This window comes from Lissotriton helveticus, chromosome 10 (assembly GCF_964261635.1).
Source record: "Lissotriton helveticus chromosome 10, aLisHel1.1, whole genome shotgun sequence".
NCBI lineage: Eukaryota > Metazoa > Chordata > Amphibia > Caudata > Salamandridae > Lissotriton > Lissotriton helveticus.
In genome coordinates, this window is record NC_136071.1 from 68,468,895 (window position 1) to 68,540,983 (window position 72,089).

Consider the following 72,089-nt stretch of genomic DNA (forward strand, 5'->3'; position numbering starts at 1 on the left):
TACATCCTAAAGGTTGTTAGATAAGGTGAGCTACAGCATTAAGGCTGAAGTATCCAAAATGCAAGAGTTGAGGGTGATAAAACCTTCCAGTAACCCCTGGTACAGTTCTGTGGTACCAAAAGCTGCCCCACCAGGCACTACAAATAAACTGAGATTCTGTGTAGATTACAGTGGGTTACATTCAGTGACTAAGACAGATGTTCACCCCACCCCCCGCCCTGATGAGCTGATCAACATGTTAGGTGCTTCTAGGTATCTCAGTACCTTTGATCTAACATCCGGGTACTGGCAGGTTGTCCTAACAGAAAGAGTCAAGGGGAAGTCAGCCTTCTCTCCTCCAGTGGACCACAATCAGTGTAGGGTGATTACCTTTGGATTAAAGAATGCTCCTGCATCTTCCAGAGGCTGGTAATCCAGGTCCTTGTTGGTATGGAGGTCTTCTCTGCTGTCTATCTGGATGACATATCTGTCTTCCGTAGCAGCTAGAAGAACCACCTTTTTCATTCTCAGGAAGTGCTTCAGGCTCTGTAACAGGCAGTAAGTGCCGGATATGGCAGGGGTTGTGGTGTAATTTTGGTACACTTAGTGGGGAAGGGGAGGTGCAACCAATCCATGGCCGAGATAGAAACCATCATTTAGTGACTGCCACCCAAAATCCAGACTGAGGTCAGAGCATTCTTGGGTCTCACTGGGTACTATAGGAGGTTTATCATAACACCACGCCATAACACCACACTACACCTAACATTTGTGTACAAAGACACACAGGTCTCCATCAACGCCAGGTGATCCCATGCTCACAGTCCCATAATGGGAATAAATATCAAAAACATTAAACCAAGCTCATTGTTGCACAGCGTTCTACAAATATGCCCTGTGGAATGAATATATACATATCAGAATGATACTCTGTTGGTGTAGGTTAGTGATGATGACACAATGCCTCAACTCAAAATTCCAGAGAGCTACAAATCCCATGAGATCTTGCAATCTGATGCATTGCCAGATTTTAGTTTTGGTCCTAATCCAAGCTCTCTTTTTTTCCGTGGATACCAGCGCCTCAATTGAAACCAACATCATCCCTACTATATTTTGCTGTACCTGCATTGCCTTCATCAATCAACATAAGAATACCTACTCACTTTTTTAGCATCCAAACTCAAATGCCTTCATATTTAAAACTATTTAAACATTTTTAGTTATGCTTTTTTATGCATATATTCTTTATTAATGCAAATATGATTTTATTTTATAAGCAGTCCTAGGTTCCCCGATGAGGTGTTGTGGACCCCCGAGGGTCACATACCAGAGACTTAGAGCCCCTGTCTTAGGGTTTCCCTCCACCCACAGGCTCGTAAACCCCAAAAAGCTGGACCCTCACCCAGCCTTCTTCAGACCAGTACTGTACTTGCAAAAGTATGTGTGGCGGACTGAACCTGATGCAAGGACAGAAATACCTCCAAGGATATTAAGATTGACCCTTCGTGGTTAGCTCACCTGTGTTGAATTCACCTGAACTGGACTTTGCTGTTGCCCAGTGCCTGACAGCCTTTGAGTCTCCAATTGCTCCTTCTGAGGTCCTGGGGGCCTTGGAAGTGTACTCCTGTGGTTGGTTGGGCTCTAAAAGAAGTTTGGGAACTTTTCCTAACTTTTGTCTGTAGAGCACCAGTGCTTCAAGGGGACTGGCCATAAAAAGCGTGTGACCAGCAGTTCCACATCACTGAATTGAATTTCAGGTTTGTCTCATGTCAAGAAAGGTTCTTTCCTTGTCAGATTGGGACTAAGAATCTTATTTGTACTTTTGTACTACCAGGCCCCAGCAGAACCAGTCTGCTTGCTGTCTCTGGTCTTCACTCTTTCGCGGCCAGCCTCAAATTGTATCGTGGTCCCAGACTACTGTGATCATTGACTACACCAGCACTTTGTGCTTTTTGGTGCTATTTTCATTTAAATATTTAAATGTTAATATATTCATTTTTTAGATCTTTATTCTTTGGTGTAATTCTGCCTATTACATTTTTCTTTCTTTTTATAAATTGGAGTGGAATTTTTATTATATTGTGCTTTTTACTTTTTAACTGTTTTTGTACTACTTCTAAATGCTTTACACATTTTCATTAAGATGGTTTGCTGAGTGCCATAGTCACCAGTAATTGAGCTCAGAATTAAATTATTGAAACCTTTAAGGAAACCTAAAAAGACAGTGAATGTATCACTTGTGGTGGATACCAATCACCCCTACTAATAATCCGTTTTCTCACATTTGTCATGTCTGGTCTCAGAAAATTGTAGGAAACCAAAGCTGAGGGAGGCAGACCAACCCTCAGATCAGGGAGCCTCCAGAGCAGGGCATCTTTCAAGCAGGAGCAGCCACAGTATGTCATTTCCTGGATTGGAAACCACAATCCACAGACTAGGATTCAAAACCGATATTTGCTTCCAAGGCAGGGTGACCCACCAAGGCAGTGAGTGCAGTCAGTGGGACATCACTGAAAGCCTCATACAGCTTGCAGAAGGAACAGTGGGGTTTATGCCGCGGCAGGCACCGGGGGAGGCCAAGCATGATCGCAGAGTTCCGCTGTGTCTCCAGCAAAGCAGCTAAGGCCTCCTGCAGTCTGCAGAATTCTGTTCTGTTCACTTTAGAATTGGGGGATCTGGCGAATGGAGTCCAGGACTAAGGTTTTTATCACTGGGCTGTTTGGGCCAGTTCAGAGCTTTCGAATGCACCAGAACAGGGGTAACCTTCCTGGGGCCTGTGCAACTGGACAATTTGCACCACAATAGGCCAATAAATGGTGGTCAGGCTAGGGGGCGGTACACCTAGACCTACTAGAGGTCTGACCTTGGCCCCAGTAGGAGCTTTCCACACCCACAAAGCAGGGCAGTCGTACCAGGGAATGTGAATTGTCATACTCTCAATTTGTAGCACTCTGGACTGGCAAATATATCCCTGGGGATGGATCTCTGGACCTGCTGAAGCAAGTTCTTGGAACGCTACCCTGTGCACTTTGTGACACAGCTGGCTGTCGAATGGAGCCCATGTTTGGGGGACCAGATTCATGGCTCTGCTGGAGCACTGATCTGGGATTGATAAGAGCTTGTCATTGCCTGACTCAAGTAAGCACTCCCAGAGCCTGTGGTACCTAGTCTTGTGTAAACCACAACATGGCCGTCTGACAAATGGAGCCAGTAAAACTGGCCATGTGGTCACTTCTATGGGATGGGCAGAAACCTCGCGGCATCCAGGGAGAACAACTAGATGAAAAGCAGGTCACCCATGCCCTCTTCCTACTAATCCAGAGGACAACCAGTAGCATTTCTCGTAAAGTGTGCAAACTGGGTGGCAGAGGGAGAGGTTTCAGTGAATGTATTTAACTAATCGAACATAGGCTGGGCTTAAAGTGTCAAATGAGACCTCATCGGGATTTGGAAGCACATTTATTTATTTGTATGTTTTCGTCATTCAAAATGTCACTATTGACCTGGTTGTGACAAATTGCGGTAAATAAAGCGCAGGTGGAACTTCGCACATCACAATTAAAGATGAAGAAGTGAGGAGGATGGACATTTTGATGTTAAATGAAACTGAGCAAAAATTGGTGCACTTTAATGAAGGAGACAGGTCGAAGAAAACAATCAGGAATTGTACAGAATCATTGACCAACAATTGTGAAAAATGATGCTGAGTAGAAAAATACAATTCATTGCTTCTCAGTTTCGTAAATAGACCATCGGAAATAGCAGTACCAGTGAAATGTGGAATAATGTAATGTGAATTTTAAAATACTAGAAACTACTGCTGGCCTTGAGGAGTGATAGTGCAAAGTGCTTCCTCTGAGGGACAAAGTAAACAACAAGAGGAGCATATTTAGTCCTCATGGAGCCTCTTTGAAAAACATTAAAATATGCAGATAATCATCATGGGTTATCTCTTGGGCGGATGACAATAAATCTGGGCATGCTTCAGGCCAACAGCACATGAGGATAGCATGCAGACATGGCAGAGCTGCCTGCAGACAGCAGGTGAGTTGGATGAGACTGTATCACTGACCACTCAGCCCTTGGGTAAGGTGTCAACAACTCAACAGTTAAATTGAGGTGCAGACAAGAATTCTGCCTTTTAGCTCATTGGTTGTTAAGTTCAGGTGCCTTCTTCAGGTGGAGAAAGTGTTCTGGATGATTCAGGGAGCAGTGATCCAGAGCTGCTCCCATAATCATCCAGAACAGGTTCTACACCTGAAGAAGGCACCTGAACTTAACAACCAATGAGCTAATAGGCAGAATTGCCTGTAGATTGTCATTGGAAAAAGATTTAATAAAGACAATGTAGAATTCAGACAAAACACTTCTCAAGCATAGCAATTACATTAAATGAGTGATTCTTAAATTGAGTCCTAGATTTATTTTAATGTTTTTATTTTATTGAGGGAATTTCTTACCTAAAACACTGAGACCTGAAGGGTATTGCTGAGTTTCACATAGAAAAGGGGTACATAGCAGGATACAAACCCAATGGGGTGCGTTTTAAATGTATTAGGAAATATAAATCTGTGCGAATGTCAAACGGATCCAAAACACTGATTTTGAAAGTATGCCTCATGGGTATGTTAAAATTATCCCCATCTATTAGTTATTTCACCGGGATGTAGGGGCTGCGCTAAGCAGGCGAACCGTCTGCTATCTGAAGGATGGATGGCAGAGAAGTGGTCCCAACCAACCACTGACTGTTGCAAAGTAGCACAGGAGTCCTATTGAATTGTCTCCCAGTGGCAGGTGGTGTTGGAATCAGGGACACAGGCCTGGTTTTTCTGCTGGTTCTCAGCTTGAGGAGTTCCATCACCTTCAATCACACATGTCTTCTCTGGCGGCGAGCAGGGTGGAGAAAAGCAGGAGATGATCTGATGAAGCAAATTAAAACCAATTAACAACATAAACTGTTTATCACAAAGGTAGCTAATAACAATAATAATTATTTAAAATATATTTTGTAGCAAAGGTGATGCTGAAACAATCATTTACTTTGCAAAATACTAAACAACATGGGATTAATGTAGAAACAGGAGGTTAAGACATATGCCTGGAAAATGTTTATGCTGATGATACATGCTTATGATACGTCTTTATTAAGTAATTAGGCTTGAGATTTCAATAAAAATTACTATACTGCAAACATTTTTTAAATATAGCCTAGTAGCCAACTGGTGAGGGATATATTGTGGTAAAGCCCTTTTCCTGGATAGAGGCCCACCACGCATCGGAAGAGTCACCCACTGAAGGTAGAATGTTCTAAATTAACCCAAACAGAGAGAAACCATAAGAGCTTTGGAGCATTGGAGCAGAAGGCCTGTTCCAGCCATTATATGCCTTTAACCATTCAAATGTCTTTAATGGAGCTCTCAAAATCCCAATATTTTAAACAGAGTTATGGAATGATCCATGCCAGGCCAGTTCTCTGCTTCCCTCTATTTTGGCCTTGTACACATTTCTGAGCTTTTCCATTAGCACAGACTGGGATTCAAAATGTTTCCAAGTGCTTTCCGGCGAATGCTATGCCAGATTCAGAAGGCTGTGTACCATACACAGAATTTAAGACACACTGTTGATCTCATTTCAGAAAATGCAACATGTAAGGCACTAGCAACTAATAGGTCTGTTTTGCAAAGCACACAAAAGTACTCAGTTTTGTAGGGGCTTTTTCCGAGTAACTGGATAGCTGTGATGCATGATCATCAGCAGGAAAGAAGCCATTGCTGAGGTTAGGAGGAAATAGTGTCTACCTTGAAAGGGATAAGCGGGGTCATCAGTGCTTGTGACCAGGGCCTGTGTGTAATTTTAATTCCACTAGAAAATCAGAGGAATTTGGTTATTCCACAATACTCTTGTAGCACAGAATTACTTAAAATTCCATCTCTCCTCCGGCAGAATTAATCTGCAGCAAGTACAGGGGCATATTACCAAGCTATAGCGATAATTATCGCTAAGCTTGGTCAGCGGGCAAAATTATAACGCCGAGCTTCGACTATTTTTATCGCTTAGCCTTGATATTATCAAGGTTTATCTCTTAAGCGATAAAAATAGGCCGAAATGCATGAATATCGCTGAAAAGTCAGCGATATTCATGCATTACCAAGCAAATGCTCTTAGCCGTGTTATCCACCTACCATTGGATAACATGGCTAAGAACTGCTCTGGGCAGGTGTTAGCTTTTGGAGATAATCGCGCTTAGCGCGATTATTTCCAAAAGTTGGTAATAGGGGATAGCGATGTTAGCGACTGTTTTCAGTCACTAACATCTTGGCACGCCCATTTTGCATGTCATTACAGATAATTATCGCTGACATGCAAAGTGGGCCCCTAAATGCCCGCTATCGCCTATTAGCTGTCGCTAACTGGTGTTAGCGACAGCTAGGTAATAGGGCGATAAAATTATCACCGCTTTAGCGGGAAAAATTCCCGCTAAAGCGGCGATAGGGCCCTTGGTAATATGCCTCACAGTTCCTAAAGTGGGCTGGAAGAAGGAGCTGTCCCTCAGTGTTTAAAAATCAGAGCATATTAAAGTGTATTCTGCCCTGTTTAGAAACCACTGCAGTGCATACCCCTCAGCGCCCTTACATACTCAGCAGTGATGAGTTTAGTTCCTTTAGAGTTGGGTTGTGTGGTCATATTTTTAGAACACCTGGATGACACATGCTGCAGTAATCATGATGCCCTTTAGGGGGTCGATGTAAAATCTGGGAAGCCATGGAGAAGGACACTAACACAATCTTTATATCATCCTAAAAGCAATGGTGTAGTTAAGAGCTTAATAGGGTAATTCTGATGCATTGGGACTGACTATGGTCAAATCGATAAGTTGGAAAGTGACTGTTAAGATTTGCAGTGGGCGGTATGCATCAGACCACCTGCAGCACAAAAGAGGAACTATTAAAAAATGTAATTTGAGAATCACTAGTTCTTCTGTCGGATTGTTGCGACAGAAATAGCGCAGCTACCCAACATGACATCTAACGTTCAGAGGACAAGAGATTAGTAATGGTGAAAGTCGGTGATAATGTGATGTTGAAGGACACTGACTGAATATGCAAAGGAGGCAAAAGATTTTCTATCCAAAAAGCTGGTGAAAGTGAATGATGAGATTGTGGTTCTGAATAATAGGAAGGTTTGGAATTAACATGAAGCTTTTTTTTCCTGATAGGTTGAAAGAGGAAGTTTGCAGGCTGATGAGGAGGGATGGCTTGTCTTCGATTTCCAACCTGCAAAAAATGATGCCATGGAAAAACTGTATGATTTTAGGAGATACAAAAATAAACCATCAGACTCGAAAGATTAAGTCATGCTGTGTATTTTGTACAATATTTGAATGCTTCTTTAATGTGCATGATAATGATACTTTCCATGGGCCATATGTACAAGGCATTTTTGCCATTGCAAACATTCTGATTTGTAAAATCGGCCCATTTGCAATGGCAAAAATGCTTTTCCAAATGTACAAACATCCAAAATGCGATTCTCCAGGATAGTTGTTTGGGTGTAGAAATCGCTATTTGTAAGAAGCATGCTTGAGGCGTCCCTTTCAAATAGCGACTTCCAGTGCTATGTATCAAGGTTTTGCGACCAAAATGTGGGTGCGAAACCTTGATATCTTACCACCTTTCGCTTGGTGATAATGCATTCACAAATTAGAAGGGGTTCCCATGAGACCCTGTCCCCTTTGTGAATGTTAGAAAAACTATTTTTAAGAGCAGGAAGTGGTCCACGGACCACTGCCTGCTCTTAAAAAATAAAACATAAATATTAGAGATTTTCGTTGTAAGGCATTCCATTTTTCTTTAGGGTAAATGGATTGCATTTAAAAATATAAAAAAAACCTTTATTCAAAGGCAATTACAGAAATAGTGGTCATTAATATTCACGAGGCAGGTAGATTTGTGACCCACTAGGAATCACAAGTATGAAACAAAAGTTTCCTACACAAGGAATAGCGATTTCCAAATAGCAATTCAGGTAAAACCGCTATTTGGAAATCACTATTTATACTCTGTACATCTGGCCCCAAGTGTACGCAAGTCTCTTGGGGGGATGTATTTGCCCTCACTTGTGCATAGATATGTATTGTAGTTTTGCAATGGAATCTGGTGGGTGTTCCATTGAATTTGAGTAATTTCGGTTCCTGGAACAACAGCTGCCGAAAGTTTGTAATTGCTACTGGACATGTGTACTTGGACTGTGGAACAAAACACTGTTCCTGTAAACATTGTATGCCTGCAAATCGTGTGAGTAATCTGTAGGCAGAGATTGATGTACTGCAGTATGCCTTTGATCTCCAAAATGTTAGCATAGTATTACAGTTTTTTAATCCAGCCATTATCTTTGTATAACTGTCGACTATCCATCCAAATGTTAATTCCTGCTCCTTTGCTTCTTTTCAAAACATTCTAACACTAATCAGGACTTTATCTATGCTATAGGAAAACCAAAACATAAAAAACAAAGTAACACACGTTGTACATGTTGCATCTTCTAAAAATATGCTTTTGCTGGAATAAATATGTCACTGTCCTTGTTGTCTGATCGAGAGCCTAATGTGTTTGATGGTACTATTAATGTGTTTGACATGTTTTCGGAAAAAGGCTGTAGGCGAAGAGTTCAGTAATTAATGGTAATCTAGTTTCTCTGTATAGAAAGGACATCGATTGTGTATGATTATTACTTTTTGAGTCATTTCCTAATTCCATTGAATGTTGTATAAGTTGACATTGTTGTAGTACAAATTGTACATTGTTTTAATGACCCAAAACAATACAATTCTTAAAATATTTTATTCAGAATCGACTTTCTGGTACTTCATGTCCTATTATCTCCATTTAGGCTACTTCTTCATTGATTAGGTCTCTTTCCAGTTAATCCAATTTCTCACCATCTTTGTATTCCTCTTTGTGTTTTGTACTTTAGTCACTCTCCTTCTCAACTTCTCTTTTTTCACTAACTTTAAAGAACAAACTTATCACACGCCCTTGAATGCACTTACGTTACAGGTACATCCAGCGTTATAGGATGACTGGAAGCCAAGGATCTGCTTTGGAGACAGCTCACTCCAGGGTACGACATAGTGGCAGCCGCTCACGTAGACGTGACCGCTGTCGTTGTAAGCTGAGAGTGGAGAAAAGACACATCTTTTGTTAGCATGTGTTACCCTATTGCCTCTTATTGCTGTGGTATTCAAGTAACCTTTATGCAATGATCCCTGTCCACACCAAATCTTCAACCTATGAAACAGCTAAATCAGGCCCCAGCTTACCACCATTCTCAACACCTCGATCAGCACCAGCACCATGCCTGAACCATGGAAGCACGCAGAGGTCCAGCCCCTCCTTAAAAAGCCATCAAAACACCCTACAGACCTCCAGAACTACGGTCTTATCTCCCTCGTTCTCTTCCCAGCCAAAGTCCTGGAGAAAGCAATAATCAAAGAACTGACCCGCCACCTGGAGAGACACAACCTGCTACACGCATCACAGTCGGGATTCAGAGCCAATCACAGCACCAAGACAGCTTTGAACGTAGCTACAGATGATACACGAGCACCACTCAAAAGAGGCGAGACGACCACCCTCATCCTCCTAGACCTCTCCCCAGCCTTCAAAACGTCTCACGCACTCCCTCATCCAAAGACTCCAGCAGACCGGAGTCATGGGCAACGCACTCAAGTGGATGCACCTAGAAAGTCTGCCTTCCCCATTCTCCTCGCCCCCATACACATCGTCTGAAGAGTAACATAGGGATCCTCCTCCCTGAGTCCCACCCTCTTCAACATCTACATGACACCTCTTGCAGACATCGTCAGATCACACCACATCTACATTGTTTCTTATTCCGATGGCACCTACCTCATCCTCTTACTATCAGCGAACCCCACTGAGACAAAAATCAATTTCCACAAATGCATGCAAAACATTGCAACATGAATGAGAGACAGCTACCTCCAATTAAACACCAGCGATACAGACATTTTGGTCTTCTGCAGAGACAGCACACTTTGGAACGACTCCTGGTGACCCTCGGAGCTCTGACTCAACACACCACCCAAAGAACACGCATGCAACCTAGGCATCATACTGGACAACAAACGTTCTATAAAACGTCAGATAAACACAGTTGCCTCAGCCTACTTCCACACAATTTGCTACCTCCGCATGATCTTCAGATGGCTCCTCACAAGCACAAAGAAATCAGTCAAGCAAGCCCTCATTACCAGCAGACTTGATTACAGCAACACACTGTATGCAGGCACCTCCACCGAGCTCATGAAAAGACTACAAACCATCAAAAACACAGTGACCAAACTCATCCTTGACCTTCCTAAAAGGTCACACATCTCCATCCATCTGAAGGACCTCCACTGGCTACCCGTACTCAATAGATACAAGTTCGAACTCCTCGTAAACGTATACAAAGCACTCCACAACATCAGACCCCACTACCTGAACCACCAAATGACCTTCCACCTGCCCACTAGAAACCTCTGCTCTGCTTCGCACACCTCACATTCGCTAGCACTCCATGCATCCCACACGAGAATGATCTTTCTCCCATCTCTCCACCAGGTCCTGGAACGACCTCCCTCTCCACCTCCCCACATCTCTGTCGCTCACCACCTTCAGGAAGGAGCTCAAGATCAGGCTATTTGACCAACACGGCTCACATCCTGGACATCCCGGGGATGATTAGCAGCGCTCTACAAGTACTGAATGATTGATTGATTGACTTCAATGTACCGGATTCCAGGTGTTATTAAAGACTATTTTCAATGACTTTTACACATACACTGATTACAATGTGCGCACTGGGCACATGCACTCTCTGTGAACAGACGTTTCTGCCTCCATGGGAAACAATGACATGTGACAAATCATAAGGCCTTGGAGCGAATGGTTTTAGACTGCTGAGCCATCTTAGAACCTAGTCAACTTTACAGTGATGTCCACCACAACATGCAAAATTACTTTCAGATCATCTGGGAGTCTAGCTTTTCAGTTGGCGAGGGAAGATTACTTTCCATAATGATTACACATTCGAGTGAGGATTACTTCAATAAATCTGTACTACAGAGACTCTGTAAAAACACACCTGACATCAGGTAAATAAAATGGATGTACGTCATGACAATGCGGGCTTTTAGACCGCGCTGCTATTACGACGCATCCATTACAACGCAAGTCGTTACAACGACTTGCGCTGTAGGTGCTGGATTTTGGAATAGTATGATTTACTATTCCAATTCCAGACTACGCAACAGTAGGGAAGGTGTTGGAATAGTAAATCTACTATTCCTTAGTCTCTAGCACCATCCAGCGCAAGTCGTTGTAACGACTTGCATTGTAATGGCAGCGTCGTAATGGCAGCGAGGTGTAAAGCCCGCGTTGTCATGGCTGTCTCCCAATACACCTAGGCAAATGCAATCGACCTTTTGACTTTCTATCTTTTAACATTGATGTACAATGTGATCCCCTTGGGTGCTGTAAACTCTGGCTTCATTTTGTGTCTCATATTTGTAATCGTGTATCAATTACCCTTACACATCTCTCCTGGTTACTCTAACCTTTCTGTGAGCATAAATCACCCTGTGTTTTGCGAGAGACTCATATCTGTCTTTCCTTTAACAGTTACATGTTGGATAATTCATCTAAATACCTGTCATGAACATGACATTTAGGGTGAATGAAATTGGGAAACCTTCAGTAGAAAACAATGTGTAGCAAAAAATGTGTTATTACTTTATTGAAAAATTCGCAGAATAACTGATTGTCTCAGCACAGAGTATAATTCTGAAATACTTTAGTGTTATTGCGTACAACTCAAACCATCATCCATAGTCTTCTCTGCTGAACTTCACATACAAAACAGCTTTTCACATATGTCCAGCCCGACTTTGCAGTTCGGGCTGTACTGTTCCCATGGAGCACAGGGTCAAGACTGATTTACATATGACTTGGTTCAAACTGGAATGGCATGGTGAGCAAAAAAACGATGGATTTAGGCCCAGATCTCCGTACTGGGGTGAATAAATGACATTGTTCTGCATTCTGTCCATCAACTTTTGTTTTTGCATTTGTCACCCCGAGTGGGACAGGTATACTCAGCCATGAGTCCAGTGCTCTCCATGCCACTGGAATCAAGCTATCCAGGCTGATGAGGGCTGAAAGGCGAAAACAGGTCCTTGGATGCTTGTTTCCATTCCAGGGAGGACCTGGCTTTGCAGTTCGGGCTGGACTGTTCCCATGGGGCACAGGGTCAAGACTGATTTGCATAGGGCTTGGTTCAAACTGGAATGGCATGGTGAGCAAAAGAACAATGGATTTAGGCCCAGATCTCATCTCTGTACTGGGGTGAATGTTTGACATTGTTCTGCATTCTGTCCATCAACTGTTGTTTTTGCATTTGTCACCCCGTGTGTGACGGGTATGCTCAGGTGTGAGTCCCGTGCTTTCTATGCCACTGGAATCAAGCTATCCAGGCTGATAAGGTCTGAAAGCCCGAAACTCGTCCTTGGATGCTTTTTTCCAGTCCAGGGAGGACCTGGCTTTGCACTTCGGGCTGGACTGTTCCCATGGGGCACAGGGTCAAGACTGATTTGCATATGGCTTGGTTCAAACTGAAATGGCATGGTGAGCAAAAACAACTATGGATTTAGGCCCAGATCTATGTACTGGGGTGATTGTATGACATTGTTCTGCATTCTGTCCATCAACTGTTGTTTTTGCACTTGTGGAATAACAGCAACACAGTTTGTGACCTAGTCCTGTGTGGTCTGTGTTGCATCTATGTATGATGAAGAGGTTCTTGGTTAGAATGTGTTAGTCTTGTAATGCTACTCATTGTGTTCTAGAACATACTTGAGATATTGGAGCGATGTTTTGCCACGTTTACATGTTCTACATTGAATTTTTTCACTTTGACATTCAATGTAGTGGGTTTAAATCACACTGCATAAACAGCTGCAGGAGGCCTTAATGTTTGGATTTTCTCATGCTCACTTGATGCAAACCTCGGACTTAAACAACTTGTCACTACCCCCACCCACATCGCAGGTCACACACTCGACCCTATCTTCACCTCCAGCAAGCATGTTTCCTTCAGCCACACCACAGCTCTCCTTTGGACTGACCACAGCTGCGTTCACTTCACCTACAACAAGCCCACATCCAACAACCACCCCCAACCCACTCTGCAAAGAAACTGGAACAAAATCACCATCGACCAGATCTCCTCATCGCTTCTTCAAAAGCCCCCCGCCCACTCCTCAAACCCAGACCAAGCAGCCACCAACCTCACCCAATGGTTATCCAACAGCGCCGACATCCTAGCACCACTGAAAAAACGACAAATCAAACTAGGCAGCAAGAAGGCCTCCTGGTTCAACGATGATCTTAAGAAATCCAAGAAACTCTGTCGCTCCCTCGAGAAGACCTGGAAAAAAGACCCAACCACCAGCACCAAGGACGCCTTCAAAAACGCCACCTGCATACACCACCAACTAATCCGAAATGCCAAGAAAGCAGCCTTCAAGGACCGTCTAGATAACAACGCCCACAACAGCAAGGAATTATTCAACATCGTCAAGGAATTTACCAACCCCTCAGCCAACTCCAACGACATCACCCCCTCTCAAGCCCTCTGCGACTCCCTAGCCTCATTCTTCCACAACAAAATTGCAGACATCCACAACAGCTTCGACAACCAACCCGAAGACCAACCCACCCAATCCCCTGCAGGACCCCCACCCCCCCTGAACATCCTCAATGACTGGAAGCCAATCTCCACTGAGGACACCATCCGTCTGATGAACTCTATCCACTCAGGATCCCCCACAGACCCTTGCCCTCACCACATCTTTAACAAAGCAGACTCCATTATTGCACCGCACCTCCGAGACGTCATCAACTGCTCCCTCAACTCCGCAACCTTCCCGGAAAGCTGGAAACATGCCGAACTCAGCGCCCTCCTGAAGAAACCCACAGCTGACCCCACCGAACTCAAAAACTATCGCCCTATCTCACTCCTTCCATTCCCGGCCAAAGTCATCGAGAAAGCTGTCAACAACCAGCTCGCCGCATTCCTCGAAAACAACAAATCCCTCGACTCCTCACAATCCGGCTTCCGAGCCAAGCACAGCACCGAAACCGCCCTCATCGCAGCAACAGACGACATTCGAACTCTACTGGACAATGGAGACACAGTCGCCCTCATCCTCCTCGACCTCTCCGCAGCCTTCGACACAGTCTGCCATAGCACCCTTCTACAGCGCCTCAAAAACATCGGAATACAAGGAAAAGCACTGGAATGGATCACCTCGTTCCTCTCCGGAAGAACCCAAAGAGTCCGCCTTCCACCATTCAAGTCAGAGGCCACTGAAGTCATCTGCGGCGTACCTCAAGGGTCCTCACTCAGTCCCACCCTCTTCAACGTTTACATGAGCCCCCTCGCGGCCATCGCACGCCAACATAACCTCAACATCATCTCCTACGCCGACGACACTCAACTGATCCTATCACTCACCAGAGACCCTAACACGGCCAAAACCAACCTACACGAAGGAATGAAAGAAGTAGCGGAATGGATGAAGCACAGCCGCCTGAAACTGAACTCAGACAAAACAGAAGTCCTCATCTTAGGTACCTCCCCCTCCGCCTGGGACGACTCTTGGTGGCCAGAGGCCCTTGGAAAAGCACCCATCCCGACGGACCACGCACGGAACCTGGGCGTCATCCTGGACTCCTCACTCTCGATGGACAGACAAGTCAACGCCGTCTCTTCATCTTGCTTCAACATTCTTCGCATGCTCAAAAAAACATTTCGCTGGATCCCTACCGAAACTAGAAAAACAGTCACCCACGCTCTGGTCACGAGCCGACTGGACTACGGAAACACCCTCTACGCCGGCACCACCGCAAAACTCCAGAAAAAACTACAACGCATCCAGAACGCCTCAGCCAGGCTCATATTAGACATCCCGCGTAAAGAACACATCTCTGATCACCTGAAAAACCTCCACTGGCTCCCCGTCAATAAGAGAATCACTTTCCGGCTCCTAACCCACGCACACAAAGCACTCTACGAAATCGGACCCAAATGCCTCAACACACGACTATCCTTCTAGACCCCCTCCCGCCAGCTACGATCCTCCAACCAAGCCCTTGCCACTGTACCTCGCATCAACAAAACCACCATGGGAGGTAGATCCTTCTCCTACCTAGCAGCTAAAACTTGGAACTCACTTCCCACTCACCTTCGCCTTACTCAGAACCACCTAGCATTCAGAAAGCAACTCAAAACGTGGATATTCGACAAGTAACTCCCCACCCTTCTACAAGCGCCTTGAGACCCTCTGGGTATGTAGCGCGCTATATAAATCTTTTGACTTGACTTGACTTGACTTGATGCAATCCAAATAAAGTGCTTCCATAAATCCAATGAAGCCTTGGTAGCATTTAACACTATTCTAGCAAATGCATTAATAATGTTTCAGTAAGATAAATTCTGATCCTCTTTTCACTAAATGCCTGCCTGTCCTATCCAGAAAGACAACCAACCAATCTTGGAATAAAGCTTTGAATATTTTACAGGTGAAATCACTTTAATCCTTCAGTGAGGCAGCTAGTTTCTTCTCATAAAATACTTAAACTGCTCAATCATAAATGATACTGACACCATTTAAGAAGCTATAGTTGTCAAGTGGAAAAGAACTCTCCCAGACCTAGTGCTTCTGGTTCACTGAATACCTCTGCAGTGAAAAAAGAAAGTACGTAAATATCGGTAGAAAGTGAAAATCTAGCAATTCTGTAAACAATCCAACAATTATCTAATTGTAAGAGATTCCTACAGACACCACCCAATCTGTGCCAAATCTTCCTAATTTTAAAACTTACCAATCTTACCCTAAAAAAGATATAAGATAGACATCAAAAATATTATTTAAACAATACATTGCAGTTATTCCACCATTATGTCATCTGCAGGTCAAGTGAAATATCCCATATTTACATTTCAAGCTCCTAAAAAAGGAACTCTCATGTTCATAAAACATTTGTCCACATGTATATTATCACTACTTCTGTGAAAATTCATTCAACCTTTTCCACAGTACCATTTTCTTATCAACTGATCTCGACTAGTATTAATGCTCGGTGGATTTCTTAAAGCATACAGCATCACAAGAGGCCCAACCTTGACCAAAAGACTCTTATCAAGTACCAGCCAATAATGAACCACATTTACCTATCCTTGCCAAGATCCTGCTTAAGCCTGCTGCTTCTGAACAGTTTTTTGAGATTACTATAGAGAAAGACTCTCATCTCCGACTCTCTGGATTTCTACCATGTCGAAGTACATACATCAGTAAGAAATGGTGACATCCTTTTCATCAGGACCAACAGAGGCCTTGTACCATTGTTTCTTTACCTTTTTCTATGGGTTCTTACACAATGTCCCCTGACATCCTGGCCAGAATCTGAGATACTGAAGTGAGATTCGGTGCAAATCTTTAGAAATCCATCTTCTCTTTTTTAGAGAATCTCTTCAATATCTTTATTCGGCAAATTAATCACCATAAAAGAATACATATGCAATATACATTTCCAATTCTCCAGAAAAATTATTAAAATACAAATAAAGAAAAAGTGCACCACAGTCACTAGTTTGCTACCAGCGGATACAGCATCAGACCGTAGGTCCCCCCGAATGCAATTTGAGTAAACGGGAGCGCGTCATCCACGCACTACCCAAGAATTTTGCCACCCCGCAAATCATGATGGAGGATGAAGAGTCCGTAGAAAGTACACGTAGTGCCTGGCTATGGCACCTCAACCCCAGTTCCCTGAAAAGAGGTTTCAACCAAAATTTCCGCGCCCCTTTGTAAGCTGGGCAGGCGAAAAATAGATGGGCCACCGACTCCTTTGGTGCTACACAGCCAGGGCATGAACGCAGGGGGGCACCAGAGTTTGACCACCTCGCCGTGAAATCATGCACCGGAAGCGTCCCGTATCGCAGTTTTAGATATAGCGCTCGATCTAAAGGTTTGGTTATCAGGTCGAGGAAGGGCTCCAATTTTCTCACACATTTAAATAACAAAAATTGGTCCGTGAGTGAGCCCCCATCCGTAACCCTCAGCGCATTACTCTGTACCCAGTCCCAATATAGCTTTTTGATCACTTCCTTGGGTGGCGGCAGTTGTGACTCCCATGCATCCCTTAGCCCCAGGTTAAGAGCCAGGTCTTTCAATTTATTCAACCATCCTATTTTTTTACCCGTATCCAGTAGAAGAAGATCGTCCAACCCTTCAGCATATTTTGCAAGCTCCTCAGTTCTTCTTAAACGAGTCCAAAAGAGCAACGGGCGTAGCCTTACCAAGTCCTTTAGTGCTCTTCTGCCCAGATCTAGTCTCAAGGGGATCAGTGGGGTGGAAGTAGGAAGAGCCACCACCTTCCTTAGAAAATTGTTTTCCGCTGTCGATAGCTCTGTAACATTTTCAAACCCCCAAAGTTCGGAGCCATATAATGCCGCAGGAAGAATCTGACCCTCATAGATGGCCATGGCCGGGGAGACAGGTTTACTACATGATTCACGGAGCTCCCTCAAAGTCACCCCTGATACTCTTTGGTGACTGAGTAACATTTTGGCCAAATGGTCCTTCCAGGTCAAGATAGTCAAAAGACTCGACCAACTCCAGAGGAACACCATTGAGCAAGAAGTTATTTTTGAATCTTTTAGAGGGGGAGAGTGCCATCAATTTAGTTTTCGAGGTATTGATGGTTAAGCCTCGGATGGTACAGAAGGAGCTAAACCGGTTCAAGAGTTTTTGCAGACCCACTGGGGATTTGGAGATTAATATGGTGTCGTCGGCGAAGAGTAAAGTGGGGATTCTTTCCCCCGCCAGGGATGGGGCATCCGCCTCCTCCCCCTTCAGATGGTCCACCACTCCATTCACGAATAGGGAGAAAAGGGTCGGAGCCATAACACAGCCCTGGCGTACTCCTCTCCTCACAGGGACCCTATCTGTTAACTGTCCCTGGGATCCCCATCTGACCCTCGCATAATTCCCCTCGTGGAGCTTTACGATTAGGTTCAGGAGACCACTGGGAAAACCCATCTCTCCTAGGATTTCCCATAATTTAGCACGGGGGACCAGGTCAAAAGCCGTTTTGAGATCTATGAAGGCCATATATAAACTGCCTTTCTTGATGGTAACTGCCTTCCAATAGATAACAAAAAAGCAAAAGACCTGGTCCATTGTGCCTACCTTTCTTCTAAAACCCGCTTGTAGGTGGGAAAGAATACTGGCCTCCTCCATCCAATCTCCTACTCTTGAAATGATGACCCTGCCAACCACTTTCTGAATTATATCTATCAGACTGATAGGTCTGTAGTTCGCAGGGTCATCTCTTGCCCCCTTCTTGAACACGGTTACTACCTCTGCCCCCTTCTAAGAATCTGTCACCTGGTGACCCCTTGTAATCAAATTCATTATTGTGGCTATTAATTTGGCCCAAGCCTGTGGCTCCGCTATCAACAGGTCTCCAGGAATCCCATCCTGCCCGGCTGCTTTCTTGGGGGTAAGGTGTCTGATCGCCATCACTACCTCTGTGGTCGTAAATGGAGGGTCGTCCACCCCTAGGGAATCCCCGTCACCCAAACTATCTGCCCCAGGGCTGGCTGTTTCCTCAATGCCTCCGTATAGGGATGAGAAATGATCAAACCATTGCTGACTAGTTATGTGTGCAGCCAATGGTTGCGATTTCCTCTGCCTAGTTCTATTAATCAGATCCCAAAAAAGGTTCGGGTTCCTACTACTCACAGCATTGGATAGGTCCCGCCAATGCTGTTCCTCCCACTCGCGTTTGGCCAGTGATAATGCTTTTAGGTAATCCTTCCTGGCCGCTCTAACCAGCAAAGGATCCCCAGAAATCAAGGCTTTTGTCAGGTTTTTTCTTTTGCCATTACACTGATCTGTATACCAAGGTTTATTAATAGTGGGGGGTGTAGCAGTAACCCTATTGCTTTTCCCTTTCGAGGTAAAAAATTGACCAACATGATCTATTGTGGCTTTATAAACTAAGTCGAGGGAGGGGTATGGAAGCCTGCTAATCTGGTTTTCACCGACCCAGACCTCCAAATCAGAAGACAAGCCCTCTACCAGAGATTTAATGGCCCCTAGATCATCCTCCTTAAGTTTAGCCTTATCCCTTATTTTAGAGAATCAATTTCAATGATAGGAGGAGAAGTTTTTAACTATCTTTAATTTAGGTAGGCAGGATGGCTGTTTGCATTTTAATCCTGATGTACCTTGCATACTTTAGAATGTTCTTACATGTGCAGTTCAGCTCACATGCGTATATTCAAATTCACTAGAATACACTGTATTGTATGGTTTTAAACTGACTCTTTAGAGAGAATAGTATTTAGAACATTTGAAAGCCTGCTTCCTCTGAAAACAATGATATTTACTAAACCAATTTATGATTTATCGCTAACCATCCAACTCATAGCTCAATCCAGACAGCCCCCAAAGCTCTGCTACTTGTTTTTTTGTTCATGGATCTGTGCAATAGGCAGTGTTGATGCAGGATGTGGGCCCTTTTGCAAGCATTAGTGTGCCTGCCATGAGAATAGAGCTGTCAATGTACTGTGGGACATGGTGTGCCTTCCCTGAGAATTGAGCTGTCAATCTACTGGGGAACATTGTGTACCTGCCATGAGAATAGAGCTTTCAATCTACTGGGGAATATAGTGTGTGTGCCATGGGAATAGAGCTGTGAATCTACTGGGAAACATAGTGTGTCTGCCATGAGAATGGAGCTGTCAATCTACTGGGGAACACAGTGTGCCTGCCATGAGAATAGAGCTGTCAATCTACCGGGGAACATAACGTGTCTGCTATGAGAATAGAGCTGGCAATCTACTGAAAACAACTTATCATGTCTGTTGTTATTTTCTCTTTCTTAATCATCACTCATTCTGACATATAAGTCAGAAAAGAGTCTGCTGCCCTTATGACATGCAGAAATATTATCCAAAGGAATTTATAATTGTGACAACTCAGGCAGGGTACATACTCTCTAATGCATACAAATGTCTTGCACTTAAAGATCCAGAGGGACAATTCTCAAAGTTGTTTGTGCATGTAAATCTAACTCACATGTAAAATGGGTTGCATTGGTAATTGGAAGGTATTAGAAAAAGATTAGGTTGTAGTCATAAATCATTTAACTCACAGGTTATATTACTTCACAAGTGTATAATATTGTGCACGAGTAAAGCACATTCAAGCTATAACAAGTGGAAAGACAGGCCATGGTTTCCTTTGAAAGTTTGGAAACATCCCCAAACTCTATAACTTTCTTACACTACTCTTCAAGTACTTGCTAACCTGAAATAGTCAGTCACAACACGCTGGCATTCCATCATGCCTAGTTGTACAATGTACACAGCTACACATTTGGGAAATGCCTTATCTGAATAAAATAAAAGCTGGTCCTAATACAATTCCAGCATTGTGCTTGGAAAGCTGCATCTGGCACAGGTTTTCAAGCGAAAATGTTGTGAGAATCCACCAAAGGTAGTAAACCTGCTGGTGCAGACTTGTAACTTTGTATGTGAATCAGGTACCTAACACCTCCGATTCATCATATTCAGAAGTCTTAAAACTGAGTAACAATCATAGTGGGCCTGGCCCTCTATGTAGGGTCTTCCCCAGACATTTTGCTTCCTCTCCGCCTATTTTTGTGGAATTTGTTTTTGCTGGTCTTACAACTCTGTGCTTTAACACTGCTAACCATTGCTAAAATGCTTGTGCTCTCTCCTTTCTATGTGGTTGTATTGGCTTATACCCAAATGGCATATTTAGGGCCTGTGAATTAAATACTACTAGTGGACCTGCAACACTGATTGTGCAACCCACTTAAGTTGACCTTTAAACCCATCTCTGGCCTGCCATTGCAGAGTCTATGTGTCCAGTGTTCAACTGCCATGTTGCCCTGGCAAGATAAACCTTTTGCAAGGTCCAAAACTTCCTTTTTAATATAATAAGTCACCCCTAGTGTAGGCCCTGGACAGACCAGGTAGCAGGTGCATTGTATTTAAACATTGGACATGTACTTTTAAGTGTTACATGTCCTGGTAGTGAAACACTCTTAAATGAGTTTTTCACTACCGCAAGGCCTACCTCTCCCATAGCATAACATTGGAGTTGCCTTATTAGAGTTTATGTGTGTAATTTGCAAATAGGAACAGGTATTCCGCCCATGTTTGGTGTCTTTGAAATTGGGGTAAAAAAATCTTGAATTATGGTGGTCTGATTTTTCATGACAATTTTGAAAATATCACTTTCTTGAACTTGGCATTTTCCTGCCTTAGTCATTTAGCGCCTGTACTCTGTATCTGGGTCACATGACTGGGCGTATCTGACAGTTGAAGCTTGTGTATTCCTCCTAGACAGTTATGCACAAAAGGAAGATTAGTTGTGCCCGGATGAGCCAACTCTGACAGGATGGGAGGGAGGAGCACAGCCCCACTTCCAATTGAGGGCTGCATTCCGAGTGTAGTTAGTCTGGAGTTAGGACAGATGAGGAAGGATGCCCGCGGATTTTAAAGGGAAACCTCTAGAAGCTTCTCCCCATCTTCGGAGGCACAACTGGGTATAAGTATTGGACCTCAGAAACCAACTCTTTAGGACACTTCTGAACCTGTGGATTCTCTGCTAGGAAGAAGAACTGCTGGGCTGCAGAAAGGACTGCCACTCGGCTGGATTTTCACTCTGAAGTAGCAGCTGCCCGTAGTGTTGACCTGCTGCCTGTGACCCTCTTGCCTAGAAGGGAGGAATTGGAACTGCTACTTCATTTTGAACCCAGGACAACAAGGGACTCCAAGGGCTAGTCTTCTGGACTTCTGATCTGAGCCTCTGTGGCATAAAAGGGTCCCTAAACAGCTCCTAGACCCAGCTGCAGTGATTTCCTGACCCTTAAGAGGTCCTCCCTAGATCCTGGACTTTGGGTAGCGCAGCAAGCTTAAATAAACCTTTTGGGCTCTTCAGGGCCGCGGATAGGCATGTCCATATCAGGACCGAGCTGCTCACATCGAGAAGGAGCTTGAAGTGCCTGCAGCCTGTCTCTTCCCACTACAGCATCAACAGGTTACAGAGGACCGCAACATTTCACCCTGCTTGTCCACAACACCCAGCCCCTTCTTTGCATCACACCGATAGCCTCCCACGATGCTCTCTTTTCTCTATACTGCCCTCTCCAATGGGAGAGCGTAAATCGTAAGCGGGACTAAACTGGGAATGGATCTAACCTGCACTCCATCGTGGTCAGTCTGAATTTTTGAGTTTGACCCGGTCCAGAGTGACAAGATCTCTCCAGTTGGCACTTTATGGTTTAGGTGCTATTTTCAACTATTATCTTTACAAATTCATAACTCCTGCTCTATTGATTGGATTTTTGCTGTTTTTGGTCTAATATTATTTAATACATTTTGCTCAATTTTTCTAAGCTGGTGTGGGATCATTTTGTGGTGTGTTTTCACTGTGTGTGAAGTGTTGCACAAATGCTTTGCACACAGCCTCTAAGTTAAGATTGACTGCTCTGTGCCAAGCTACCAGACATTGAGCACAGGTTAATTTGGGGTTTGTTTGTGACTTACCTTGACAAGGATTGTGGTTGCTGCTTGAACAGGGCTCACATCCCAGTCAACCAACAAACCCCAATTTCTTAGAAGTCAGATAAGTACACATATCTGTCTAAAGTTCTTTGGTGACAGTAAACACCTTATAACATATCCATCAACATTATTGTCACTAGCTAAGCTGGCCTGCATTTGTATATGTGGGATTCAGAGAAGCTTTAAAAGGGGATGCAGCAACAATGAATGTAAAATATCACCTAAGGACACTTGAAGCTGCTTTCTGCAGAAAGATCCCCAGAGGGGGCTTACCTGTGACCAGGTACTCTATGTTGTAGTCGCTTTCACTGTGGTAGTATTGACAGGAACTCCCAGCCCATGAACTGATGAACGTCAAGTACTGCAATGCCGCATTGCATTTTATTACCTGTTATAAAATGAGAATAATGACATTGGGATTTGAAATCTCATAATATGAAATAAACTATTGGCTTTAGAGATGAATAAGTGCTATCTGAATTCCCGAAGTTACACTCACTCATTCCTCTCTCTGTTGCTGAAATATGGAGATCATGGAGGCCCTTGAGAAGAGTATGCTAAAATAATAGTGGCTGATCATCTGTAATTTCTATTTTCAAGGCTTCAAAACAGGGGGGGCTTGGCGCCGTGGAAGATGGCGGCGACTGCGTGAGGCTCCGGCGAGGCACCGGGAGACCTTCTTCTTTTAGCACGAAGTTCCTGTGCTAAGTTCCTGTACTGCCGTCGGATTCCCTCCGGTATGCGGTGGTGCCACTGAGGAATCTTTTCCGACGTCGGAGGAGGAGATAATTGCCGCTTCGCCCGCAGAGACGCTCCGGTGTCACAGGCGCCATTTCGCGAGTCCCGTCACAGAGCTGTCCTTCGGCGGAGACGAGAGTGGTTCGCCTGCCCGGTACAAGCGTGCATGATGTACTATACTTGGACTACCTCTCCAGCCCTCATGAGGTACACGCTTGCTGTTTTCTCTAACTGACGCTCCACACCGGCAGTCTACTTTTTCTCCACATAACGCGGCCGCCATTTTGCGCGCTTTGGAGTTTTTCTATCTGCATCAGCGGTATGTTTCCCTTACTTTCATACCGCCTCAAGGCTTGATTTCTCCTTGTGTTATTAATGATTGGATGTCTGGTACAACGATTTTTATGCCTCATTTGAAGTTCCCATTCAAGCAGAGATGGTAGATTACTTACTATCCCCACTGGATACTTTCTTTACTTGAGACATATTCAGCATTGCAGTTTTCTCATCTCAGATTTATTTCAAAGATGCAGATATTCCTTACTTGCCTGCTTCTACTTTTGGCACTGACATGATGATACATTTTTAATATATGTTATGCAAGTTGGACATTTTCTTCATTCCTGATGTTCTTCATATACCATTCAATGTTTCATGACTTTCAGTAAAGGTTTTCATTTTTCTCCGTGATGCAACTAACTGCGTGTTCCCGTCCTCAAGTGGTGCACATTCCCTGTTTGCAGTATTTTCTCCATTGACTTATCTCATTACTACTTGCGTAGCCTATATCTGTCATTGCTCCCTCTTTAACTCCCTCAGGCTTCATTCCTCATACCTGAGGTGGTTGTCTAGTGCCTTTACAGAGTTGTGACTAGTGATTTTGCTTGCTGCCACCGAGTGTTTGCCACTCTTCGTTAGGGCTCCTTCACATGGGAAAACAACAACATATGTCTCGCTTTTCTTCTAAGGCGCCTACAAAGGTGGCTTTTGTTAAGAACTCTAAAGTTTTTTCGGCTTTGTCCCAACTGGAAGACTCCCTTCCACCCTCGGACTCGGAGGCACTCATGGAATCGCCCTCTCCTACTTCTTCAGGAAAAGTCACTGTCAAACGGCTAAAAAAGCATCCTCCGTCCCCACCTAAATCATCGTCACCTGTATCCATGGAACTTTTATTCGAGGAAATCCGCTCTTTTCGTCCTTTCCTTGAGGAAATTGGGACTTTACGCCCCTTCATGGAGGAAACTAACACCAAACTCCAAGTTCTGACAGACAATTGGTCTCAAATTGAAACGAGAGTCTCTACGGTGGAGCAATCTGTCGCATCTTTTCAAGAATCTCAAACTAAAGTCACACACCTGTCCTCACAGGTGGGAGCTCTTCAGAAGCAGGTGGAGGAGTTGGAAAATAGAGGCAGGCGTAATAACCTCCGCATTTACGGCTTGGCGGAAAATCTCGAAGGGTCTGACCCGCCTGCCTTTTTCAAGTCTTTCCTTCCCAAACTGCTACGCTTACCACAGGATACCTCTCTCAACATTCAACGGGCGCATCGTCTAGGTCGTCTGCCTACATCCCTCTCCCTGTCACAAAGGCCAAGAGGGGTCATCCTCTATTTCCTGGAATACACGGACCTCCTGAAAGTTCTAGCAGCTGCCAAGGCTATTCCCAAACTGTCTTGGCTTGACTCTCCATTGTTCTTCGCCCAGGACTATGCTAAAGCAACTGCTAACCGCAGGAAAGCTTTCCTCAGCATGAGAGAGGCACTCCGTGCCATGGGTGCCCGATATGGCCTGTATCATCCATGTCTGTTTAAGGTCACCTACAATAATAAGACCACCACCTATGAGGATCCTGTGAGATTGCAGAGCTTCATTAATGCACACCGTACCTCTACCATGGATACCTCCGGTCCTTCCTCCTCTTCTCCCGGTTGACTTTTTGCACCATACGCTTGTTTTCAGATTCCAGCTCTCTTATTGATCTGTTGTTGTTCGCCTTATGTTTTTGGCTGACTGTCTGGTTATGTTGGCGAAGTTCTTGTTCTCCTCATATGTTCAGTTAACGTGTTTTTTTTCACTTTTTGAAACTTTCTGATCACTTGTTTATTCTATTCCCTTTTCCTAATGTAATGTATTTTATTTAATTTCGTTCCCTTCTCCTCATTTTTTGCTACTGTTCTTTGTATTATTGTCTCAGTTATACCCCGTCTTTCTTCCCGCAGGAACCCCTCATCGTACGATGTCATCTCCCTGGTTCCTTGCCCGGCTGCCCTCGATTGTGTTGCCTCTCCCACCTGGCTCCTTCCCCCCTCAACCTCTTCTCGTACCTCCCCTTAGTAGGTATGTTATTTTCATGTTTTTTGTACCTTCCTTGTTTTTTGTTCCTCTTTACTTCCCCTTCCTTTATCACTAACTTCATGTTTTGCTTTACAATGATGATTTCTTTCTCCTCAGGTTCTATTACACCTTTCCTTCCTTTCTTTCCTCTTTATTTCTTGCTTCTGTCTTCTTTCTTCTGTACTCCTTTTCTGCTCCTTACTCATTACTCGTTACTCTTTGATCTCTCTCCTCTTTATAATCTTTTTCTTCATGTATCTCTTTCCCATCTTCCACAGTTTCCTTTCTTCTTTTTTCGTCTCTTTTTCCTCGTTCTTTCCTTTATTTATACCTTCTTTTCTTCTATTCCTCATTACTTCTTTGAATCGTTGATCAAGAAATTTATGGCTTTCATGTACATACTATGTCTCTAAACTTGGTTTCATGGAATGTTAAGGGTATTAACTCCCCAATTAAACGTCAACGCATTTTATCTCACTTAGCTAAATTGAATGTTGACATTGCGTTTCTTCAAGAAACTCACCTTTCAGACCTAGAATCTGACAAACTCAGACGTCTTTTTCTCACAGGGTGATGGGAAACGTAATGGTGTTGCCATTTTATGTCGTAGGTCACTTCCTCTAACGGTTATATCTCAAGAATCGGATACTAATGGCAGATGGATTCATGTCAGACTATCACTTAGAGGTGTTCCAATCTCTCTCCTTAATGTTTATGGCCCCACGGCCGGTGAACCCCTTTTTTGGGCTGATCTTTCTCCCCGCATCACCCAATTCATGGATGATAACTTCATCCTTGCGGGAGAATGTAATCACCCCTTTGATCCTTTTCTGGACAGGAAGTCCGATGCCAATTATATTCCTACGAAATCGCACAAATTGTTCACCCAAGCTATTTCGCAACATAAGCTTGTGGACTCCTGGCGTTTATGTAATCCAACTTTACAAGAATTCACTTTTTACTCCCCTCATCATCGGTCCCAATCACGGCTTGATTACATTTTTGTCTCCCACGCACTTACTCAAACTCTTCATGCAGCAGAAATTGGCCCGATTTTACTTTCTGACCATGCCCCTGTACTGGTCAGTCTCGAAATTTTACCCAAAACTGATGGTCCTAAACGATGGCGTTTCAACAATGCCCTTCTTTTGGATCCCAACTTTTCTGCTTCTTTTTCTGCCTTTTTTGATGAGTTTTTCCTCTTTAATGATATCCCACCTATTTCGAAACATACCCTGTGGGATACCTTTAAAGCAGCTGCTCGTGATTTTATTATTACTTTTGTTGCTAAAAAACGTAAATCTGCACGCCAATTTACCAAAACCCTTCTTCATGACATTAAAAGATTGGAACACGCCTACTTCACTTCCCATTCCTCAGATAGTCTGACATCTCTGGTTGCTGCCAACATTAAATTTAATGAACAGTCAACTGAAGATGCTTCTCTGTACTTGCTTAAATCTAGTGCCAAGTTTTATGGTGGTAGGAACAAGGCCGGGAAGATTCTTGCTAATTACTTAAAGATCAAACAAAATAAAGTCACTATTGAATCAATTTATGATGATACTGCCCAGTTACAACATAAAGATGCTGACATTCTTGCTACCTTCTCACATTTTTATGAGTCCCTATACACTTCAGATACACCCACTTCTCCTCAGTCTCTTACTCACTTTTTCTCTACCATTCAGACCCCCCCTTCCTTCCCTCTTGACTTGTCCTCCTTAGAATCCGATGCCTCGCAGCCAGAATTGGTTGCTGCTCTTCATCGTTTGAAACTGAACAAAGCCCCCGGCCCTGACGGGTTCACTGTTGAGTTTTATCTTCACTTTTCGAAGCTTCTTATTCCAAAACTCCACTCCCTTATATCCTCTTTTACTGAATTAGGCACTTCTTCTGGTACTTTTTCGGACGCCCATATTTGTCTAATTCCCAAACCTGGAAAAGATGTCCAATATTGTAAAAATTACAGACCTATTTCACTAGTCAATATAGATTACAAAATCTTCGCTAAAATGTTGGCAATAAGATTAGATCATCTGCTCCCTGACCTGCTTGGAGATGAACAATCAGGCTTTGTTAAAGGCCGTTACATTACAGATAACACGAGGCTCCTATTTAACATCCTCACAAAATCTTCTCATCTCCAATCTCCCCTTGCAGCCATAGCTTTAGATGCTGAAAAGGCATTCGACAGAGTCGAATGGTCGTACCTTTTTCACACCCTTAATTGGTTTGGATTTGGTCCTAAATTTATCTCCCTAGTCTCCTTGTTATACTCTCATCCCCGAGCTGCAGTTTTCGCTAATGGCCAAATTTCTCCTTATTTTGATCTCGGTAGAGGTGTCCGTCAAGGTTGTCCCCTCTCACCCTTCCTTTTCAACCTGGCCCTCGAACCTTTTTTATCCAAACTCCGTCAAAACCCTAACATTACTGGTTTTAGTACTACAGAGCTTTCCGTCAAACTAGCTGCTTACGCGGACGACATTTTATTATTTATTTCGAATCCTACTGTTTCCATCCCTGCCTTTTTAGCGGAAGTACAACATTATTCCTCAGTCTCTGGTTATAAACTTAATAACGATAAATGCGAAATTTTACCTTTAACAAAGTTTACTTTTAAGACTGATTTCATTGCCTCCAACTTCACCTGGAGTCCTTCCAATATTAAATACCTAGGTTTACATATTACCCCCTCAATTCGTGAAACTGTCTCCCTTTGTCTAACCAAGTGCGTCCAGAAAATATCTGATCTCACAGCTAGGTGGCATCCCCTTTATTTGTCCTGGTGGGGCCGCCTTGATACAATCAAGATGATGATCTCCCCTATTATTCTTTACACCTTATCCAATATTCCTGTCCCCATTCCGGCTAAATTCCTCACAAAAATAAATTCAGTTTTATCTTCTTTTCTTTGGCATAAAAGCAAACCTAGAATGTCTTTAGCTAGACTCAGTCGTCCTACCTCCGAGGGTGGGGTCAACTTTCCAAATTTCTCCGCTTATCACAAGGCCTTTTTGCTTCGTCAGTCTTCCTTCTGGTTACAAGACCCTGACTCTCCATGCCCTTTATGGACAAAGGTAGAGCGCCTCTTTCTCTCACCTTTTTCTTTTGCTGAATGCATCTCCTTTTCCCGCAAGCCTGCCTCACTTCTTACCCCTATTCATAAGTTCACCCTCAAACTCCTCCTTTCCTCTCACCCTCCGGCCCCTACTTGCATTGCTGACTTCCTCTCCTCTACTATATGGCATAATAAGTACATTCTGATCCGGGGTAAACCCATTCTATGGAAGTCTTGGAGATCCAAAGGACTGCTTTGGGTTTCCCAATTGTTTTCATGTTCCACCTTCTTACCCTTTTCCACTCTTCGTCTCACCTTTCACTTACCCCTCACTTGTCTTCCCCAATATCTTCTCCTTAAGGCGTCAGTCATGGACGTGTATGTTACACTTCCTGCCACTCCTCCTCCTACACCTCCTCCAGACCCTATTGCTCACCTTCATTCCACTCTACTCACCCTTCCAAAAGCTTCTGTTCTTTATAAACAGCTTCATGTACACACTAATCCCAGACTTAAGAGCAAAGTTGAGGAGCAGTGGGAGACTGATCTTTCCCTTTCTTGGCCAACTCCCCTTTGGGATAGGATCTGGTTAAAGATTCGTAAATCCTCCAGGGCTGCTTCCTTAACGCAATCTCTATTCTTCATTTATAAACGTCTATTACACACTCCTTACACCCTTCACCAACGTTTCCCTAACACACCCGGCACTTGTTGGTCATGTACTTCCCCACATGCTACCTTGTTTCACATGTTGTTCCTTTGCAAGGATGTTCATGCCTTTTGGTTACAAGTTTGGGCACAAATTAATGTCATTTTTTCTACTACTATTCCATTTTCACATGCTCATGTTTTTCTGGGTAGCCTGTCTCCTTGTTGGGACTGTCATGACCTTAATGTTCGAATTGTTGATTTATTATTAGCGGTTGCCTTTCAACAGATCACGATCAATTGGAAGTCTGCATCCAGTATTACTTTTAAAGCTTGGTGGTATAATGTACTTCACAACCACAGACTCGATACTGCTTTTGTTTTTCCTCCACAGCTGGCAACTAAACGTGCTGACTTATGGCTTCCTATTACATTGTATTTAGATAAATGTGCACTCCGTTCTTTTCGCCCTCGACCTGCGCAGCAGGAAGTACCTAAACCTCCTTGATACCCTTCACATTACTTTCTATTTAACCATTCTATTTTACTGCATAGACATATTTGCATTCTATTACATTACCTATTTATTGTGCCCTTTATTTTTTTTTTTATGCTTTCTCCAAAATGATTCACCTCTATATTTTGTATGTTGTATTGATTTTGTTGCATTGCATTGCTCTCCTTTTTATTACTCCATCATTGTAAGTTTTTATTTCCCTCCCCCCCATTCCCTTCTTATTATTTCTCCACCATTGCTCCCTTATTTGTATTGTCCCTGATTTGTATTATTACCATGCTTTTCTTTAATAAACTTGATTTTGAACTGAAAAAAAGGCTTCAAAACAGTGCTGACATTTTAAATAGATGAGTATAATAGATTCACTAGATTTCATTGTGAATAGAGTACACCACACCCATCAAATCTGCCCTTTTCATTACCGTTTTTCCCGAATGTTGGTGTCCAGAGGAGGCAATACTACCTCAGAATTACATAGCAAATATAAAGGCGAGAAGGTTGTCACTGCTGAAGCACTTGCCACCTTCCCTGGTCTCTTCTACATGGTGTAAAGTTTTGCCATTGATTACTTAGGGATTTAAAGTAAACGACCAATTGTTTACTGCCCTACTAATGATCCTAACAGAGTCTACAATTAAGTAATGCTGTAGAGTTTGAGGAGCACAACTTCCTTCTTTAAAAAAAAAAAATCTTTTTATACACAATTTTTACATAAAATACACCCCCCCCGCAATCCCACTCCCCACCCACAAGACCAAGATCGAACCATGCACAGAGAAGAGAGAAAAAAAAAGACATTACATTCATAGATATAAGGTTAATTCATTATAATTCGTTAAACATATGCTCAGGTAAAGACACTATAATAAGGAACAAAAAACAAATAAAAAAAATACATGGCCACCTATGTATGTCTCTGAATCCACTGCAAGAGCGGTGCCCAGATCAGCATACCCCTTCTTCTTTTGTTAGAGCCTTTGTTTTTGTAAATTGCAACCTCGAGGCTGCAGGTCGCAAGTAGCCTAGCCATCCATTGAAAAAATGCAGGTGGGTTAGGATCTAGCCAGGCTGAGGCAATACAGAGTCGAAGTATCGCCATAGCCACAAAAATCAATCCCTGGATGTTTGTCTGCCGTCCACAGTTCGATACCCCCAACACAATTTCCTCTGTTGTGACTTCTAAGCATAACTTCCTTCTGATGGTATGGTGCAGATGTGATCTCTAAACCTTGAGAGTACACCACTAGCTGTACTCAGCTGTAAATGTTTAGAACTCGTCTTCTGTTAAATGCAAAAACACGTAGTCGAGCTGCTGGCAAATTGTTTTTAATTTTTAAACATTTAGGTACCATTTAGGACCCTATTGGGTCCAATAGTATTGCGCACTGTGCTGAGTACACGCAGTGGTGTACTCTCAAGGGGCAGATTTACAAGAAGTGACACATCTCTGCATTTTAGCAGAGATGTGTCAGTTAATGTGTGTCATGCAAAAAAACCTTGTGCCACCATGGATGCATCGCATTTACAATATGGTGCACCATGATGCGTGACACATCTGTTGGCGAAAAGGCAACGCATTGCTGGAGTTGTGTCGCAAGCACGATGCAACTCCAGCAATGCTCAGGAATGTCTATTCCTATTATGCTGTGTCACTCTTTACGCCTGCTTCAAGCAGGGCTTTACTACATGACGCATCTTACTAGATGCTTCACATTGTAAATGTGTTGCAATGGGGTTCATTGTTTACGATGCCGCTGAACGGTGGCGTAAAAGAGTCGCAACAAGCTTGTAAATCTGCCCCAAGGTTTATAGTTAGTAACAGAGGCAAGCAGGCTCCGACACGACGCAGAACACACAACTAGATTACGAACAGAAGAAAACGTCTAAGGGATTACTTGTGAGTGCACGCTAACCTTCACATTTATTGCAGATGTGATCGCTGCATAGGCTATGGTTGCAAAACACTCTAGTGGAAACATCAGTAAAGGTTATGACTTCTGGCTAAAATGTTACCCTCAAAATAGGCAACTGAAACATTCCTGCAAATTGGTGGCTAATTCTAGCCCACCTACTATGCAGGGATGGGGGTTTCACAGTATTTTGGGAACAAAATACTTACATTTTTGTGAAGGTTTACCACTATTTTCATGGTGGTCCTTTAATGAGGTTAACTCGAGTATATACGTCGGAGGGCCAGCCCCACTAGATTGGGCAGCTCATTTGCTACCATGGCTGCGGCAATTAACCACAGACCTTGGCAGAGGGTATTTCAGAGCTAGACGATTCTGGCCGCCCCCTTTAAGAGAAATCCACACATTTCTTCTAGATTTTCAATTACATCCTAACTCTAACTTAAACTCCTAAACCCAAGCAATAGTCTGACAACAAACCCTTTATTCACAGAAAGCTTCCTACACTCATTTGTCACCACTAAAGCACCCTTCTCACATGTATTCCAAATATTTGCATGTTTCATGTGTGTCTGTCCTGCATGGGGTTTTGGCACCATGAAGGTCATTCCATTTCATGAGGAGGTCTATCAAGCAGTTTCCTTGTGGGATAACTCTGGATCTGAGCAGACCAACTTTTCTGTGTGTTTCATACTATGCAGCCTTCATGGTCAATACATCTGTCCTAATCATGCAGAGCCCCTGAATGTGTTTTGAGCTCCTAAATTCTATCGGTAACAGAGGACTGGTTTCTTCCACAAGTCTAAGCTTTCTGTAAGTAATTATTTTTTCCCAAAGTTGCCATTTTTATAAGGTGAAACATGCTTTTCTTCAGGCATCAGGGCTATTTAAATGTCCAATTCTTTTTTCAAGACTTACACACGTTGTTTGACCTATCATTTCCATCATTTCTCCTATAGACATTTCAATCCAGTTAATATAATTCCATAGAAGCAGTTATATACAATTTTACACAAAATATGCCTGTGACATTCAGTCACTAAAACTATGGATCAGTGGTCAACTAGTCTTTATCCTGCAACATTCCAGAGAGACATCAGACACTGGGAAGACCATGACAAAATATTGCATATACAACAGTTCAGGGAAAAATGCTCTGCAATCTAACAGTGATGCATCCTCTGTGGTCAGGTAATAAATACTTCTGTGAGATCAGAGCCAAAAGGCAGCCTACTGAAAAGAGACACAGGCACATCTCTCCCAGAAATCGCTGCTCCCACAGATGGTTACGCTGACCCGGAAACCCCCATAAATGTTTCCAGGTCCGTGGCACAATTTTAAGTGGCAGAAAGAGGAGTGGGGGGTCTATAGTGTCGTGGTATTGGGGGTAGAGGCGAAACTGATATTTTTACTGCGAATATGCATTTAAACCGCAAGCCAATACAACGCATTTAAGGTAAGTTGAGGGGGGTGTTGGGGGTCTCCCCCCACAAATACAGAGAAGGGGATAAAGGTAGAAAATGTTTAGCTTCATGGTAGGCGCACAGGAGCATATTGAGAGGAAGCTGGGGTAGGGTAGCAAATTACAGTAGTGGTCAATGTTACGGTGCTTAAAGATTCGATGCCATGTATTCAGATGGTTGGCATGAGAAAGAGAGCAGATTTGAGGACTGAGCCCTACCACACACACACACAGTTTTACTGAACAGCGCAGTCATTGATTCACAGTCTTTAATGTGCCCTTGTTGGATACAATCTCAGTTTACGGCTATTTCAATGCCTAATCAAGAACAGGGTTACTTTTGTGTAACTTGTGAATGTTCTCATGCGTGGCCCATGCAGGTAAGAGGGATGGGATGGGGGGGGGGGCGGATGAGGGGCATTTCGACAGACAACGACGAGGTAACATTAAATATGTATTTAATTTTCCCTCGTGGCCGTCTGTCAAACCCCCCCCCCCTCCACCCCCCAACATGGCCCGCCGCCCCACAGCTCTTACCTGCGGGGGCCATGGCTGAATGTTCAGTAAATGGTGATCTACAAATAAATTAATACATGTAGGATCAATGAATATGTCTCATACGTGCAACAGGGTGCCGAAATGTGAAGATGTGAGCTCTTCGAATGACTAAAAAGAGATAGGTACCTCGTCGACTTGAATCTTGTAGCCCGTCACCTGGGCACCGTTGTTGGTAATCTGGGCGGGTTCAATGAACGTCATTTTCAGCACTGTCAAATAAAAGATGGATAATCAGCATCAAATTGCAATACAAAAATTGCCTATTAATTAAATGAATATTAGAAGTCATGGGCTAGAAGATGGGGGTGATCTTTAACTCTGTGTGTCTTCTCCTGGGGGCTATTGTGGCACTGGTAGGACCTACCTGTCTGTGTGAAAGTGCAAAAGAAGCATGAGGATCCAGGAAGGTTTGCAAAACATGCACTTTCCCTAATGCAGTGGAGAGGAATTCTTGCACTTTGACAACTTGTGTGAACTGTCAGAACCTTGTGTGAAATTGTGTAGAGGATGAGGCTTCTCCTAAAGAGTTCGGGTAAAACAGGGACCAGATGACCAAAGAGCCCCTACTGAGTTTGCACTATCATACCTTCGCAATCTCTTGCACTGGTTGTCTGGACCTTGAGATACTTCTAAATGGGATTGTTCTAGTTCTTGGTTTAGTTATTCGTATATCTTGAATAACGTGCGCTGATGGACTACGAATTATGGGAAGATTAATTTTGTAGCAAACTAACAGATCACACAACATGTACTGGACTCCAATGAGGTTCCACCACTGGGAGCATGAGGCCATCACCATAAATATAATGAAAGAGGCAGGCTACAGCTCTATGAAACCATCAATCGCAGTACAATAAGAAATCCTTGCTATAATATGGAATTCCCTGATCCCTATGGCTTTCCTCAGCTTCCCATAGTCATACTGGAGTGTTCTCCCTTCAAACTTTGAAGATCAAACTCTGGAAATAATTTGGAAGCTTCAGATTGTGAGATGCTGAAGCCCTCACCCAGGTCGTTTAAATGGCACCCACACAACTCTTAAAACAGAAAATAATTTCTACATTGAGGAGCTATCACACTAGCTCTTAAAAGCCCCTCCTTTCTGGAATTGAAGCAAAGCATTCCTATTTACTGGCAAAACCACATAGAATATACAACAGTGAAAATATAGGTCAAAAAAATATATATTTTAATTCTCTGCAAACTCACCTGCATTTGAATTGCAGTAAAAGGGCTGAATGTGGTTTTTAATACATCTACAAGCTTCTGCAGGGCAAGCGACCCCTACAACAAACAGAGCCGCCACCACGGCGATCCACTTCCTTGTGTCCATAGTTTTCCTGAAGGTCAGTAGATATGGATCTGCTGGGACTCTTCTTTTAAAGGAGACAAGAAAAAAGTGATCATATACAGATGGCAAGCTCCTACCCTCCCCTGCACTATGTTACAAGAACATATCTAGCCTGACTCTGGAGCTGCTGCTGGTCCTACAAGTTTTGGGAGTGCTGGGAATGGGATGTATGATGTTACAACGCATACTTTTACAACGCCTACCTTTACATCGCAAGTTTTACAACGCATACCATTACAACGCATAATGCTTTTGGGCGCTGGATAGTGAATAGTTTAATTTACTATTCCAACTCCAGTCCCCGTGGATAGTAGGGAAGGTGTTGGATAGTACATTAAACCTATTCCCTATCCTAGAGCGCCCCCCAGCGCTATGCGTTGTAATGGTTTGCATTGTAAAAGTTGTGTTGTAATGGTAATTTGTTGTAAAAGTTTCGTTGTAAAGGCTGTATACCCTAGAAATGTGCCTCGTTTGGCAAACAAGGGGCATTTTATGTGCCAAGATTTACAGGAGCCATTGAAGTCTTCAGCAAATAGTTGCCAGCTGTGTTCTGCCTTATAAACCTGCCCAGTCTGAGGTCGACTGCAGGGAGAGCATGCAGCTCTGAGAGGCTGGGATTTCAGGGCAACAACTCATGCAACAGACACAGGGAAGAAACATTTTAAATTGTTATGTTTAAAATCCCCTTTCATGCATTGGCAAGATAAAGATTATGGGATATTTGTCCATAAAAGAATACCTTTCTTTACATGCGATTCATTGTCACATACTTTGCAGTTATTATTTTGTATATTTCTACTCTGTGGGGGTTCTAAGTCATAGACAACATCTGACAGCGTGTATTAAAATCTGGGGACACTTTTGTATTTTTATTTAGTCCTTCTGTCTTTCCAATACTGTTCATGTTCGATATAACATACAATCTTTTTCACAATAATTTCAAGACTTGAACTATCTTGGTCATTCACTATTTTGTGGATTTGGTGCCCAACACTCCATTACACTGTTACACAACACACTCTGATAAAATGCTTGAGATAGTTAATAGTGTTTTGAATGCCATGATGATTCAGGAACAAATTTACAGAGATGTCAAGTTAATTCCTCAACTATGTTGTGGCACGTTAAGCGGGCTGTAGCGATTGATCAATTAAGTGAGTGAGTGAGAGATTGAATGAATGTTTGAGGGAGTATTTCAAAATATGTATTGCATGCTCCGGCCAAAAAGTGTCTCTTGACGGTACTAACCCCCAGATTCATCAATGTCCCGATTTGCGAGTCCTTAATAGCGATTATTAAGGAATCGCTATTAAAGACTCACAAAACGGGATTCATGTAGAAATCGCAATATTAAATGCGATTTCTACTGCTTTCCTATTTGAGATTCGCTAATTGCTAATTGCAAATAAGGAATGACTCCCCATTCATTCCTATGGGCCAAAGGCCCATAGGAATGAATGGGGAGTCATTCCTTATTTGCGATTAGCAATTAGCGAATCGCAAATAAGGAAGCAATTTCAAGGGTGCCAGGGTGTCCAAAGGTAACCCTGTAGCACCCCTGAAATGGTAATTTACACTGGTGTTGCGCACACACATATCCAAATGACATGTTTGTGTGTAACATACAAATTAGAAAAAAGCACTAAAGTGCATTTTTCTAAGGTTTCGCTATTTACCACGAAGTCAGACTTCGCGGTAAATAGCGGCCCCAGATTGCGAATTCGCAATTCAAAAATGGTTCATGAATTACATTTAAGGAATCTCAAATTGAGATTCCTTAAATGCAATTCCTCGCAATTTAGCGATTTCAAATTTTGCGATTTTTGCATTTGGGATGATGAATCCCAAATGCAAAAAAAGCGCTCGCAAAGGGCCAGATTCTCAGAATCTGGCCCTTTGCGAGCTGATTTTGGCTTCATGAATCTGGCTGTAAGTGTTCAGTTAGGAAATTGTATTCATTCATCTAGTCCTTCTCAGAACTGTCTGTGATGGGGATCGTTTTTAGTCACAAATTCTGGTCTGAAACTGGCCATATTACCTGATAATTCATAATCATTTAATTATAACCAATTGCAAACAAATTAGGTTATACATGGCAAGCTTTGTACAGGTATGTCTGACAAGGGCCTAGAATAGAGTGATTTGTTCATTTTCATATTATACCTCATTTTTGCTTCTCTATACAGAAAGTTGGCATGGACTGTAAATAGATCTTTACTCAAGGAAGTACTTTTATTTGTTTTAGTATGTTTGAGAAATTAAAGTTTAAAAATTGTTCTGTCAGGGAATATAGAGGTTACCTTTTAGAGATACCAGGACCATTAATTTGCAAATCCATAGATGCCTTGTGAATCCAATTAAAAACATAAAGACGCACCAATGCAGTAGGGTTGGGCAGAGCCTGGCCTGAAGCCCAGTCCTAATGCTAACCCCCTGATCACAGGAAGTTGTGCACAGCACAGGATGTCTGCACAAGGAGAGTTGTTGGGTCCAGGGAGCACTTAGATGTAGAATATGATCAAAACAAATGCATGTAACATGCAACAGCCCCCCAATATAACTCCCTTCCTTTCCTTCAAAACTATGTGGCACCTCACGTACACATAGGTCCCATCCTGTGTCACCACTGCAGTGCAGTGGAGGAGTGTGGCTCAATGGTTAGAGCGGCAGACCCTGATGCAGAGTTCTGGCCAGGGACCAGGGTTCGATTCCTGCTTCGGCGGGGTCTCGGGCTCAATTTCCTCGGACCTGTTAATTCTCGCCTCGGTGCCTATTCTAATCACGGGCCCCATGCTGCAACTCTGGGCAATAGTTTGCTTAGCCTCCACACCGGACCCAACAGCGCTAAGGATGCCTGGCTTCACGCTGGGGGTGCCCAGGAGTGGACACTTCACAGGGAAAGCCAGGAGGGGTTCCACAGCGGTATGAGTATCAGCGCCAGGAAGCAGAATAGGCAACACCGCAAGGTGACCGTCTGGTGACAGTGCGCTCTATACGTACCATGACACTTACATTTAAAGTGCTCGCGTTGGTCTCAGACCAACATCCATGGCTCTTGCGTGCACACCCCACTTGCTCCTATTGTCTGTAGGTTCACATTGCTGCAATGGAGTGCTATCAGCTACTGTTCACCAGTGGACACGTCTTTCACACTATTGCATAGTGTTGCCTCTGCTATAATGGGTCTAATGTACAAGATGCAAGGAAATTAGGCACTGCTTGTGCACCGACCGCACCTGCTCTGTGTGAGGGATATGTGTTGGACTACTTCCTGAGCTATACTTGTTTTATGTGTGCAGGAAATCTTACACTGCTGTTGTACATTCTGCACTTCCCTGCTACTTGCATTTCTGCTAGCACTGCTGCAGCTGCCTGCTATACATCTGTTCTGTGGAAGTGAAGATTGCCCTACTGCTGCTTGCAATAAATCTGTTCTGTGTAAGGGGAAGTCTGTATTGCTGCTGTCTGTGTTATGTCTGTTCTGTGTGAGGAAGGATTGAGCTTCAGCTGCTTGAAACAAATCTGTTCTTTGTGAAGGTAGCTACTTGTGATGTGTGTGTTGCTGGACCTGGCCCTTTTTGCAAGGTCATCCCCAAAGATTTTGCCTTCATCTGCTTATTTGTTCGACCTTCTATTTGTTGGCTTTACAATTCTGGGCACTTTACGACTGCTACTCAGTGCTAAAGTGCATACACTCTCTCCTCTAAACATGGTATGATGGGTTTAGACCTGTTTAGCATATGTAATTTACTTGTATGTCCCTTGTAAAGTGGTATCCCATATGCCCAGAGCCTGTAAATGAAATGCTGCTGGTGGGCCTGGAGTGCTTCTTATGCCATCCACTGACATAGTCCGTCAAACCTGTCTCAGGCCCCCCCATTGCAGGGCCTGTGTGTGCAGATTACTGCCACTTTAATTTGCCATGTAAAACTACTTGCAAGCCTTAAACTCCCCTACTACTACACATAGGTCACCCCTAAGGTAGGACCTAGGTAGCCCCAATTGGCAGATGTGCTGTGTAAGTAAAAGGTAGGATATGTGTCTTTATGTGTGGCATGTCCTGGTAGTGTCAAACAGCCTTTTTGTTTTTCACTGTTGCGAGGCCTCCTCCTCTCATAGGCCTGGATTGGGAATTCCCTTATATACTTTTTTGTGGTAATTCCTCATCTGAAAGGAATAGCGTTGCCATGTTTGGTATGTTTATAATGGTAGTGATAAATCCTGCTTACTGATATATTTGCATTTTACCCTACTTTTTTAGAAATGCCACTTTTAAAAAAGTGGGCAATTCTCAGTGCATATGACTCTCTGCTTTGCAGCCTGACTCCAATCCACGTCTAGGTCTGGGTGACAGCTACCCTTGGTGCATACTTTACAGACAGCCACAACACAGGAAGTGCTGGGTGTGACAGGGGTTACATCTGCATTCATCTGCATACTGATGGTCTTCCTGTGTGAGGAGAGAGTGTTCACACTTTACATTTGTGTATGTTGTGTCCTGCCCTCACACAAAGGGCTCATTTACCCCCTACTGACTGTCTGGAGCCAGGGCTTGGCTGAAAGGGATTGTTGCACACTTCTAAGGGTTCCTTTTGAAGTCACCCCTTCATCAAATACATTTTTGAGTATAAGTACAGAGGCTATGAACCCATGATATTAGAAACTTTGTGGACTTGTTACCGGACACTGCTGGCACCACTGACAGCACAATGTTAGAAGACTATTGTACTGCCAGGAGGAACGGTGCTTGGGACTACTTGCTTTGTTATCCTGACCTGGCTTCCGGAGAAACTGCCTCTCTGCTCAAGAGATTGGTTGCAAAACATCTGCCCTATGTGAGGGGACGCCTGTACTGCTGCTTCCTGTGATATATCTGTTCTGTGTGAGGTAAGACTGCAATTATGCGACTTACAATAAACCTGTTCTATCTGAGGGGACACTTGCACTGATCTGGGAAGCCTATACTGCTTCTGTCTGTGATATATCTGTTCTGTGTGAGGGAAGTCGGCACTGTTGCTGCTTGCAATAGATCTGTTGGATGAGAGGCTAATCTGCCTGTGATATATCCGTTCTGTGTGAGGGAAGATTGCAATGTTGCATCTTACAATACACCTGTTCTCTGTGAGGGAAGCTGGCACTGCTGCTGCTTGTGATATATGCATTCTATGTGAGGGGAGATTGCACTGCTGCTGCTTGAAATAAATCTGTTGTATGTGCGGGATAGCTGCTTGTGATAAATGTGTTGTGTGTGAGGAAAGATTGAACTGCTGCTGCTTGAAATAAATCTGTTGTATGTGAGTGATAGCTGCTTGTGATATATGTGTTGTGCGTGAGGGAAGATTGCACTGCTGCTGCTTGAAATAAATCTGTTGTATGCATGGGCTTCCGCAGGTGGGCAAGGAGGGGCGCTTGCCCCCCCCCCATAGCGCCTCTCCTTGCCCCCCCCTGCGCGCACCCATGTGCACAAATGCATCCCGGAGGGAGGCCTGACGCCGTGGCTCATCCTCAGGAAGGAAATCATCCAACCGTCCACCTTCATTTCAGGCATTGCAGGGAACAGAGCTGTTCCCTGCAAAAGGCCTCAGCTCCCTGATGGGGCCGTCTCGCACTCCCCTGTGCACAAGAGCAGCCCCACCCCGCCCATTGTCATTCTGTGTGGGGCTGATTTTCACACACAGAATGACAATGGGTCAGTCTGGGCTGGCACAGTATGTGGTGGCCTCCTCTAGCCTCAGTCAAGGGCAGGGCATTCCGTCACATGGAAGTGCAAAAACACCCATGCTGCTGCTATGTGAGAATCCAGTTAGCCAAAGGAAGGCGGTGAAAGAAGTTGAAAGGAAAGGATTATAGTTATAGTATAGCAACCATGGTTGCTGCTTTTTTATTTTATGCAACTAACAACCATAGACAAAGCCAATAGTTCTGGCTTGTTGTAGGTGTAACGTTACTTGTTCCAAGTGTAACGTTACTTGTTGTATTATATATCTGGATGCAATGACAGAATCAACAAAAATACCAGTCGGGCGGCACATTATATTAAGCACAGATTTTTAGCTTATGTGTTTTAAGCCTCGCCTTTTATTACATCAAACACCCTTTTGGAGAGACCCCCTAGTTTTTTCATTCCACTTAACGCTCTGGAAACAATACCATGTCAGTCGCCCCACGTCAAGGCACTGTGCATCATGCATGACTCATGCCTTCCACTTTTTCAGATTGCCTAGTTGCAGGGGCATGGTGAACCCAGCCACACCCCTCCCTTGCTTTAGGAACTACAGCGAGGCTGACGTTCTTGATGGGTCTCATAATAAATGTGAAAAGATGAGTGAGTAAGTAAGTCAAGGGGTGGGTGGATGGCTGGCAGGCTAGATGTGTGAAATGATGGATGGATGGATGAGTGAAAGGGTGGATGACGGGCGAGTGAATGGGTGGATGGATGAGTGAAATGATTGATGGATTGATGAATTGATAAGTGAAAGGGTGGATTGATGAATTGATAAGTGAAAGGGTGAATGGATGGACGGATGAGTGAAAGGGTGGATGTAAGGCTGGATAAGTGAGTGAAAGGGCGGGTAGATGGACAAAAGGATGGATCAATGAGTGAAGTAGTGAAAGGGTGGATGAATGATAGGTTCAATGGATGGATTCCTGAGTGGATGAGTAGATGGATGGGTGGATGGAAGGATGGAAGGCTAAGTGAAAGGGGAATTAAAAGAGGAAGGGGGATGGGTAAATGGATGACTGAAATGGTGAATGGCTGGATGGATGAGTTAATGGATGGATGGGTGGAAGAGTGGATGGATGAGTGTATGGATGGATACGGTGAAAGGTTAGATGGATGGATGATGGATGAGTAAAAGGGTGGATTGAGGGATAGATAAGTGAAATGATGGATGGAAGGAAACATGATGGATAGGTTTGTAAATGGATGAATATGGACATTGTTGGGCACACAGATAGAAGGACAGAATGAATGGTGAAACACTGAATGATGGATGAAAGTATGATTACACATTGTGAGCCCCATTATCTTAAGCAGCATTTCCTATACATTGACTTTCCCATTTATATGAGTGATTGTCTCTTTATAATATGTGTGTGTTGCAACGCACTCCAAAACTCTGCCCCACATACTTGGGATGAGTAGCCCTATAGAAGAAATTAAATACCCATGAGAGAGTGTCTATGTGAAGATGAGGGATGCCATTGGAGGGTGTTATCAAGGCCAGACTGGCCGGACCGGGCATCAGGTGTTTTCTCTGGGAGCTGGAAAGGTGGGGGAGGTTTTTTTCTACAAAAAGACCTGCACATTTGCTTAAAGCTGCACGTATGCTGACAAACCATGAAGTGCATAAATGTCTCAACCTAATATAAACTTATTTTCACTTGTACTTTAGTGGTTGTCTATTTACTTACATCTGAGAAGGTTGTGCAATAATATATGTCTGTAAACCTTACCTTTTGTCCTGAATTTTGACCCTTTGTCCTGAATTTTTACACTCACTGTCCTGAATTTGCACCCATGCCAGTTGGCTTGTAAATCTGTCCCCTAGTGTTCAGCTTTCGGGATGCCAGTGGGATAATTTTAGGGTTCAGGGTGGGTATGGGTTTTGGGGTGGCAGTGATAATTTTAGGGTTCAAGCTGGGGATGAGTTTTGGGGTGCCAGGGGTAATTTTAGGGTTCAGGGTGGGTATGGGTTTTGGGGTGCCAGGGGAAATGTTAAGGTTCAGTGTGGATATGGGTTTTGGGGTGCCAGGGGTAATTTTAGGGTTCGGGTGGGTATGGGTTTTGGGTTGCAAGGGGGGACATTTTAGGGTTTAGGACAGGTATGGGTTTTGGGATGCCAGGGGGACAATTTTAAGAGTCAGGGCGGGTATGGGTTATGGGTTTTGGGGTGCCAGGGCGCCAATTTCAGGGATCAGGGAATGTATGAGTTTTAAGGGGCCAGGGCGGTAATATTAGGGTTCATAAGTGTGCTCTAATTGTTGTCCAGTTTCAAATGCAGAATTCACCACTTTTTTTTTTAACCTGGCCTGAGCATTACCAGATCCTGATTGTCTTACATTTTAGCCCCGCCCCTATTCATTAACATTAGTCACGCCCCTTTTGTTTGTCAGGTTAGCCCCCCCTGGAAAAATTTCTGCGGATGCCCATGGTTGTATGCGAGGTATAGCTGTTTGTGATATATATGTTGTGTGGGAGGGAAGACTGCATTGTCGCGGCTTACAATAAAACTGTTCTCTTTGAGGGGAAGCTTGCACTGAAGTGAGAACCCTATACTGGTGCTGACTCCCATGTATCTTCTGTGTAGGAAGGCAAACTCACTTCTAATGACCCTCCCACATGAGGACGCTGCAGCTCATCTCCAATCAGGGGCGGCCTTAGGCATGTGCAAGCTGTGCACCTGCACAGGGCCGCCAAACCCCAGGGGCCACCACACCAATACATATCCTTAATATAATAATCCTCTGAGGATGGATACATATTTGCGTGGTGGCCCCTGGCAGGGATTTGGCGGCCTGCGGCTCTGTTCCACTTCCAAACACCCTGACCCCCCCTCTTCACTGGCCTCCGCGCTCCGCCTCGCCCAGACCCTCTCTTCTGGGGCCCCTTACCTACGCTCCCTGCCCAGGGCTGCCATGAGCCTGGAGCCGCCCCTGCTCCAATATTAATTTTTCCACAGCCGCCTTCAGCTGTTCTAGGGGTTTCAGCCTGCAAGAACATCAAAGCTGGCACCTGCTTAATTCTGCTTATGGAAATGACTCCCTTCCTTCATTCATAGTCACCTCTTCTGACGCACATCCGGTGGTGCATGTATGCACAACAATGCCAGCCAGAAAACCGAGCAGGGTGTGTGCCACCTTCAATTTTGCCTGCAGCAAGACACACGGACGTCACTTCCTGCCACACCAACAGAAAGCAACTACAAAGGTGGGGCTTGCACAAAGGAAAGTCACATCTCAGTGTGAGCACCGCCTCCAATGCTCTGAGCATGATGGGACTTGTAGTTTCATCATTTCCATTACAAGCACTGGTTGATGGACGTTTGAGTGGGGCCAGGGTGAGCAGATTCCAAAAGGAAAGATCGGAACAGTCACAAACATGCAAGTAGGATATATATAAATATTGACAAGGAAGAGGAAGGACACGAATACAGCACTCAGGGACAAAGAAATAGGACAGCACTGCCATATACCACAATTTTATAAAAGAATGGCAAAATGTAAAAGACTGTGGTCTGTGTTTTATTTCAGAAAAGTGTTGACAAGCTTAGAAAGAGAACAGAGGTCATGTCCCTCGTTCAGTATGATTTTCTTTGCATTCTTTTCATTCTGGGGCTCTATGGGGAAGAATTACTAAGAAATACCAAGTTTTCAATCAATGCAGCACATCAGACAAGGCAGAAGTATGGAAGGGAGAGAGCGAATCAATTCTATACCCTCTAAGACATGGCGCTGATTCTCTGCCCCTCTGCTCTGATGCACTTTAGACTACCACGCAGTGCTTAATTTGAGCCGGTGCTAAGCACCGGCACTTAATTTGTTTCCGGTGCTCGGCACTAGCACCTAATTGTCAACACCATAATTAGAACAATCCAACACATGGTGTGCTGCTCATCTAATTTAGAGATGAACAGAACAACTGTAGTTTAGAAATACAATTTACATTACAATAATGCGCATACCTGCCTCCCAAGCCGTTCCTTTAGCTTTGGGGGCATGGACTATTCTGAACTGTCGCATTTACATGCGAGAGAGATGGTTAGTAGCTGTTTTGGCAGCAATGACAAGGGCGATGGGTGGTGCAAGCTGCAGTGGCCTCCTGGTCAGAGCCCTGGCACTTATTATTTTACAAATTAAGCACTGCTACCATGTGCCAATGCACACAACCTTGCACCATAGTGCAAGCGTGTGTGCGTGACACTATGTGTTGTGCTGCCACATTCATCCCACTCAGACACCCAGGCATTCCACGCATCACAGGCACACCAATATTCGAAGGCCAAGTCCCACTCTGGCTGAGCAGCTAGAGGCAGCAGGGCTAGAGTACATGTAATACTAGTAAATAGGATATAACGCTATGCTTACCTTCCAGCAGGCAAGGCCCTTCCATTAACCATCTAGGGCCTTGTTACGAGAGACAGAATTTCTCCCAGAGCGATAAGTCTAGGTGGAAGCCCTCCACCCAAAATATCTCACCGTGGCTGTGCCTGGAATGATCAGGTCTGCAAACTCCAAAGCTGATCACTCCAGACTCTCTACTGGTTCCCAGTGAGGTAAAGGCTGATATTTCAATATCTGTGTCTGGTTTTCAAGGCCCTTAACCCGCCTCGCTCTAACAATTTAAGATCCACTTTAACTGGTATCTTCCCAGCAGACAATTGAGCTAGGCTGGTCAGTCAAGTGACTGTTCCTTGCTATGGGAAGGTGAGATGGTCATTTTCAGTGGCAGCTTCTAGGTTATGGAACACTCTCCCTGTAGACATTGCTAGTATTACCTCTTATTCTGTATTCCACAAGACTGTTAAGACTTTTCTTTTCTCACAACTTGCATTGCCTTGGTTGTTCCCCCTCATATGCTCCTGACAGTTATAGCGCTGTGATGTCTTGGTTTAATGCGCTTTATAAATGGTAATAACAAATTACTAAATTATAAAACCCCCTGAACCAGTTTAGCAGTTGCAGGTGCAGAAACAAATCCCCACCCCACCGAGAATTTAAAGCCTAGCCTGATCCCCTGGTCCCTCACCCCACCCGAGACCCTATTGGTCCTATTTCTGACACTTTTTGCCTGCAGAGCAAGCCAGAATTGTAAGTGGTTTTATTCAATGGAATCAGGAAATCTCTTGAGGAAAGGGACCCGGTATCTCCCTATCCATATTGTTATTCCCCGTTCTGGTTAGAAAACATGGGAATTTTGGTGATGGGATACTGTGCGAAGCAGCGAAACTGGGAATTCCAGCCCTCCCGCAATGTAGATCCAAGATCCTCCAAACGCATAACGAAGGCAATATTATTCCACATTATACGGCACAGGTGAATTTGAGTCACAGGTGTTGCAAAGCTGCTAACTTGACAAAAGTCATACCCCTTTATGGCTGTCACATGGCACCATGTCATATGTGGCACCTTCATTAAAGCACGTAATTTCAACTATATACTACTAACATGTTTGGACTAATTGGCACAAACGCCATACTGCATCAGAGCAGAAGGGAAAGTGAAAAACCCCCAGAAAAGATGAAATGCCGGGATGTAGGAACTGTAATGCCTCGATAATCCTCACCCCCCCCCCCCTAAATCATAAAACTGAAAGAATACAGGGGCATATTATCAAGGGGGTTTATCTCCGCTTTTTTGGCTTTAAAAGCCAAGAAAGCGGAGATAAAATTATCTCCCTATTACCTAGCTGTCAATAACACCAGTTAGCGACAGCTAGTAGGAGATAGCAACCATCTTGGGCCCCGCTTTGCATGTCAGTGAAATTTATCACTAATGACATGCAAAGTGGGCATGCCAAGATGTTAGCGACTGGAAACAGTCGCTAACATCGCTATCTCCTATTACCAACTTTTGGAGATAATCTCCAAAAGCTAACACCTGCCCCTGAGCAGTTCTGAGCCATGTTATCCAATGGTAGGTGGATAACATGGCTAAGAGCATTAGCTCGGTAATGCATGAATATTGCTGACTTTTCAGCGATATTCATGCATTTTGGCCGTTTTTTATCGCTTAGGAGATAAACCTTGATAATAGCAAGGTTCCTAAGCGATAAAAATCGCTGCAGCTCGGCGATAAAAATATTGCCGCTAAGCCAACATAGCGATAATTATCACTAGTTGTTGGTAATATGCCCCACAGGGTTTGGAAAATATAGACCAACCCCTCATGAGAAGGAAAGAAAGAAAAACAGACCGGCCAAAGAACCCAATAACAGCTTCCCAAGCTTCCTATTAGGGTTGAGGCCTCCAGGCAAACAAAGTTGCTGTTCCCAGGTAAAAACAAAAAAACTGATCTAAGGAAAGGAGGTGCGGAAAAAGACAAAGGGGCTTATTTACAAGCCCCTTGCGTCTCCAGTGCGTCGCTTTTTTCCACATTAAAAGTGACCCACCGGTGGCGCAATGGGCACAAACCCCAAAGGTGGGGAAGAAGCCTAGAGCTGATATGCATGGACTGTGGTAAAACCAAACTGAGGTGAACAAAACGTTTAAAACGCTTCCTTATTTTTGCACAATTGTTGGAACTTGTAATCATGTTAATGAGAGGACTTTTGACAAATTCGAATTTTAGTAAATTAATTAACATTGAAAATTAAATGAATTGAAATGGAGGTATGTTGAAGGCACCTGCTGAAAATTATTAATTGGGTCCGTAAACTAATTTAATCTGAACATGTGAAATGTACATTTCGGGTTTAAGGGCGTGTTGATCCTATTGAGTACTTTAATATAAAAAAAAAATCATTGACTGCATCTAGGAATATGCAATACTCCGAGGAAAGTCTCTAAAATTGATCTAGTTAGAAAAGACTCCTGCAAAGAGTCCTGTTAGAGAGCATAATTCCATTCATCCTCATTTTTCAGAATTTTGTATTATCCTTGATATGCAATATTCCTGAAATAGCACCACTATGCCATGACCCATTTGTGGCAACATGATAGTGCAGGAACGAGTGTGGGAGCTACATTGACAACCAGAACGCTAGTTTTTGTTACTTACTGCAAATGTGCCGCAATTATTTTTGTCACACTTTAGCGTCTGTTAAACTGATCCAAGGATACATGTCCTACTAAAACAATGCACTAGAAGACGGATTATTATTTCACATATTGGGGCATATGTAGGTAATTCACATTTTACGATTCTCAAATAGCGATTTTTAAGGAATCACTATTTGAGAATTGCAAAATGGAATGTAGGAAAAAAATAACAATAATTTTGCGAATCTCTAAAATTCCTTAATTGCGATTCGCAAATTGCGAATCGCAATTAAGGAATGAGTGTCCCGTTCATTCCTAAGGGGAATGAATGGGGATACATTCGCAAATTGCGATTTTCTATGAGAAAATCGCAATTCGAGAATCGCAATTCCAAGGGTGCCAGGGTGTCCAAAGGACACCTGTTGCACCCCTGGAATGTGCCTGTAAGTACATGTGGCGCACATACATGCCCCAAGGGCATGTCTGTGCGCCATATGGCACTTTTAATTTTTAAAAAAAATGCATTTTGACAGGAAATCGCAAAATACCATCTACTTGAAGTAGGTGATCTTTTGCGATTCCTTAAGCCAAAATCGCAATTTTAAAGGCACCTCTACATAGCATTTAAGGAATCGCAAAATTGCGATTCCTTAAATGCTTGAGCAAAATAAGGAATCGCAATTTTTGCGATTTCTTATTTTGCTAAGTGGCACCTACATACCAAAAGGCTGTTTGCGATTCGCAAATCCCGGAATTCTGTGAATTCCGGCGTTTGCGAATCGCAAACGCCTTCCTACATATGCCCCATTGTTATGAAAATTTCCCGAAATCTCACCTAATTACTAGCAAAAAAAAGACACAAATGTTGCACATCCCTCATAAACAGTATATTACACTCAGAGCATCTGCTTATAAATATAGTGAAATGTGTGTGTGTGCGTCTGTGTGTTTGTGTGATAGAGTGTTATTTACAAATGAAGAGGAAGGCAGGTAACCAAGGCTCTATAAGTAACTAGCATTGTTGCTCTTGCATAACAGCTATTGATTTATATATACAGATTGTTTGCACTTACCTGTGGCTTCAGGCTTGACACTTGACTCTTATGTTCTCTGTGGTGCAGCTGCTTATGCCAGTGGTGCCCTTTTATGATTGAAAGAGATGCCCGGGTGAGTAGGCGGGTTTGGCGTGTAACAATGGGAGAGGATGCCAGGGAAAACCTGTTCATGAAACATACTGTCCTTCCTGTATGACAGATTGCCAAAGTATGAAACCAGACAAAAACACATCAAAGAAAATGCTGGAGAGTAGTTAAAGATCAACAGTTACAACAGTCAAAGGAATAAGAGAGGGTGTGGCCGTAATGCCAGAGCTGCCAACTTTCGAATGGGGGAGCCCCCCGCAAGTGCAGTATGGGGCGGAAATCCTGTGCTTGGGGGGAAATGTGACTGGGAGAAGGAGGAAGGAAAATGTCTAAAATCTCTTCTCTCCTTGCCTAGCTCCAGTGGCGTCACTAGGGTTGGTGTCACCCAGTGCGGGTAAAGGTGTCACCCCCTAATGACTTACCCCATGGGCTTGCTAAATAACAAACAATAGCTCTTTATTTCAGATCCCCTTCATGCAAATTAAATGGAGGTGGAGGGAAAGACAGGCAGAGGGGTGTATGTGTGAGGGAAAGGGAGGAGTAGCGAAATTAGTTTAAGTCACTGCCTAACATGGAAGGAGGGAAACTGCGTTAAAAACAAAGACAAACAACCACATTTGACATTTTTAATTGCCGTGCAATTGATACACTTATCACAGAGCAGGACGCTGCAGCGGCAAGTTCAGAAAGGAGTGTGACCTTCCAAGGAAAGTCACTGGTATCCCGTAACAGCCTAAGTGCCTACAATAGAGGAACCACAAGGGATGGCGCACCACAAGCAATTGACAGATGTCATGTCATGGAAAGAAACATCGTGGAAATATGTTTTGTGCATGTTACAGGAACGTAGGACTATATTAGAAAAGAGCCGCACGCCAATTTTCGCTTTACAAACTAAAAGAGAAAAAGGTCACCGCGTGCCCGCACATAGGCACCCATGTGGGGCTGTGTTGAGGGTGCAGCTTGCCTTCCCCCCACTGTGTCGCACATGCAATATAGTTTCGCCCTCCGAGGTCCTCCTACTCGCAACCGCCAGAAACAGCCGTGGGCAGGCAGGGAAGGGAGACAGTCGCCAGCGCGCACTCAACCCAGGCCCAGCTCCCTTCACCAGCAGCACCTCGACCAGGGCTCGCCCTATCACCTGGGCAGCCCGTGTCACCAGAGCCACTTTGTTGTTCGCGTACATCGTGCTTCACGGCAAACGGTTTCTCTTTCCATCTCACAGCAAAATGTTTCTTCTTTTCTCTTTCCCCCCTGGCTCTGCTTGGCAGCTCCCCCCGGCTTCTATTTAGCTCGCGTCCTGCTTCCAGGTTGATTTAAAGTGCAGAGCTGCATTTTTGTCGACAGTGCGGGGGGGGGGGGGGGGGGGAAGGTGGTGAGGGGGGTTGTTATAATTTATAAAAACGTACCTTTTCGCCAGGTGCCGCACCGCGCCGCCTCAGCGCTCCTGACCGGTCCTGGGCTGCCGTGTTTTTCCAACTTCCCTCCCTCCCCTGCGCCAATCACAACGCTGCAATGTCTGGGTTGTGATTGGCTAGAGCCGGGATACTACTACATGCCCATAGGAGACCGGGGGTTCCTGCAGGAAGGAACCCTCGGTCTCAGCCCACGGAGTTTGCACACTATTTGCTGCTGCGCTACCCTGGGCCTGCTTGCCTGGGTCAATTAGACTCCCGTAGCGTCACCCCCCCATCCCCTTCCTTAGCTTCATCCGGGCTCGCAGCTCAGTGAGCCGCAGCCGCGTTGCCACACTACCCACCTCACGATCACCTGGGGTGACACCAATCACCTGGTGCGTGATTGGTGTCACCCCAGGTGATGGTGTCACCCGGTGCGGTCCGCACCCCCCCCCCCCCCCCCGCACCCCCCTAGTGACGCCACTGCCTAGCTCCTCAATGACACAGGCTATTAGGCTAGAATTGGACTGGCCAGCATGGAATATACAAGCACAGGTAAATCTGTGTAGATTTTGGAAAAGGATGGGAGCTGGAGAAGAGGAGAAACTGTCGAGTTGGTGTAGGAGGGAGATCCAACAAAGTGAATTGAAGTGGGCAAAAGCTACTAGAAATAAATTGTACTCTATTCACGAAACCCTGGAAGCAAAAATTGACCAAGAATCATTGTGTATTGATGAAGGGAAGAGTGTCTTAAAAAATCTGGGAAATGAAAAATCCACGGAGCGGAGAGACGACAAAGCCGGCTAACAGCTTACCTCGCAAGCAAGAGTGCTATTAGGAAGCTGTTCCCCTTCCCCGGCATTTCGAGTTTTTTATTAACATAAACTCGGTTTCCCTTCACATAGAGAAGGGCTCTTCTAAAAGGTGATTTTTTACCTTTATCACTTCTGATTTGGTAGAGGGATTAGGGGTGTCACCTAGGTTACCAAAGGTGAGAGTCCTGAAGAAAGCCGGGGCATTTTCATTCGCCGGCTGAAACATGTCGACATTGAAGCAGGGTGGAGCAGGGGGAATCTCATAATAAGTTCTCCTTCCTAGCACCCACGTCTTTTTTCTTTTAAACCCTGGACAGGGGACCTAATATTAAATTTGTAATAAGGATCCCCTGGGACCAGCTTTTAATCACACTGTTCCTGCGCATTATTTCTTCACCTTTGAGTTCGCACTAACGTTGCACTGTATGTTGTATTGACTCCCCCTCCCTATTGCTCCACCTCCGTTGTTGGGTAAACACGGAGGTGTGTTGACAGCCCTATGATGAAGCATGACACAGCTTGCTGTGTGTGAGGGCAGTTTTAAAAACAATGTGCTTTTCCCTTGACACACTTTTAGTCACTCTTTCTCTTTATTTTATTACTGTTTCCCCTTCTTTTTGTGATAAAAGTCTGAGCGGGAGGTCGAAGGGGGTATACTTCCTCTCACCCCTCTGTTCTAATGTGTTTTTGAAATGAAAAATCCAGACAGATCGATATGGAGTATCTGAAGCAAAAAAAGTCTGTGCAATTTATGATAAAACCTGGAGTAATGATAATTCATACCCATACTTAGATACCGTCCCCGATCATAGGATGAGATTAGAATTATTAAAAGGGAGAACAGGTATTAATCCCGCCCGTACAAATGAGAAACTAAAATATATGCTACTGGACGACTATGGTAAATGTACTTGTGGACTAGATTTAAAATGTACTAGTGTTCATTTTGTAATGGATTGCCCAAAATTGATATCAGTACGGTGCTTGATTTTAAGGCCACTCTTTTTAAAATATAAAACAAGTACAAGGTTGCAAGCAATCAAGCTACTTAAGGATATGCAGACCTTAGAGAGTGCAATTGCCTTAGCAAAATTTATACAATTAACCAAAAGATTTCTGTTGGAACAAAGATTCAAAATAGGGTGGTCAAAGGGGTGACAAATTGATAGAAATAGAATGTTTGTAATCATTTTTTTATTGTAATTTTTAAGTACTTCACCGTGGTTTATAATGTGTTATTACACAAATTTGTTTTTATGAGAATATTATGAAATTGGTTTTTAGGTCTCTATGAATTTTAATAATTGTATTTTTATTTTGTGACAAGATGACTATGTAGTTTAAAGGCCAAATGGTCAAAATAAACTTATTTTTGATTGATTGATTGATTGATTGATTGAATGGAGGAGCCAGGTTCGAGTCTCTGTGATAGCTAAATATCCTATGATTCTGGACAAATCACTTAGGGCCTTATTACAATATTGGTGGTCCTAGGACCACGGTACTTGTGCAGGCGGGTCAACCACCATCACTGCTGTGGTTCCGCCGGCATTATTTTGACTGTGGTGGTCGGACTGCCACAGGGCCCCTGCCTGAGCCGGAATCCAGGATCCTGCAGTAGTGGCACAGTGGTGAGGGCAAAAATATTCGGCAATGCCACTAAGGCATGGCCGAGCATATCACAAGTTGCCTGTTCACCGGCCATTTTATAGCAGTGAGCCCGCCATGAAAAGGGTGGCAGAGATGCAACTAAAGGGACCCTAACAGTCCCCCCTGCTGCTCCTGGGTCTGGGGGTGCTTGCAGGGGGCACATGGTATGCTGCCCCCGGAATTGCACCCCGTTCGTGCACGGTGTGGCATGCATGACATGGTGCATACCACACCGTGCAGGAACATGCTGTTGGTGCTCTCACAGTGGCACTCTACATGTTAGGCTCCCCTACAAGCCTAACATACCACCGCAGTGAGAACACCGCTGCACCACCCGCCCGCCTTGGATTCAATTCTGAATCCGGCGGGAGGGTGCACCATGGCCTTGGCGATCCACCTGTGGGTGCAGAGGTGATGGTCTTACAGGAGGGCTCCCGAACTCGCAATAAGGTCCTTAATCTTAACATGCCTAAAAAACATATATATGAATGGGTCCTTACGTAAATTAACTAGTGCTCATGTAAAGTGCTCCAATTCCTTCCGATCAAGTGCACACAGTATAAAATTGCAAAAAAAATCACAATATCTTAAGCTAAAAATATAAAAAGATACTAAAATAGCATAAATGAATTAGGAATTGCAAAATAAAGGTAGGGGTTCTAAGATGAAAAATGGAGGAAAGGAAAAAAGTACTTAGAGATAAATAAATCAGAAGAAAGATAGTACAACATTTATATCCACTCTAATGTGGATCACACCAAATAATGTGCAGTGCAAGAATGATGGTCTTCAAAGTGTAATGTGAATAGCACTGCATTAGGCAGTGTTTAATGTGTAAAAAAATAAGAGCCAGGGCCCTTGTCAGTAGGCCACCGCTACTTGCACCACCCATTGCCTCTGCCAGTGCTGCCACTTACAGTTCCCAACACAACTACTATCACACCCTTAATGTGTGACAGTTCAGGCTCTTCTAAGCCACCCAAAGCAACAAGCATAGCTTGGGTGGCAAGTATTAGTCATTTTTTTTAAATATTGAATTACACAACAACTGTTTTAATGCTGATCTCTTAATTAGACAAACAGCACCACCATGTGGCTGACTGCCATAAGTGCCGCTGTTGCCAATTAAGTGCTGGTGCCGAGAAGCAGAAACTACTGGCTCAAATTAAGTACTGCCATTAGGGCAACCACACAAACTTCCCACAAGGCTGCCTTTTACCTTTTTAGATTTTATCTCTTTGTGAACATTACCCAACCAATTTATTTTAATTCAGATTTTCACTCTTAGTGGTTCAATACAATCTTTAGATTCTTTAGGTGTGTGCAAAACAGTAAATTCACTGTAAAGTTTTCCAAAACATCGCCTGCTGGCGTAATTTTAAAAATAATTTTTACAAGGGTGCCAAAGTTTAAGAACAGTGAGTAAAAATACACCAAAACTTCTGTTTTGAAGGTTTCTTTTCCAATATCTACTTTCTGTTTTTTTTTCTAATTCTGGCAATTACATGAAGTTGACAAAGTTTGGTAATTGTGGGGAAAACCTCATGAATGTAAACAACAATTTGCACAACCCTTGTAAATTCATTGAAGTCTGTTCAGAGTTGACACTCTGCTCCTCTGATGTGTGCTGATTTGTGGAGAACAAGGGAAGTATTGTTGCAGAGGCCTTAGGCTCCACAGCAGCAACAAAAGTTAAGCCTCCATTATGTCCTTGTCCATCTTCCTCGTACAGTCCATGGTCCATGACTTATCTTCCCACATAGCAGATGTTATTTACTTAGCACAATTCAACATGGACATCATTTCCAGTACCCCTAAAATGACATGTTGCTCTCTACTGATGAAGGAATTAATTCAGAAACATAAGTTTAGAAATATACAGCACTAGCTGCACCAACAAGGGTAACAAATTAGACTACTGCTGAAGTAAGTGTTACCATGCACTGCATTTACCATGGGGCACTGGGGAAAATTTAGTGCTGGGATGTCAGGAAGTGTGCTCTCACTCTCCTTCTATTTGAAAAAGCTCCCTTGAACTGTTGAGATCCCCCAACCACCTCCGATGCATAATACTGAACACCAGCTCTGCATGGAAGCATGCCGTCGAGCTCTGGGACCTGCTCGACACAACATCCCCGGATGTCGCCTTCCTGACAGAGACCTGGTTTAACGACTCCTCCGCACCCGACATTGCCATAGCCATTTCAGACGGCTACAAGATCACCCGCAGAGACCGCACCAACGGAGTCAGAGGAGGAATCGTCATCGTCCACAAGAACAGCATCAGGGTCTCGGCTAGCATCGCCGACTCGCTAAGCACCGCCGAACACATGCATTTCCAGATCCACACAAACCCTAATTCTACCCTCAGAGGCACCCTCATGTACCGACCCCCCGGACCCTACCCCCAGTTCAGTGACTCCTTCGCTGACTTGATCAGCATGCACGCCCTGACCTCCACCGACTACATCCTCCACGGAGACCTCAACTTTCACCTTGAGAACAACAACAACTCCACAAACCTGATCGATAACTTCGCCAACCTCGGACTGAAGCAACTCATCACAACGCCCACCCAATCTGCCGGCCACACGCTCGACCCAGTCTTCTCCTCAAGCCCGTACGTCTCCATCAGCCGCACCACCAAACTCCTATGGACCGACCACTGCTGCATCCACTTTGCCTTCCAGAAACCCACCACACACCACCGCACCTAACAGATCCCCCGCTGCTGCTGGAGCAAAATCACGAAGACCAACTACACGTGAACCTCGCTCTTAGCCCACCGACGACGGTGCCCAAAGCCTCAGAAGCAGGATCGAGGACTGCGCCAACACCCTCGCCCGCTGAAGAAACACCCCCACAGAGACACCAGCATGAGGGCCAGCTGGTTCACCCCAGAACTACTAGCTTCCAAGCAAGCCTGCCGGAAACTAGAGAAGAAATGGCTCAGTGAACAAGTGGACAGCCACGCAGCACACAAGGACGCCATCCGCAACCACCACCACCTCATCAGGGCGGCCAAGAGGACTTCCTTCAAAGACCGCCTCAACAACAACACACAATACAGCAAGGAGCTGTTCAACATCGTGAAGGAACTCTCGAACCCCAGCTCCAACACCATCGACATCCCGCCGTTGCAAGCCCTGTGCAACTCCCTTGCCACCTTCTCCCACTGCAAGATAGCAGACATCCATGACAGCTTCAACACCCAGACAGCCCCAACAAACAGCAACACAACAGACCCTCCGTACATCATCGACCACGAACCCTGCTAGCCTGGGCCAGCCTGAGCATCGATGACAACATCAAGACCATGCGCTCAATCCACTCCGGCTCTCCGTCAGACCCATTACCGCACCACGTTTTCAACAAAGCAAGCAGCACCATGGCACCCCACCTGCGCAATGTCATCAAGCTCTCCCTCAAAGCCGCAACATTTCCAGAGATCTAGGAGCACGCCAAGATCAATTCCCTACTCAAAAAAACCTAAGGCAAACCCAAGAGAACTCAAAAACTTCCAGCCCATCTCTCTGCTCCCCTTCCCGGCCAAGGTCATCGAGAAAACCATCAACAGACAGCTAACCCGATACCTCAAAGAAAACAGAATCCTGGACCCTTCCCAATCAGAGTTCCGCAGCAACTGCAGCACCGAGACTGCCCTCATCGCCGCCATCGATGACATCTGGACCCTCCTGGACAACGGCGATACCGCAGCACTCATCCTCATAGACCTCTCTTCCGCCTTCTACACCATCTGCCACCGCACACTACACGCATGCCTCCATGCCGCAGGGATCCGAGACAAGGCTCTGGATTGGACCACCTCCTTCCTCTCCGGCAGAACCCAGAGCGTCCGCCCTCCCCTCATTCCGTTCCAAAGCCTCTGAGATCATCTGCGGCGTACCCCAGGGATCCTCCCTCAGCCCGACGCTATTAAACATTTATATGGCCCCCTCGCACATGTAGCCCAACAGCACGGCCTCAAAATAATCTCCTACGCCGACGACACTCAGCTGATCCTCTCCCTCACCAAGGACCCCATCACAGCAAAAGCCAACCTCCATGAAGGAATGAAGGCCGTCGTCGACTGGATGAAGACCAGCCGTCTGAAGCTGAACTCGGACAAGACGGAGGTCCTCATCCTCGGCTCAAACCCTTCAGCCTGGGATGACTCCTGGTGGCCGATGGCACTGGGGGCAGCCCGGACACCCACCGACCACGCACGCAACCTGGGAATCATCCTCGACTCAATGCGTTCAATGACCAAGCAAGTCAATGCCCTCTCCTCCTCCTGCTTCAGCACCCTCCGCATGCTCCGCAAGATCTACAGATGGATTCCGACAGATACAAGAAAGACTGTCACACAGGCCCTCGTCAAAAGCATACTCGACTACTGAAACGCCCTCTATGCGGGAGCCCCGACCAAGCTCATCAAACGACTACAACGCCTCAGCACGTCTGATCCTCGACATACCAACCCACGGCCACATCACCCCCCACCTGAGAAAACTGCACTGGCTCCCCGTCAACAAGAGGATATCTTTCAAGATCCACCCCCAAGCACACAAGACACTCCACAAGACTGGCCCAGCCTACCTCAACAGACGGCTCTCCTTCTACATCCCCAACCCGCCAGCTACGCTCCTCCGACCTCTCACTCGCCACCGTCCCGCGAATCTGACGAACAACCACTGGTGGGAGATCCTTCTCCCACTTCACCGCCAAGACATGGAACACCCTCCCACTGAGCCTACGACAGACCCAGGACCTGCTGACCTTCAGGAGGATACTCAAGACCTGGCTGTTCGATCAGTAGCACCCCCCCCCCAGCGCCTAAAGACCCTAGCGGGTATGTAGTGCGCTTTACAAATGATTGATTGATTGATTGATTGATTGATTGAGATGATGAGCTTGGGTTGATGCTCATGCGCCCAGTGAGTGGTATTTAGACCTGAAATGGCTTTGGCAAGCATTTCTAGCACCACCCAAAACTGATGAAGAAATTAATACGCAAATATATGTCTAGTGTCACACAGGACAAGGTGCACAAACAAGGCTGAAAAATTCAAGATAACTACTGAAGCAAGTGTTATCATGCACTGCATTTACCTTGATGCATTGGGGCAAATTGACTGCTGGATTGTGAGGTAGTGGAATGTATGATGGTACTATGCATACTAATACCACGCGTGCCATTATAACTGGGGATTACAACTCTAGTACCCCTACAACGACATACCATTACAATGTATTCTTTTACCATGCATATGCCTTTACCAAGCATGCCATTACAACGCAAAGCCATGCGTGGTAAAGGAATGCACTTGGTAAAAGTGTCTAAGGTAAGTTACACTACCCTGCCCCAACCTAAACCCTAAATCAGTACCTATTCATGACCCCCTTGCGCTCCAATCCTTTCCCTACCCTAAACCTTAAATCACTACCCCTGGTGACCCCCAAGCCTTTCCCTGCCCTAAACCCTAAATCTCTACTGCTGCACGACCCCTGACCCCCAATCCATTCCCTACCCTAAACCCTAAATCACTACCCCTGCACCATCCCCAACTCCCAGTCTTCTCCCTACCCTAAACCCTAAAACACTTCCCCTGCACGGCCATCTCCTGACCTCCAGTCCTCTCCTGACCCTAAAACACTACCCTGCACGACCCCCCGACTCTACTCTAAACCCTAAAACACAACCCCTGCACAGCCATACCCCGACCCCCAGTCCTATCCCTACCCTAAACCCTAAAACACTACCCCTGCACAACCCTCCCCAAACCTCCAGTCCTCACCCTACCCTAAAACACTGCCCCAGCACGACCTTTACCCGACCTGTCTCTCCTTGTAGTTCCTGTCTCCCCTCGTGGTTCCTTGTTCCTGTGGTATGAGGGGCGGCGCACGTCATTGTGAGGAAACGGAAGAGCCACTGTTTGCTCACAACGATGTGGCTTGCCTATATTTTTTACAACATATGTGCTTTTACCATACATACCTTTACAACGAAATTCGTTGTAAAGGCATTTTTTGTTAAATGCACGTGTGTTGTAAAAAATAAAGCTTAGTAATGACTACACGTTGTTACGAAATACATGCCTGGTAATGCTTGCGTTGTAATGGCATGTGGGGTAACAGCCGCAATGTAATGGCTGTTTCCCAAGGTAGTGTGCACCTACCCTTCTTCTGTTCAAAAACAATCCAAAATGTACTTCTAATGTGGCGACCAAATGCCAAGTTGTTAAAAGAGGAACTCACCATGATCACTTCCTGATTTTTTTTGTCTCTCTTAGAAAGTTTGCCTTCTTTACCTTAAGGAAGGAGAGTTTTGTGTTTTATGATTGAATTATTCCTTTTTCTTTGTTCTTGAGGACAGCTCTAGGGACCTCGTATATCGTAGGTATCTGTCATTACCGTCGTGCTGGGCAGACAGTACTGGATGCTCTTGTCCTCATGACTTGCAGATCGGCCATCTGAGACCAACATTTCTCTCTTATTTTTATAAATTCCTGGTGGGATTTACAGTGTTTCCCACATTGCTTACATGGTGTGAAGGGAAGAATATGTTTATATGTGGTGTTGTTCTCTGAGCTCAACTCACCTGACTCTAAAATGGCAGAATCGTATAATATCCTGAGCCACGAGATTTTATTACCTTTGTAACCAGCTGCAACTGTGAAATTTCCACTGGTTACTGTTGACAGCAATGAAGGAGCCAGGCTGTTCCAGACAGGAAGTTCTGTTATGAACCCAATGTGCCCCAATATAGGCCTTGGAAGTTACACAACCTTATACCTACATCTGTCATACCGTTGTTCTACATAACAGGTCTGGCGCTGACCTTTTACCTAGTTCGGTGCCACATGACTGTTGTGTGGTTTTCTCCAAAAAATAGCCTCATGTATTATGCATGAGGATTCTCAGTATCACAGCAGGATTACCATCTTCTGCATAATAACTCTGTAGAAGGGTCTCCACTATCTTCGTCCAAGCCCCACATGCCCAGTGTACACTTCTAGGTAGAACCCATGAGGATACCCTTCGGGTATATAAGCACTACATCTTCGCTGGGCAAACCAGAGGAGAAAAAGACTTTCATGCTGCTGACAAACTGACACAAGAAGCTGAGGTTTCTGTATGCAGACACTCCAGCTGGTCTACAGACTAACATATCCTTTTGGGATGTCTGGAATCAGTCTGGACACCAAACCCTTAGTTTATGTTGTCTGAACATGCAGATCCTATATAGAGTTGTAGGAACTACACAACAGTGCCAAGCCGAGGACACCCCTCTCGAGAAAGGTGCTGGTCCCTCAACCTTTTTCCCTTCAGGGATGCAGTTCAGTACATTTTAAAGCTACTGTGGAAGCAGCATTTAGAGCCAGAAAGAATCCTATACCTCCTAAAATGCCTAGATTTGTGTTGAGGATTTCTTCTTGCAATATAAGCTCTTGGAGCCGGAGTTCCTCCCTCTTCATAGCACTGTTCGTCACATATTATGTAACAAGTGGAAAGACTTGGATAATCAGTCATTCGGTAGTCAGACAAAATATCGAAATTAAAATATCGATATACAATAATATCGATGTTTTAATATCGATGGTATAGAATATCGATGTGCTATAATATCGACAGACAGAATATCGAGATTAAGGTATGTATGTTAGTAATATCGAAATTTTGTTGTTTAGTGTTATGTATTTTATTTTGTTGTTTATATGTTTGCTAAATATGTTTAGAAATGTATGTTTGAAAATTAGTAATTTTGTTAACATTTTGCGTTTTAGTATTAGAGCGGGTTGTGGGTTTATAGGGGAATAGGGTGGGAAGTAATTTATTAATAATTAATTAATTAATATATGTTTGTAAATATTTTTAATTAATAATTAATTGGTAATTAATTAATATTAATTAGTTAATTAATTAATATATGTTTGTAAATATTTTTAAATAATAATTAATTGGTAATTAATTAATATTAATTAGTTAATTAATTAATATACATTTGTACATATTTTTATTTAATAATTAATTAATATTAATTAGTTAATTAATTAATATAAATTTGTACATATTTTTAATAATAATTAATTGGTATTTAATTATTATTAATTAGTTAATTACATTAATTAGATTAATTTTTTAATATATATAATTTTTTTATTGTTAATTAATTATTTAGGAAAAATTAATATTAATTAGTAAATTAAATTAATTATAGCTAATGTGCTAATATATTTACTTTATTGTTATTGTTAATTAATAATTAATTGGTAATTAAATAATGTTAATTAATTTTGGGTAAAGGAGTATTTTTAGGGTTCAGGGTCAGTTTTCAGTTCTTGGGTAAAGGGGTATTTTTGGGGTTCAGGGTCAGTTTTCAGTTCTTGGGTAAAGGGGTATTTTTAGGGTTCAGGGTCAGTTTTCAGTTTTTGGGTAAAGGGGTGTTTTTAGGGTTCACGGTCAGTTTTCAGTTTTTGGGTAAAGGGGTATTTTTAGGGTTCAGGGTCAGTTTTCAGTTTTTGGGTAAAGGGGTATTTTTAGGGTTCAGGGTCAGTTTTCAGTTTTTGGGTAAAGGGGTATTTTTAGGATTCAGGGTCAGTTTTCAGTTCTTGGGTAAAGGGGTATTTTTAGGGTTCAGGGTCAGTTTTCAGTTTTTGGGTAAAGGGGTATTTTTAGGGTTCAGGGTCAGTTTTGGGTTTTTGGGGTACAGGGGTATTTTTAGGGTTCAGGGTCAGTTTTGGGTTTTTGGGGTACAGGCCTAAAGGGTAAAAATAAAATAAATTTAAATTTAATTTAAATCAATTAAATGAAATTAAAAAAAATAAAATTACATTAAATTATTAAATTTTTAATTTATTTTAAATGTATATGTATTACTTTTAATTTTTTAATTATGTTTTAATGTTTTTATTAATATTTGTTAAATTATATGTATTTTAACATTATTTTTACATTATTATTAATACATTTAAAAAAACGATATTTTTAATTTCGATATTTTTTTACTACGATATTATTTTTTCGATATTTTTTTACTTACCTTTATGAAGATAGGATCCCGATATTATTGTCCTCGATATTTTTGTTGCGATATTTTTGTATTGCGATATTTTTGTGGTCGATATTATGTCATACATTCCAGTCATTCCTGAGGTTTCTCACCAAGCACTATCCGTTTAAGAGCTTTAAAGAGGAGTTTGCAACAGCAATTAAAGTGGGAGTCCAATGGCTGTCTTGTTTACTGAACCACAGCAGTATCTGATGATGCACTGCCCTTCGATCCAGTTGACAAAAAAGGACCCAGTTAGAAGGGTTAATGCTGCTTCGAACTTTGATATTCGGGCTATCGCCTATACAACTTACACAGTACATCTACTCCTTGAAGGTTTTCAGACACTTGTGGACCAGATGCAAGAGAGAGTGCATTATTTAACAACTCAGGGGCCTATTCACAAAGGGCCTCCACAATCGTGGTGGAGGGTCCTGCACTCGTCGCGGGACTTCGGCAATGGGTAACTGCAGTATGGAGGTTCCGCCATAAGTGCGATTTCCTACCCATGATTGAGGGGCCACTGCCACAAGTGCAGAGGTCCTTTGTGAACTGGTCCCTCTGTCTTTAATGGAACAATTGGTCCATTTTGTGTCAAACAACTTTTGATCATTTGTGTGCATCTGCTGTAGCATCGGGAGCTTCAATTGCAGCTTTCAGGCACATTGGGATACAATCTTGGAAAACTGATGCATCCTAGAAAGCTATTCCCAAAAAGCTGCCATTTTGAAGTTCAAAGGTGTTTGGCCAGCAGCTTGAAGAGTTGGTTATTAAATCAGTAAAAAACATGAAGCTGATAACGTCAATTTGATCCTTTTTACCAGAGGTTATGATTTTGGAACCTGAAGAGCTTTTGGACCTGGAACAGCCGAGGGCAGTAACTAGCAATTTCGAAGCGAGAGTTGTGGCCAAGTGGGCCTTCTTGAAGACAGATCCCGGTTCCAGAAGATAGATTTAAGGTATTTGATTTGACTCTCCTACATGTCCAAAAGTCTTCTGGGGACGTCTACCCTGCTCGGACCTTGAAAGGTGTAAACAAGTGCATCCCTCACTGATCCTTTAAAATCGTGTCAGTACAGACAATTTTTCCCTGCATCACAACAGGAGATGGTTTGTGCTCAATCTATCTATCTACATAAACCAATCCATCCAAAAGATTTATTCAGTTTGCAGTAAATGGCATCCATTACTAGTTCCAAGTATTGCCTTTGGCTTTGCTATCTGCGTCTGGTTTTTACTGAACTCTTAGCTCCTCTGGTAGGAATGCTACATTCTTCAGATATCCAAGTGTAGACATACCTGGATGATTGATCAATAGCATCCTATCTCTCCAAGGCAGAAGGAAACATTCAGCAGGTCTGCAGAGTGCTCCAAGAACATGGATTTCTCCTCGACTTCTGGAAATCCCGCCTCAACCCATTAAAGAAACCACAGGCCATCCTCTCTTTTAGCAAGCCTTCTGACAAGAATCAATCTATCTGCTGGTGTTGGAGAATGGGCCTGCAGGCCTTCTGAGTCCCCCGTTACCACCTTCACTGTCTCCATGTCAATGCCCCCTGCTTTGTCTGAGAATCTGAGACATCTTCGGCCTCCCATGGTTTTATCTCATTGCCATGGAAGAGAACTTCCTTCTCCCTACTTTTGAAGCAGAGCACCTTCCCAGAAAACTGGGGTGATAGATGACCTTCCATTCCCTTGGCCTCCAGGTCTCCTGTACTTTACCCCTCGCTTTCAGCTAATTCCCAAGGTGGCAAGGAAAATTTGCCAGGACCATTCAGAGGTTCTTCTGATTGTTCCTGAGTGGTCCAGGAGACTGTGGTTCACAATCCTTCCGAAAATGTCAGTAGTCTTCCATTGGCAGCTTCTGGTCCACCCTTCTCTCCTCTGAGACTGCCTTTGTTGTCAAGGGGAACAGAAATGATAGGACTCTAATTGGAGCCTCTAATTTCTGGTGTTCTCTGACCCCTTTTCATCATACAGGGGAGAAGTGTGCCTCTTAGCACTTAACTAGGCAGAGCAGTCCAAACCTGTCTCAGGAGGTTTCTGGGGGCTGGAAGCTCATCACTAAGCAGTGTAATAAATAAGCCTAACTAAACCAATGTCAGGGCTTTTTCTAAGCACAAATTACAAATATGTACAGAATGGAAGGAAGAAAACGCAATGGGAACAACCTCTGAAGGTCCTTGCCATGTACATGTGCACACCACAGGAAGATAACACTGATCAGCCTTAAAGGAAGACTTGACCCTATAGGTCTGAGGCACCTTTAACAGTGTGTGCACCAGCAGACCACAACCCCTTAAGGGCAAAATAACCGGTCACAAAACGATAACGAATCAGCAGGCACTCAATTGTAAAAATTATAAAAAGTAAGATTTCTGGTCCACCTACGGGATGCACAGATGCAAAGGGTGGGAGACATCCTTTACAACTCAACTTTTACCACGCAGTGCCTTTACGACGCAACTATTACAACGCATGTTATTACAACGCATATCGCTGGGATTGCGCTCTAGGATAGGGAATAGATTTAATTTACTATCCAACACCTTCTCTACTATCCACGGGGACTGGAGTTGGAATAGTAAATTAAACTATTCACTATCCAGCACCCCTTAACGCTATGCGTTGTAACAGCATGCGTTGTAAAAACTGCGATGTAAAGGAATACCTGGTAAAACCATGCGTTGTAATGTCATACATCCCACAGGGTTCCCAGGGGTACCTGATACCTCCTGATTTGGATGACTCACTCACATCAGATTCACATGACCCTTAGGTTAGCTATGGCATTATTTACAGTGCACACATGCGCAGCTAAGAGTAATTCAGACTTGAGGGGTCAAATTACTCAAGGATTGCATTGATTTGGTCTTTTTGGTGTGCTCCAGCCTTGTGGACAAAGCCTACTGGCCGCAAATTTTTAGTGTTATTTCTGGATAGTTACCTTACAGCCTCAAGTATTGCAGGTTGGCTGAAGAGCTTGGACCTGCCCTCATTTCCAGTCCAGATGTATGCAAAAAAGTGATGGATGAAATGCTTAAATTGATATCAGTCACTAGCAATTAGTCAGAGCCGCATCCGAGTCCATCGTTACTAAACTTCAGTTTGGACCCAGCCATGTGCAAATCACTCCTGACCCAGCCACAATAGGAGCCCTCCAGCCAGAACCACTGGGTCAGGTACTCCCTGAACCAGAACACAAAAAACCCAAGACCAGTTTTGCCCTGATTGCGGCTCTTAAGTCAGGTGTAGTTTGCTTCTAGTGACACTATGAGCACGTGTACCACGTCTGGGCATATCATTGTTCTGCCCCCATTCTTCTTCGTCCCTTTCGCTGAATCTCACCTCTATATTCCCCCTTCACGTGGCCTCCATGACCTACCTTCCCCTCACTACTACCTGCCTCTTCTTTTGCTCCACCTCTCCTCATCAGTCCATATATGCTCCCTGCCCTGTATCCCTCTCATCTCCATCTCCTCTTATTTTCCTTCCATTGATCACTGTCATTCTTCTTCTTCTTCTGATTGTTCCTTGTGCAACCTCTGTGCCAATGTTAAAAGACATGGACGTCACTGTTTATGTTTACTGTAAGCACTCCTATACCTCACGGTGATAATAGGCATATAAAGCTTTTTATAAAAATATATATATAAATATATATATATATATATATGTATGTATGTATGTGTGTGTGTGTGTGTGTGTGTGTGTGTGTTTGTGTGTGTGTGTGTGTGTTGCATCTGCCTGGTCTACTTACGGGAGGGAAGTTTCTGGTCAGGCCAGTGGGCATTTTCAAGGTTACCAGTGTTGTAGCACATATTATAAGAGGTGACAGAGCTCAGCTGCTTGCAGGACCATGATATGATGTCTCTACACAAAACAGGAAAAATCTAACATTATAAAATGTTTCTATATGCATGACGATTACTGTTTATATGTTTATACTCAGAGGTCTTTATATACCACATGTATTTAAATGATTTCTATATATATAAGCGTTAGTCTGTAATTTTATTTGCATGTATTTGATTGTAAACGTTTTTATTCAATATACCATGCATTTCTAACTTACTTTCGGCGGTTTTACATGTTTATATACTCTTGTCTCTTTGCATTTGAACATTTCTCAGTAGGGATCATGTATTATTAGACAGCATGGTAGTTATTTAGGGGCAAATTATCAAGGGGGTTTATCTCCGCTTTTTTGGCTTTAAAAGCCAAGAAAGCGGAGATAAAATTATCTCCCTATTACCTAGCTGTCGCTAACACCAGTTAGTGACAGCTAGTAGGAGATAGCGACAATCTTGGGACCCGCCTTGCATGTCAGCGAAATTTATCACTAATGACATGCAAAGTGGGCGTGCCAAGATGTTAGCGACTGGAAACAGTCGCTAACATCGCTATCTCCTATTACCAACTTTTGGAGATATTCGCGCTAAGCGCGATTATCTCCAAAAGCTAACACCTGACCCTGAGCAGTTCTTAGCCATGTTATCCAATGTAGGTGGATAACATGGCTAAGAGCATTAGCTCAGAAATGCATGAATATCGCTGACTTTTCAGCGATATTCATGCATTTCGGCTGATTTTTATCGCTTAGGAGATAAACCTTGATAACAGCAAGGTTCCTAAGCGATAAAAATCGCCGCAGATCGGCGATAAAAATATTGCCGCTAAGCCAACATAGCGATAATTATCGCTAGTTGTTGGTAATATGCCCCTCAGTTATCTGCTAGACGACAACATTTAATGTTGATGGGCGACCTCAATGTTTAATCCTTGGGTTGAACTTTTGCAGTGCTCTTCAGGACGTCACGGGTTAAAGATTTGACATTATTGTGGATTTCTGACGCAATCACGCCATCTGTTCTGGGAACCTAACAATGTGGTCTGCAACTTTTGTTTAGTTGGGCAACCTAGTCTACAACTTTAATTAAAAACAGAAGAATCGGAATTGTGCAATTGAGTGTAGTGCCCAGCCAGGAGGAAACATTGAACTTAAAAGTCTCTCATAGCTCCGGGACTGTACAAGAATGACGAAAGATGTGTTGTGAAATGTCTGTCAATGGAGCACTGCTTGCTCAGTGAGATGTCATCTACTCAGGCCAGAGAGTGCTCGACACCTCCAGGGACCTCGCCTAGTGATGCTGGGCAAACCAGTTGTTCAGGTGGACAGGAGTTTAGATTGAACCTGCTATGCAGGGACACCTGGCATGCTGTGCAATCTCTTGTCATTCCTTTGACGACGGGTGGGGTGAAAGTGAAAATGTGCAGCTACTCTGGTATCACTTTCGGAAACATATATAGAGCATCCAGACATTGTAAAAAGGAACAACAGAGATGGAGTGAGCCAGGTGGATAAAAACAAGGGTTGTTCCACAAGTAATATCAATACCATAACATAACAGGTGTATTTGTAAAGCGCACGATTACCCGAAGGGGTCCTGGCGCTGAATAACAGATGTTTATTGTTACCCAGCTCAATGGTACTCATGTTATCGACCTCAAATGGATGAAAGGCTGAGTGGACCCACCAGGATTTGAACCTGTAACCATGAGGTCGAACACAGGGCTCTGCAGTGGCTGCTTTAGTCCACTGAGCCACCAGACCTGGCTACCAGAGTTTCCTTGTGCTTCTACTCAGACAGGGGCTGCCATCCTTAGGCTGCAGGGGCTAGGACTGGTGGCGCCCCGCAATATGGCAGCTATTCCATGGGGCAGAGAATCTCATAACCTGCACCACAAGCACTGGTCAGCTTTGGTGGAGGTTGAACTCGGAGCTATCAGCCACATCTACACATTGATGAATGGTGCTCTGTCCATCAAGGTGGCAGATGACATTATGTCTACCCACCTGAAGGACTACCGTCTATCAATTTCAGGGAAGAGGTGTGGCGCCGCGGCCAGGGCTACTGACGCTGGAACTCTTGGGCTCATGGTTCAATCCCCAGCACCAGCGACAGGTCAGCCCAGCACCATGTGACTCTGGACAATCGCTCACTTAATCTTTCCAATGGCCCCCAGCGCCGGGATGCCTTCAGGTAGCTGTTCGTGCTTTACAAATACTTGATTTACATTTTAAGGTTACAGACTCTATTAAAGCTTTTTGTGCATCTGTCATGAGATCTTTATGAGCTCCCCAGGTTTCATGGTCTGTGGCAAGGACCTCTAATGATAACTCATCTTAATTGAGGCACACACAGAATCTTTGCCATGACTATCACCACACCTGCTCACTCAGGCAAGGGGTAATTTGACAACTGGCATAACTTCCACTTTCAACAGCAGATACAAAGTGGAATAGTGCCATTTTGTTGTGGGGTTCATCACTTTATATACGGAACAGTCCAGGTGCTGCTAGGTTTGTTTACCGGAATGCTGGGAGAAGTGCAATCCCCCAGAAGTTGAATGAACACACCTGGACTCTAAAGTGACCCTTGGCTTCACAGTCATATAATTAAATCAACTCACACAATTGAAAGGATAATGCAACCTGGAACAGCTACTTAGGGAGCTGGCAGGGATGGTGGGAGCCATGGGCATCTGACCACCTGAGTACCAAACAGCATCACAAGAGGGTTTCAGTCCAAGGATTCTGCAATGGTACTCAAATGGATCAGGGTGGGTTTTAAAATAGATGTGTACACTACCGCTCCTCAAGGAAGGTGCATACACAGACTCAGTGAATCCCTTCTATCATTCCAGCACTAATAAAGTCTGGTACTGCGCATTCACTACCGCCTTCAAACGTTTACTTGTTTGTGTAATTTCTCTCCAAGTGGAAAGCTGGCTCCTGCTCAGTGTTGCACTCTCTTGAAACATTCTGATCTGTACTGGCTCAATGTGTGCCTAAAGGAGACATTTACTCTCAACTCTAAATCAACATGTGTTTGGAGATTTCTTATGAAGACAAAGTAGAAAGATTGCAAGCATTTTGAAGCACTTGCTGAAGGGAGTTAATAAAGTACGTGAGTGGAGGGGAAAATTTGAAGAACTGCTGTTTTAGATCATCCCTGAACTCAAAAAGGAAAATAACAATCTAGGGTTGTTGGAGATTTTACATGTTATGTATTTATCCACATTTATTCACAGTTTTTTTTTAAAGACTGAGTTTATTGAAAACCAGAAAAAAAGAAAAGCATTATAATAAGCATAATGAATCTTAGTTAACATAGAGATTATAAAAGAATAAAGAAATACAATAGTTATAATAAACATGTTGTATGCAAAAGGGGAATACATTCAAAACAGAGAGGAAGAAGGAGGTGGAAGGGGAAAAGGGCAAACAATATATTATGACTCTACAAAAATTGAAGAAAGACGAGATAAGAAATTAAACACTGTAGGCACGAAAAATACCTAAGAATTAGATATCATAGTATAAAAAGACAACGTGGTGTATTTACAGCGGTTTCCGGACATCATCTGATGCATTTACAACTTTAGCAGTAGAAGAAGCGGATTAGGATAAATATGTGGTAAGTGGAAGCCATAACAGATCTCTTTTAATCGCTAAAGAGATAGGGGTAACATAATTGGTGTCAAGTCTGTGATGAAAAAACTCGGCATTCCACCAAGCTCTAAAAGTAACTTTATCTGTCTGTTTCCAATTTAGGGTCATTAAATGTAAAGCTACAGCTAATAATACATTTAACAACTTGAAGTTTGATGGTGATTGAGACCATTGAGGTGACAAGAAACCTAAGAAAATATTGGGTAAAGAAAAGGGAATATTAGCTTTAAAAATCTTTTAAATTTGGGACCAGACTAATTGCCAGAACTGAAGGATACTAGGATAATCGAATAGCATATGTTTTAAATCAGCATTAGAACATGAGCAGGACCAACAAGTAGAAGGAGTATTAGGTGAAAAAGATGTTAATGTTGTGATAGACGTTGATAAACAAAATAAAGGGTTTGAAAAGTATTAGCAGCTCTTGATGTTTTGTGAATTTTAAGCCATAATTTATCCTAGATGAAGATTGACCAGCATTGTGTTGTCTTTTTCCCATGCCAATTCAATCTTTGATTTGAGTCTATCTGAAGGTAATAAGTAACACATATATATAGAAGATGCAGAGTGGGAAGTATTTAATAAGGGAAAAAGAGTAGTGTGAGGAGATATTGATTAGGAGAAGGAAGTAGAAGGCTATATTGTGAATTGAAAGAATTAGGTGGCAAATTTTTTGTTTGAAGATCAGTAAAAGATAGGGGATAATGATTAGTCAAGAGTTGGGTAATTCAAAGCAAGACTTTAGATCTCCAAGATCTCCAATAAATGGTACGATTTTTGATGCGTGATAATTTATGGTGCCAGATGGGCTGTTGATGGAGAGAAGTAATAGAAGGCTAAGAAGATGGTATCAGAGGGGCTAAAAGCTTATGAGTGTGAGAAATAATGGGAGAACGTAAAAAGGTAATATTAGTAGTGAAGGCAAGCATTTCCTGAAAGTCAAAAGGGGAGATGAGAAATTTCTCTGTAGCTATCCAAACAGGGGGATGTGTGAGGGGTTCAGAAGAGAGTCGACAGGAAGCTTGTTTTAGAGAAAAAGCAAATTGATGAGATATGAAGTCAAGGAGTTTAAGGCCTCCATTAGTTTTGTCTTTATTTAAGGAGGACAAGGCTATTCAAGGAGGCTTGTCTTTCCAAAGAAATTTTGTTAAAAATGAATCAATTTTCCTAAAATAATATCCGGGAATGTGCACAGGGATCATGGAAAGAATATATAGAATTAGAGGGGTAAGCATCATCTTAATCAAATCCAGCCATTTTCACCAAGAGAGAAAAAGAGGATGCCAACATGCAATAGTATATGTAATGTTTTGATAATAAAGTCAACATTTTATTTTAAAGTCTCCGGGATAGTTGATGAGAACCATAGGCCCAGGTATTTTAGCTTTGAAGGTTGCCAGGAAAAACCAGTATGGGTAAAATAATGTTTAAGACATACAACATTCAGAGGCAATACTTCACATTTATCCGTATTAAGGCGATAACCTGATAGTTGAGAAAAAATATCAACTTGGTGGAGGAAAGGAGGGAGAGATGAAGCCGGATTAGAACAATATGAAAGGATATCATCCATGTAAAAAGACATTTTAACTTGATGCGAACCAATAAAGGTGATAAAGGACACCCTTGTTGTACCCCACTAAGAAAAGAAAAACAATCAGAGACTTTACCATTAATGAAGATAGTGGCTCTAGGACATGAATATAATAAAGAGATTAAAGAGATCAGTTTGGGAGGAAAAGCTATCCATTTTAAAGCATGAAACATAAAATCCCATCCAATCCTGTCAAATGCTTATTCAGCTTCTAAAGCTATAGCAGCAGTAGGATAGTCGAAGCAAGAAGCCTTGCTAAGGACATTGGAAAAGACCCTAGAGTTATCAGAGGATAACCGACCCTTTACGAACCCGGATTGCTCAGGTACAATAAGTTCAGGTACGATAGGGTCACAACAATTTTGCAAAAGTCCTATAGTCTGTATTGACTAAGGAAATGGGGCGATATTCTTTACAGAGCGAAGGGTCCTTATTATTTTGGGGATTAAACATATCATGACTTCTTGAAAAGTGCCATGAGACGAGTCATTTGTAATAAAGGAATTACATTAAAAGTAAAAGATTTGGAAGAAGAAGCTTAGCAAAGTGTTCACAGATCTCAAGAGTGAACCCATCGGGTCCAGGGGCCTTCCTCGTCGTAATACCGATATTGCATAGGCAATTTCTGCTAAGGTAATATCAATTCCAAATGAATTCAAATCATTATGTTGAGAAGGAGGAGAAGTAATGGATGAAATATAAGAGGATAAATCTGATTGAACTGGCTGTGCCTCTGGAGTATATAGATTCCTATAAAAGGAAACAAATTCATTTAAAATATCATTGTCTTTAAAAAGTGGATTCCCAGCAGTGCTCTGCAAAGATTCTATTCAGTACTTTCTCTTCTTATTTTTAAAAAATTAGCCAGTAATTTCCCCATTTTATTTTGGCCTCCATAGTAGCAAGTACTGCTTTTCAATAGGTAGGAAAAAGC

At 43.5% G+C, this 72,089-nt stretch overlaps 1 protein-coding gene across 2 annotated transcripts; it reads right to left on the minus strand.

The window, feature by feature from the left end:
- Positions 1–4,399: 4,399 nt before the first annotated feature.
- Positions 4,400–50,625, minus strand: LOC144785892 (metalloproteinase inhibitor 1-like). 2 transcript variants are annotated; one of them, XM_078664762.1, is made up of 7 exons: positions 50,541–50,625; positions 49,063–49,232; positions 35,147–35,313; positions 34,064–34,146; positions 22,984–23,098; positions 9,029–9,150; positions 4,400–4,898 (listed from the first exon to the last, which is right to left on the minus strand). In XM_078664762.1, exons 3-7 carry the CDS (start codon positions 35,268–35,270, stop codon positions 4,749–4,751), a joined length of 594 nt encoding a protein of 197 aa, XP_078520888.1. In that variant the 5' UTR covers positions 35,271–35,313; positions 49,063–49,232; positions 50,541–50,625; the 3' UTR covers positions 4,400–4,748. The 2 variants fall into 2 exon arrangements, with proteins under 2 accessions (XP_078520888.1, XP_078520889.1); XM_078664763.1 differs by having other exon boundaries at positions 49,063–49,130; positions 50,541–50,558.
- Positions 50,626–72,089: the final 21,464 nt, after the last annotated feature.

What these genes read in the sequence shown, in the direction of transcription:
- LOC144785892 (XM_078664762.1), bottom strand. Translation starts at nt 35,270, where the DNA reads ATGGACACAAGGAAGTGGATCGCCGTGGTGGCGGCTCTGTTTGTTGTA. An exon ending in ACAAGATTCAAGTCGACGAG is followed by an intron (nt 23,099 to 34,063) that starts GTACCTATCTCT and finishes ATTTTATAACAG; the next exon opens with GTAATAAAATGCAATGCGGC. An exon ending in CATAGAGTACCTGGTCACAG is followed by an intron (nt 9,151 to 22,983) that starts GTAAGCCCCCTC and finishes CTCCACTCTCAG; the next exon opens with CTTACAACGACAGCGGTCAC.